The sequence below is a fragment of the Trichomycterus rosablanca genome, chromosome 10 (assembly GCF_030014385.1).
Source record: "Trichomycterus rosablanca isolate fTriRos1 chromosome 10, fTriRos1.hap1, whole genome shotgun sequence".
NCBI lineage: Eukaryota > Metazoa > Chordata > Actinopteri > Siluriformes > Trichomycteridae > Trichomycterus > Trichomycterus rosablanca.
The window spans coordinates 25280574-25352662 of NC_085997.1; the positions used below are offsets into that span (position 1 = coordinate 25280574).

At 38.1% G+C, this 72089-nt stretch overlaps 4 protein-coding genes and 1 pseudogene across 4 annotated transcripts; 3 read left to right on the forward strand and 2 right to left on the reverse strand.

Annotated features, from left to right (window-relative positions):
* Positions 1-5338: 5338 nt before the first annotated feature.
* fscn2b (fascin actin-bundling protein 2b, retinal) lies at positions 5339-24844 on the forward strand. Its single transcript, XM_063003722.1, has 5 exons — positions 5339-6158; positions 22510-22666; positions 22841-22962; positions 23473-23640; positions 24639-24844. Exons 1-5 carry the CDS (start codon positions 5339-5341, stop codon positions 24842-24844), a joined length of 1473 nt encoding a protein of 490 aa, XP_062859792.1.
* A 4706-nt stretch (positions 24845-29550) lies between these two features.
* birc5a (baculoviral IAP repeat containing 5a) lies at positions 29551-32209 on the forward strand. Its single transcript, XM_063003723.1, has 4 exons — positions 29551-29731; positions 30905-31014; positions 31172-31289; positions 31928-32209. The coding sequence occupies exons 1-4, from the start codon at positions 29624-29626 to the stop codon at positions 32018-32020; spliced, it is 429 nt and encodes a 142-aa protein (XP_062859793.1). The 5' UTR covers positions 29551-29623; the 3' UTR covers positions 32021-32209.
* Positions 32210-33959: 1750 nt separating this feature from the next.
* Positions 33960-37734, forward strand: tmem235b (transmembrane protein 235b). The gene is made up of 4 exons (XM_063003944.1): positions 33960-34137; positions 35141-35200; positions 35569-35706; positions 37499-37734. Exons 1-4 carry the CDS (start codon positions 33960-33962, stop codon positions 37732-37734), a joined length of 612 nt encoding a protein of 203 aa, XP_062860014.1.
* Positions 37735-39150: 1416 nt separating this feature from the next.
* LOC134322074 (uncharacterized) lies at positions 39151-47189 on the reverse strand (annotated as a pseudogene).
* Positions 47190-50482: 3293 nt separating this feature from the next.
* LOC134321879 (uncharacterized) lies at positions 50483-55676 on the reverse strand. Its single transcript, XM_063003724.1, has 7 exons — positions 55399-55676; positions 54619-54702; positions 54120-54208; positions 53126-53311; positions 52871-53008; positions 52207-52399; positions 50483-51028 (listed from the first exon to the last, which is right to left on the reverse strand). The coding sequence occupies exons 1-7, from the start codon at positions 55673-55675 to the stop codon at positions 50727-50729; spliced, it is 1269 nt and encodes a 422-aa protein (XP_062859794.1). The 5' UTR covers position 55676; the 3' UTR covers positions 50483-50726.
* Between the last annotated feature and the right edge of the window lie 16413 nt (positions 55677-72089).

A 72089-nucleotide genomic window follows, 5' to 3' on the forward strand; every position in this document is an offset into this window, starting at 1 on the left:
AACCCTGTATACTGTTTTACACATTTAATCTCTTTGTCTTTTCTCATTTCTTTGTGTACAGGGCGGCATGGTGGCTAAGTGGGTAGTACTGTTGCCTCACAGCAAGAAGGTCCTGGGTTTGATCCTCAGGTGGGGTGGTCCGGGTCCTTTCTGTGTGGAGTTTGCATGTTCTCCCCGTGTCTGTGTGGGTTTCCTCCGGATGCTCCGGTTTCCTCCCACAGTCCAAAGACATGCAGGTAAGGTGAACTGGGGATACAAAATTGTCCATGACTGTGTTTGATATAACCTTGTGAACTGATGAACCTTGTGTAAGTAACTACTGTTCCTGTCATGAATGTAACCAAAAGTGTAAAACATGACGTTAAAATCGTAATAAACAAACAAACTTTGTGTACAGCTCTGTCCACGCAAGCAAATATAATATTAACAAATTCTTAAAAGCAGGTAGTTTTTCGGAGGGATGTTCACAGCCATAACTTAACCACAAATATTCAATTAGAAAATATAGATAAATAAGAGCAGAGGATTAGAATGCAAAATTGATGGAAGGAAGAAAAAGGGTTCTGAGTCTGTGGCGGAAAGAAAAGAGAGAGCTGACAGTGATGGAAATGAGTCTTTGGTTTCTGAAGACAGAGATCAGTGGTGTCGGGGTCAGCAGAAGGAGGGTGAGGAAAAATTGAGGATGGGGTGAGGAAAGGGCAAGTGGGAGGAAGGGAAAAAAGAGTGATTGGTAGATGGTGGTGGGACAAGAGCACAGGTGAAGGAGGATGCAAGCGACAGGAAAATGAAACAGATGATGAAGAGATGGAATAATGGACAGATAGATGTAGAGACATAGTGTAAAAGAGGTCCATGAGTTTGAGAAGAGTGGGTTGCTCCCAACAGTGCAGAGGAAGCACAGCATAGTGCTTAATAGGGTAGAGAGGGCTGGAGGCTGTTAACTCTAAAATGTTCATTTTAAACCACTTTTTTCTCTATCTTTATTCCATTCACTTCAACTCTCTCTCTCTCACCCTCTATCTCTGTGAATATCTCTCTCTATAACAGTCACACTCCCTTCCTGGGCCGCGTGGTAATGATAGCTATTTGAGTGTCATCAGAGGAGCAGGGTAATGGGCTCTAAAGCACCATTTCAGAGTGAACCTGGCAGGGCTGGCCTCCCAAAAACATCTGCTCGCCTATCAAGAGCCACCGCTGTTGCAGCCACATCACATACATAAACATCACAACACATGACCACTCTGCCCCATGCTGGATCAGATCAGGTCTAGGTAATGGCCCATGGCAATGCACTTGGTGAAGAACATCAACAAATAGAGCAATGCTGATAACAATTCAGTTTTTTTTAATACGACTGTGAGAATTTCGGTGGCTTAAGTGGGTTTATTTTTATGAAACGTTGATTAGCTAGCATATCAGTCTACCTTTTAGTCATCTGGTGTTAAATTAGATCAACACTGATATCAAATATGCTACAAAATAAGCAGGCTTTATTTTACAAAATATATTTGTATATTACAATTATAAAAAATTTTTCTAAGCTTTAGGATCAATAGAACAGAGATGTAACAATTTTTTTTCTGTAATATTAACACTGGGTTGTAATTTATTCATTTATTTATTCATTCACTTGTCTTGCTCGACTTGATCCTCCACCCAGAACTCGAGGAAGACAAGCATCAAGTCTCTTCTCTGTACTTGCACCCAACTGGTGAAACAAGCTTCCCCTGTCTGTCCAAACATCTGAGCCACTTGCTGTCTTTAAAAGACGATTAAAACCCATCTCTTTACTAAGCACTTAAGCTGACGTGTACTTACTAACACTCTTATTTATTTCTTGCATAAAAAACATTTGGTTCAAACAGGGTTTTTAGCAGATTTGTATTTTTGGACTGTTGTCTACTACTACAAAAACTAAAACACTTAAAATAGGTGACATACCAGCACAACAGGTCAGGTTGTTGTTGTCTAGGGTTTTGGGGACCTTGCCAGTAGGTAAATTGCCTTTTTGTGTATTAATTTGGCAGTTAATTTTTATCTGAAATACAATTAAGATGAGCAATAGAGGGTTTACAGTTTTGCTCAAAAGCCAGTGATTACCCCAGATGTTAACATTGCTAAACATTTTTTTTAAATACTACAAATTACAACAGAAGAACAAGTATTACAAAACACAGCTATAATTTTTAGACAGTCTAGACAGTGTGATGCTTGTTGTGAGTTTATTACTTGGATAAACAAGCTTTTCTTATAAAGTAAGTCAGGTTGTAGTTTAACACAGTATGTTACACAGTCTACACAGTATGTTAGAATATATGTGTAAGCCTTAATGAGTCTTTGCCTTCTACATGTTCTACATGTGTAAAAACAGTATGACGGAATTTTAAATCCTTAAATTTATGAGACAGACTAAAGTCAGATTTTGTCATGTACATAAAAACCTTGCATGTTTTACTTAAAACAGCTAAAGATTTAATTCTGTGCTAAAATTACAAAATGTAAACCAATGGAGAGCTTTTTCCTTTATGCTCGTTTCTACTTCTACAGCTCTACTGTCCTCTACTGGTTTAGTTTAGTGCATGCCTCAGGTTTGTCTGAACACGTTACGTGTAAGAACAATATAATATACTAAATGTATTATAAAAATTACATATAACATTGTTTACCTGCGGCACGGTGGCTCAGTGGGTAGCACCTGGGTTCGATCCCCAGACGGGACGGTCTGTGCGGAGTTTGCGTGTCTGCGTGGGTTTCCTGCGGGAGCTCCGGTTTCCTCCCACAGTCTAAAAACATGCAGCCAGGTTAATTGGAGACACTGAATTGCCCTATAAGTGAATGGGTGTGTGTGTGTGTGTGTGTGTGTGTGTGTGTGTGTGTGTGTGTGTGTGTGTGTGTGTGTGTGTGCGATGGACTGGCGTCCTGTCCAGGGTGTTACTGTGTGCCTTGTGCCCATTGAAAAGCACCGTAATTGGATAAGCGGACAAGAAAATGAATGAATGAATGAATTGTTCATCTAAAAGGTTTTTCTTTAATATTTGGCTGTTAAAGTCACCAAATCAGTTTCATGTTTTAAACTGTTTAGATAGAGTAATAGTTTATAAAATAAGCACAAATGCTTATATAAAACAGTACAAATTACCTGATACATTTTTTCTAAAATTACCATATAAGCTTTAACCTTCTCCTTCAGCCCCGGATTCCTGTGGGCAGACAGAACATTTTACTGGATGGATAAAGATAAAGGGTCAGCTAGTACCACAAATACTATCTTACGTGTAATGGGGATGTGTTTAGAATTGAATGATAGCAGAAAATCAGAAATCTAAGTAAACAGAGACAGAATATTTATAGATACATGTAAGCATTGTTTATGAAGTTCTAATGAAGAAGATCTAGTGAGAAGAAGAAGAACTATTGTCCATGTACACTAAGTTAATTGTCTTAATCTCACTCTGAAAACTTTAGAAACAGCTAAGATAAGTAAGCTAACCTATATATATATATCTGTCTGAGGGATCTGTACTGTTTTACAAATGAAAATAATTCTGTAGGGGACTGTATAAGGATAAAGATAATCTAGGGCAGATGGAATGCCTTTATTATCCACATATACATATACACAAGTACAGTACAATGAAGTCGCATATCCCAGCTTCTTTGGAAGTTGGGGTTATTGTACGGCACTCCTGGAGCTGAGAAGTTTAAGGGCCTTGCTCAATGACAGTGGCTGCATGGCAGAGCTGGGATTCAAATCCACAATCTTCTAGATGGTAATCCACAGCTCTACTCTCTAGGCTACCACTGTCCTCAAAAACCATTTTATGTGGTTAATTATTAATTATATCTAAATCCTTGTCGGAGTACTTGGAAAGTTTAGGTTATAAAAAGAAAAAAAATCATTTTTGACACGTAAAAGAGGAAGAAAACTGTGCTGGTTTGTGAAGTGTCTATGGTGTGATTATATTTGAAGTCAGGATTGCTTTGAATGACACTGAAACACACTAAACAAGTTTATGTACTACCTACTTTGTACTTTCAGAAAGCCAGTGTGATATGTGTAGATTGTGCAGGCTTAGTAATATACCTAGTCAGTGTAGAAGAGAGGAGGGAGTGAGGGGCTGTTAGTGGATTAGCATGAGCTAATAATCTGGTAGGGTAGTTAAAAGAAGATTATAGAGCCTTTGGAATATACAATTCTAAATAGTATGTTGTAGATTTTAACTGGGTGTACAATAAAAACAGCATTATACCAGTAACCAAGCAAGTGATATAATATGCATTCAAGATTTGTTACCCATAACGGTAAAAGTTTAACAAACAAAGTTTAACAAAAATGAACATGCACAATTACAGACCAACATTAACCAAATAGCCTGAAACAAGAGAACATATGCAACCCTATGCCAAGTGTGTCCTGGGAAACTGATCACCTAATCAGGCCACCAGGGATGGCTCTGGTTACCCAGCTTTCTGTCCAATCACCATCAGCAAAGAGTGGAAGACTAAGTAGCAGAGTAAAACACAGGAACCACAGAAGGGATGGATTACAGAGCCTCAAAAGTGTCTGTGGAATAAGAATAGCCAGGAAGAGAAGATGGACAAAAAGACATACAAGTAACCATAGAGAGAGGGAAAAGAACAAAGGATTGCATGCATTACCGGTGAATGGAGTGGTGACATAATTTGTGTGGAGTAATGGGCAGAATTGGCTGGTCATATTCATGAGGCAAAGGAAATGTTGACATTCACCAAAGATCTGTCCAAGATTTTGGAGTTTCCTTCCAAACATTACTTTTAATCTGCAGACCAGCTGAAAAACTAACGTATATAAAAGAAAGTGTCTGCCTAAAGGTAAGAAGTTAATCAAATGGACAAAAAAGAAAGGAAAGTTGGGGTCACACTGCTGCATGTCCTCTGTGTCTTTTCAAGAGATCAGTATTTTGGAAATCCCACCAGTGGTGGTTGGCAACACAAACCAGTATGATAATGCTGGTAGTGTGAATTGAGAAACAGAGTAAGAGAGAGGAGGAGAAAGCGAGTAGGAGAGGACAGAAGGAGAATAAACCATTGGGATCAAGGTGACGTCAGCGGCTCACTGGATTGAGGTATTGAGTCCTGCTGATTTTAATCTGAGCTGATTAGGAAACAGAAAAAACACAGCCTTACCAAGCTCTCTGGGGAAAGAAACAACAACAGTCTTTTTTTTAAAGAGGAGAGGCCAAGGACATCAGGAACACAAAAAGAAGACTAAAATAGCCAAGGACCAAACTAAGGAAAGGACAGATATCTATCAAAAAGAAAGGTACAAACAGACAATTTACTTAAATTGAAGGTCATAATGCCTATAAATGGAAATAAACCCCTCAAACTTCAGTTTGGGCTAATTAATTATGAGAACCGCTACCTGACAGCAGAAGCTTTTGGGTTCAAATTGAATGCTTCAGCTCCAAGTCTCAAGAAGAAACAGATCTGGACTCTCGAGCAAGATGAAAATGACAGCCAAGTGGTGTACCTGCTCAGCCACCTAGGCCGCTATCTTTCATCAGACAAAGATGGCAAGGTGGGTTGCGAGGCAGAGACACGAGAAAAGGATTGCAAGTTTATTATTGTGGCACAGTCAGATGGTCGTTGGGCTCTGCAGTCTGAGCCACACTTGCGCTTCTTTGGCGGGTCTAAAGACCACCTGTCCTGCTTTGCTCAGACCATCGGTGAGGCTGAGCTCTGGACTATGCATCTGGCTCTTCACCCACAAGCAAACTTATTAAGTGTAGCCCGCAAGCGTTATGCACATTTGTCCCTTCCTGATGGTGAAATAGCTGTGGACAGCAACATTCCTTGGGGTGTGGATGCTCTTCTAACCTTAGTTTATGTTGATGGCAAGTACTGCTTAAAGACCAGTGACAGTCGTTTCTTAAGTAATGATGGAAAGCTGCTGTTTGAAAATGGACGTGGAACAGTATACACACTGGAACTGAAATCAGGCAAATTAGCCTTTAAAGACTGTGAAGGAAAGTACTTGAGCCCAATGGGCCCGACAGGCACTCTCCGTTCAGGACGTTGCTCCAAACCAGGAAAAGATGAGTTATTTGACCTGGAGGAAAGCCATCCACAGGTGGTGTTTCAGGCTGCCAATAACAGATTTGTCTCAATTCGACAAGGTAAGTATTACTGCCTTCACTCTAATCTTTCCCAGAATGAAGACACATGTTAAATATTAGATACACTGATAGAGCCTCTAGTAACAAGGTTAAATATGCCTAGTGTGTACAAAGCAACATGAAATCAGGTTTAAAATATAAGTTGAAATTAGGCCACTCTGGTGGCGCAGCAGTCTCATGCACTAGAACCGTGCCACTGAGCTCTTAAGCTATTTAGGTTTTGAATCCCAGTCAGTGCTATTGACCTGGCTGAGCGCCCACAAAGGTTGAGCCTGATGGGAAGGAAATAGGTCAAATTCATTCAACTGCTGCATCTGTTTCCTGGTGCTCTGGAATTATCATAAGCTGAATATTTCTAATGACCGTCCTAATGAATCAAAATGAGTCAGTCAAGACCTAACCAAGCGGTTTTCAAAGTGGGAGGTGCAAAGCTATTGCGGGAAGGAAGGGGGGAGGCAAATGAATGAGGCATGTTTAAACAGTGCTAGCATAAGGTGGATAAGATGGACAAGTTTGTGAGAGAATTCATGATACATACTGCATGTTAGTTGTAATAACTTCTCTGTAAAGGTGATTTGTTACTTCATTTTGTTTTGTACAAAGTGGAGTTTGGAAGCAAAAGATTAATAAGTGGAGTGGGGAGGGTGGCTTGAAAATATTATTATCTACAAGTGGGGACACTGCAGAAAAAGTTTGGGAACCACTGACATAACAGATTTTTTTACACTTTGCAAAATTGACATATTCCAAAATTACTGTTTTATTATTATTACCAATTAATCTTTAAATAATTGTTTGCTACAAATGTTGTTTCTGCATCTTTTTATTTAGATATTTTAAAATATGGCAAAGCCTTTAAGATAGCTAATAATACCCAGTGTGTGTAGTCAGATTAAATTGTGCAAGGAGAAATATCTCAGCTATTCTAGAATCCATATAAAATGCAACACTCATTTTGGGGAAGTGGGGTTTGCTTTGGAACTCTTTGTCACCTGTTTCCAGCAGCTTTGTCTTGATCATATGGCTAAGCATCTCAGGTTAAAACAGCACATTTTAGTTTTATATATATATATATTTGGTAGAAAGATCAAGAGTGAATGTATAAAATAGTAGGAGTACAGAAGTCACTGTGACTGATTCAAAGTTAGAATTAGCATACCATCCACTGTTCAAAAAAGCTTCCACTTACATATTTTAGTCACAACAACGGCTAACCGTTGTAATAAATCAATTATATATAAGAAATTATATGCTTCCAACTTTGCAGCAACAGTTTAGGGAAGACCAGTCCTGACCTTAGCCCTACAGAATAGCTTCGGAATAAACTGGAACATCAATTGAGGCTTTCTTGACCAACGTTAGCCATGCTGTTTTGATTGAATGGGCACAGACTTTCACAGACATACTTCTCAAAAGAGTGGCTGTTGTTATAGCTGAAAAGATGACATAAGAGGTCACTCTATCATTCGTTTTTGAAATGGGATCTCCAACAAGCTCATGGTTAGGTGTCCAGATTTTTTTGGCCATATAGTGTACCTTGTGCCCAGTTTTTACAGGTGGAGCCAGACTCACCTCAGCCTCAGGAAGATGTAGTACATCTTGAGATGAATAAATTAATTTATTTTGGCTGAGAATCAAATTAATACACTACCAATAATGTCATATAATAGTGTCAGAACTACATAGTGTGTACATGTGGTTTGGGACACATTTGTTCTATGTCTGTTTAAGCAGGCCAGCTAGCAGACTTATCAGGGATGTAATTTATCCTACACTCACTGTTCCTGGGACAGACTCTGGAATACTGCAACCAAGCACATAATGCGCTGGTTAATGAAAATGATAGATGAATCTGTCTTACTTTACAATGTTTTATTGTTCACAATTTTTAAAACTGTACACAGTAACCATACCTTACAAAAAAAACAACATTCAATATACACCGATCAGCCATAACATTAAAACCACCTCTTTGTTTCTACACTCACTGTCCATTTTATCAGCTCCACTTACCATATAGAAGCACTTTGTAGTTCTACAATTACTGATTGTAGTCCATCTGTTTCTCTGCATGCTTTGTTAGCCCCCTTTCATGCTGTTCTTCAATGGTCAGGACTCTCCTAGGACCATTACAGAGTAGGTATTATTTAGGTGGTGGATGATTCTCAGCACTGCAGTGACACTGACATGGTGGTGGTGTGTTTGTGTGTGTTGTGCTGGTATGAGTGGATCAGACACAGCAGCACTGCTGGAGTTTTTAAATACTGTGTCCCCTCACTGTCCACTCTATTAGACACTCCTACCTAGTTGGTCCACCTTGTAGATGTAAAGTCAGAGACGATCGCTCATCTATTGCTGCTGTTTGAGTTGGTCATCTTCTAGACCTTCATCAGTGGTCACAGGACGCTGCCCATGGGGCGCTGTTGGCTGGATATATTTGGTTGGTGGACTATTCTCAGTTATTACACACACAATTACACACATCTTTTGTAACCAGTTTTAACCCGTATTTGGACTCAAGTATCAAATTTTGTATCAATAAACCACCTAACACATAAAACCTTTCCTACAGATTCACTGTGACCATGGCAAAAAAATGAAAAAAGAAAGAAAAAGCTGACATCAAAAATCTTTATTTGTTACTAGGTAACATATCAATGCCTACGCCAAATATGCCATGTATGTTTTTTGTTTATTTCAGCATTCATATTTTAATGGCACAGACAAACAAATAAATCCAGAGAAACACTAAATGTTCTTAGCAAGCGTTATCTAAAGAAATACAGCACTATTAGTAAAAGGCAAATGTTGCAGTTTTATGCACTGTAAGAATTTTTTAAAGCTTATGCACAAACGGCCCTGCACACAACCATGACCTCAGCAATATACCATTCTGCATCTGTCTCCTCATCTGGGAGGTGCTTTATTATTCAGCCAGCTGCTGCTGTTATATATATTCGCTGGCTAAGTAAACTAATAGTGAACACAATGCATGTTTTTGTTTTTCATTATAACCAGGCACCCAGGTTGAGTTGCTGCAGTAGTGTTATGTGGGCCTTTAAATGTACCATGATGTTCCTCGTAAGCACTTTGAGCCACCTGCAATATAAAAGCTGATTGGCTCTTTATATGCACCATGGCAAGGAGAAGCACATTTAACGCATGTACCCAAATACACTTATACTGTACATTTACACTGTAAATAACCATAGAGAAATATTTCCATCTTCTTTTTTACCAGCAGGAAGTGAATGTTAATGGATGCACATTAAAAGATAGCCAGTACATGTAGGCGCACACAGATGCAGACACACACACATACAGACACCCAACAGTGGTAAGATACAATAAATAATTGATTGGACAGGGTCATTTCAATGATGGTGGAGTCAGCTTTCAGAAACGCAAGCCTTTCGCTGTTTTTTCTTTATCTAGGATCCTTGCAATGAAAAAAGACACTTCAGGAAGGCAAATCAGAAAATCCTCCGGGAAAGCTGGTCATCTAGGTCGCTGGGCAAAATCCCAATGGAGAAAAAACACAAGAGGGAATGTAAAAGTGTACTTTAAAGAAAAGCCTAGGTTAGGTAAAAATACAGTAAGCGAACACAAATGTATTTTACTCTAGAAATTGAAACTAATTTATATTTTTTCTTTTTATCTGTACAAGATGCCAGACCAGTCACTGATGTGTTACCTGTAAAAAGACAGACTAACACTTTTGCTTAAGACCCAAGCTAGATGAATATTTATGAACTGTAACAGAAAAAACATCTCTAAACTTGCTAGTTAAAACTACAGTGGACCCTTGACTTACGAATGTAATTGGTTCCAAAGGGCTGTTCTTAAGTCAAAATGTTCGTTAGTTAAACCTATTTTTCCCATAAGAAATCATGTAAATAGAATTAATCCATGCCAGACCTCCCAAACCACCCACTTACCTAACCTTTCTAATGTCTTAAATGGTCTTTTTTGTTATAAATACAAGTATATTTGCCCTTAAATCTTAAATTATAGTACAGTATGTGTGCTGTACCATACACCATAATACATTGTATCTACCAGAAACAACAATAACTCTTATATTTCTCTATTATTTCCTTCTTTATTTCAATAGCGTTGTATTGTGTAGATGTAATTTCACGAAAGAATAACTTTCTTCTTCTCTCTTACTTAATGTCCCTTCTGTCTGATACACAGTGACATCTACTGGCAGGAGTAATTATACAACAACAAAAAACTGCGCTTTCTCTGCACCTTCTCTGGGGACATTTTACTAATGAATTTAACAAAATATAAAGAAAACACCGGAAAAACACTGTCTGCTGTCCGAATGTTTGCTCACTGTATATATACAGTGTATCACAAAAGTGAGTACACCCCTCACATTTCTGCAGATATTTAAGTATATCTTTTCATGGGACAACACTGACAAAATGACACTTTGACACAATGAAAAGTAGTCTGTGTGCAGCTTATATAACAGTGTAAATTTATTCTTCCCTCAAAATAACTCAATATACAGCCATTAATGTCTAAACCACCGGCAACAAAAGTGAGTACACCCCTAAGAGACTACACCCCTAAATGTCCAAATTGAGCACTGCTTGTCATTTTCCCTCCAAAATGTCATGTGATTTGTTAGTGTTACTAGGTCTCAGGTGTGCATAGGGAGCAGGTGTGTTGAATTTAGTAGTACAGCTCTCACACTCTCTCATACTGGTCACTGAAAGTTCCAACATGACACCTCATGGCAAAGAACTCTCTGATGATCTTAAAAGACGAATTGTTGCGCTACATGAAGATGGCCAAGGCTACAAGAAGATTGCCAACACCCTGAAACTGAGCTGCAGCACAGTGGCCAAGATCATCCAGCGTTTTAAAAGAGCAGGGTCCACTCAGAACAGACCTCGCGTTGGTCGTCTAAAGAAGCCGAGTGCACGTGCTCAGCGTCACATCCAACTGCTGTCTTTGAAAGATAGACGCAGGAGTGCTGTCAGCATTGCTGCAGAGATTGAAAAGGTGGGGGGTCAGCCTGTCAGTGCTCAGACCATACGCCGCACACTACATCAAATTGGTCTGCATGGCTGTCACCCCAGAAGGAAGCCTCTTCTGAAGTCTCTACACAAGAAAGCCCGCAAACAGTTTGCTGAACACATGTCAACAAAGGACATGGATTACTGGAACCATGTCCTATGGTCTGATGAGACCAAGATTAATTTGTTTGGTTCAGATGGTCTCAAGCATGTGTGGCGGCAATCAGGTGAGGAGTACAAAGATAAGTGTGTCATGCCTACAGTCAAGCATGGTGGTGGGAATGCCATGGTCTGGGGCTGCATGAGTGCAGCAGGTGTTGGGGAGTTACATTTCATTGAGGGACACATGAACTCCAATATGTACTGTGAAATACTGAAGCAGAGCATGATCCCCTCCCTCCGGAAACTGGGTCGCAGGGCAGTGTTCCAGCATGATAATGACCCCAAACACACCTCTAAGACGACCACTGCTTTATTGAAGAGGCTGAGGGTAAAGGTGATGGACTGGCCAAGCATGTCTCCAGACCTAAACCCAATAGAACATCTTTGGGGCATCCTCAAGCGGAAGGTGGAGGAGCTCAAAGTCTCGAATATCCGCCAGCTCCGTGATGTCGTCATGGAGGAGTGGAAAAGCATTCCAGTGGCAACCTGTGAAGCTCTGGTAAACTCCATGCCCAGGAGAGTTAAGGCAGTTCTGGGAAATAATGGTGGCCACACAAAATATTGACACTTCAGGAACTTTCACTAAGGGGTGTACTCACTTTTGTTGCCGGTGGTTTGAAAAGATATACTTAAATATCTGCAGAAATGTGAGGGGTGTACTCACTTTTGTGATACACTGTATATATATATATATATATATATATACAGTATATTTATATATATATATATATACAGTATATATATATATATATATATATATATAGTGAGAGAGAGAGAGAGAGAGAGAGAGAGAGTCAGAGAGAGAGACGGTCGGAGTCAACTTGTTCGTGTTTCACAAATTTCGGTTCTGCTACATTTTTCGTACTGGCCCCTCAACGCACTTTTGTTGCTTTGGTTCAGTTTTGATTCAAATCTGGGGTCTGTGTGTTGTAAACAGGCCTATGTAAGCAAGTTTAAATCCTTAAAATTGAACCAAAGCGACATTCATTAATTTCTTTTTACTGTTTTTGGTTGGTGTTGCTGTGGTTCTGGCACCAGACACTAGGCACAAGGCAGAAATACACAAAGGAAAATGCACCAGTCCATTGCAGACTAACACACACTCCCACATTTATTAATGCACTTAAGCCTGAAGCAATTTAGAGCAGTCCATCTACCTTTTGCATGTGTTCTAGAAAGTCTGAATGATCCCAGAACAAAACATACATGGTCATCCAGAGAAAATGCAAAACTCCTCCTGGACAGTGGCCAATGGTGAGGTTCAAAACCAAATCAGAAACATGTGTTATGAGTTTTAGTTTGGTCATTCCTCTTCAAATAAATATGACCCTGGTCTCTCATGACTAATACAACTGTCTAGTGGCATTGCAAAGATGGCTTCTGAATTCTCTGTTCTGCAATTCATAATAAACATGCAAAATAATCACCTAATTAATGCATCCATCAAACACTCACTCAATCAATCACTTTCTTAACCACTTATCCAGTTAGGGTTGCTGGGTGCTGCAGTCACAGGCACACAGTAACACCCTGTACAGGACACCAGTCCATCGCAGGGCAGACACACACACACAAACACACACACTTACACTTATTCACCTATAGGGCAATTCAGTGTCTCGAATTAACCTGACTGTATGTTTTTGGACTGTGGGAGGAAACCGGAGCCCCTGGAGGAAACCCATGCAGACACGAGGAGAACATGCAAACTCTGCACAGAAAGGACCCCACCCCACCTGGGGATCGAACCCAGGACCTTCTTGCTGTGAGGCGACAGTGCTACCCACCGAGCCACCGTGCCGCCCATCCATCAAACAGTGGATAAATATTTAACGGTTTTGTTTATGGACAATCAGTTCTAAAAATCAGTTCACGAAATGCAATGCTGTATTATTGACAATAACTACACATTCTCTGTTGTGAAAAATGAGGCAGAGATGCATACCCAAAGTTTAAATGTTTTGGTAGTGGGGGGAAAATAGAGTGAAAGATTGGTGCACAGCAGATGGAATAGTTGTAGCTAATGGGAAAGAAGCGTCTCTCTCCATCTACTGCATATTCATCCCATGCAAAAAGCAATTAAGCAAAGTAATTCTGCTAATGGATGCAGCAGTTCATTTCTCCCAGAGAGTCTCTGCATGATGAAGGAAGGCCGAGATGACTTCCGACAAGTCCTCCAATCAGTGCTGCAGGTCTGGGCTTCATTAAACCCTAGGAGTCTCACTCTAGGATGCAATACAAACTTAGATGATCCCGTAATCAATAATGAGAAGTGACATTAGGTGACTGTTTTCAGAACAATTTCTCCTAGCATTTGGCTTTGGTGAGGTATTTTATTGGAATCTTACTGTTTTGTATTGAAATTGGCAAATCACAGACCTACATTAGAGTGAAGTGAGAATAATTAAATGACAGTTATAGGTTATCTCATAAACTAGCAAATAAAGCATACATTAATTTTCAGGTCTCTTTTTAAACTGCATGACCAAAAGTTTGTGGACACCTGACATCACATGCAAAACCATAGGCATTTATATGGCTTTGTTCCCTCCTTTGCTGCTATAATATCCTATTGCACTATGTTATCCAACAACCATGGTATGTGAACCAAAGTTGAAAGCATAAACGCTCCAAAAATGCTTTCTCTATGCTTTAGAGTCCAGCAATGGTGTGTTACACCACATTAGCCACTGTTTGGTAGTGAATGTGATGATCTTACACCTGTACATTGCCACTCAACCACTGAAGTTAATTCCAAAACACTTCTATGTAATGCAACCAAAGACAGATTATATTTTATTTATGCATTTTCTCCCAATTTTTAGCGTAGTCAATTTGTCTTTGGCTGCTGGGGGAACCCTGATTTGCAGTGGAGGTGGGTATATTGCTGCTCACGCCTTCTTTGACCCGCACACAGCCCTTAGCGGAACCCATTTTTCACTTATGCACTCTGCACAGGTGCCTCTCTATCTGCCAACAAGGGTCCTTACACAGTGTTTGAAGACCCCACCCACATAGTCCGGTCATCCCGCCCAGCCGACTGGTGGCAACGCCGAGTTTCGAACCGAGGAGTTCAGAATCTCGGCACTGGTGTGCTAGTGGAATATCCCGCTGTGCCACCTGGGCGCCATATTATGCTAGCTTTTGAATATACAGTGTATCACAAAAGTGAGTACACCCCTCACATTTCTGCAAATATTTCATTATATCTTTTCATGGGACGACACTATAGACATGAAACTTGGATATAACTTAGAGTAGTCAGTGTACAGCTTGTATAGCAGTGTAGATTTACTGTCTTCTGAAAATAACTCAACACACAGCCATTAATGTCTAAATGGCTGGCAACATAAGTGAGTACACCCCACAGTGAACATGTCCAAATTGTGCCCAAATGTGTCGTTGTCCCTCCCTGGTGTCATGTGTCAAGGTCCCAGGTGTAAATGGGGAGCAGGGCTGTTAAATTTGGTGTTTTGGGTACAATTCTCTCATACTGGCCACTGGATATTCAACATGGCACCTCATGGCAAATAACTCTCTGAGGATGTGAGAAATAGAATTGTTGCTCTCCACAAAGATGGCCTGGGCTATAAGAAGATTGCTAACACCCTGAAACTGAGCTACAGCATGGTGGCCATGGTCATACAGCGGTTTTCCAGGACAGGTTCCACTCGGAACAGGCTTCGCCAGGGTCGACCAAAGAAGTTGAGTCCACGTGTTCGGCGTCATATCCAGAGGTTGGCTTTAAAAAATAGACACATGAGTGCTGCCAGCATTGCTGCAGAGGTTGAAGACGTGGGAGGTCAGCCTGTCAGTGCTCAGACCATACGCCGCACACTGCATCAACTCGGTCTGCATGGTCGTCATCCCAGAAGGAAGCTGACGCACAAGAAAGCCAGCAAACAGTTTGCTGAAGACAAGCAGTCCAAGAACATGGATTACTGGAATGCCCTGTGGTCTGACGAGACCAAGATAAACTTGTTTGGCTCAGATGGTGTCCAGCATGTGTGTCGGCGCCCTGGTGAGAAGTACCAAGACAACTGTATCTTGCCTACAGTCAAGCATGGTGGTGGTAGCATCATGGTCTTGGGCTGCATGAGTGTTGCTGGCACTGGGGAGCTGCAGTTCATCGAGGGAAACATGAATTCCAACATGTACTGTGACATCCTGAAACAGAGCATGATCCCCTCCCTTCCAAAACTGGGCCTCATGGCAGTTTTCCAACAGGATAACGACCCCAAACACAACCTCCAAGATGACAACTGCCTTGCTGAGGAAGCTGAAGGTAAAGGTGATGGACTAAACCCAATTGAGCACCTGTGGCGCATCCTCAAGTGGAAGGTGGAGGAGCTCAAGGTGTCTAACATCCACCAGCTCCGTGATGTCATCATGGAGGAGTGGAAGAGGATTCCAGTAGCAACCTGTGCAGCTCTGGTGAATTCCATGCCCAGGAGGGTTAAGGCAGTGCTGGATAATAATGGTGGTCACACAAAATATTGACACTTTGGGCACAATTTGGACATGTTCACTGTGGGGTGTACTCACTTATGTTGCCAGCTATTTAGACATTAATGGCTGTGTGTTGAGTTATTTTCAGAAGACAGTAAATCTACACTGCTATACAAGTTGTACACTGACTACTCTAGCTTACATCCAAGTTTTATTTCTATAGTGTTGTCCCATGAAAATATATAATAAAATATTTGCAGAAATGTGAGGGGTGTACTCACTTTTGTGATACACTGTATATAAACTGTACAACTTTACAGCTTTACAACTGAGCAGCTATTGCTCCCAGCGAATTCAACATTCCTGGTAAATCTGCAGATGACCTGGGCACAAATTTCATTGGTTGGAAACATGAAATCAAAAGTACTGTGTTGAAGTCACTGAGCTTTTTGTAGATTGTATAGCAGTACACTTATTTTTTGTGTTTGATGAGTGTAGCTAAAACAGAACAATTTACTAGCTGGATATTATTTTTTAGCATGTGTCCTTGGTACTCCCTTTGAGTATTTATGCTGACAAACATAAAGAAGAGGCAAAGTAGTTTATTTCCTAAGTAGAAATATAAAGAACGATCCCACAGAACCATAAGGGTTTCTTACCTTACAAAAATTTAATTATTTTTTATTATTTATCTCTAAAAGCCTTGCAATCAGCCAAAAAAAATACAAGTAAATCACACTAATTCAGAGAGTGGATTTTGCTCAATTGCTTACCCAGTTTGGGTATATAATTGAACAAACTCTCTTATGTGCAGGCATCATTTGACTCAATGTAATCAAAATGTCTGATCTTAAAATAGTGATCTACTTGCCCCAGTTTTGCACAGGGTGCTTTGACAGTCTCTGTATCTATGGGTACTGTTACATTCCACAGAAAAAGGGTTAGTAAATTGAGAGGGAGTATACTGTGATAGGCCTGCAATCATTCTGAAGCGTGTAGGATTGAGCACTGTGGTCATCACATTGTGAAAGAAAACTGATGAAACGAGTAGATAAGAAAAGAGTCCAGTCACAGCTGCTTCTCTGTTTCTATCTGATGTATAAACGTAAAGCAGAATCAGACATGAAATTGTAAAATAAAGTGTAACAGGACAGAGATGAAAGGCTGCATTGAAAAAGGAAACTGCAGCTTTTCACTCTGTTACTATTATATACTGGCTTGAGATCAAGACACCTGTGTTGCCTCTCTGTCTGCATGTCCTTGTGATGGCAAAAGTTGTAAAATATTTTTTCTCGAATAGTTTAAATTATAACGTATAGATAGGTGGCTCATTAAAAACAACATAAAGCATTGTAAGACCAACCCCATTACCATAATTCCAATTAGAATGACTTTATATTAATGTATTCCACACATGCCATGATACACTAGTACAGGGGTGCACAACATACGGCCCGTGGGCCAGATCCGGCCTGGCAAAACTCTTGATCCGGCCCGCCAAATGAAGTGCTGATGCATTTTTAAATAAATGATGCTGTCACTTTAAATTCACCGGGTAATTCCATGAAATTGCGACTGAAAAGCAAATTATGTAAATACAAGTTACTTCAGCTGTACCATGTGTTTGTCCAAACCAAGTACGAGTAAAAAAAAGAAAAGTGGATCTCGAGCATATGAAATTTAACCCTGAATGGACATACAAATATTTTTTTTTATTAAACGGGCCATGGCGTTTTCTCATGTCTGCTGTGCTTGCGACCACATTAATCAGTTGGTGTCCGAAAGACGCTGCAGTATCTCCCACTGACCCATGTCTGGATTACTGACCGGGCCAGTGGGGCCAGCGCCCAGGGGCCCTTGAGGTCAGGGGGCCCCGGGGGGGCCCTGGCCCAAAACATTTTGCGATGCCTATCAACATTTATGATACAATATATTTTTATTTCCGAGGGCCCTCCATTTTAAGGATCCTCTGACTATTAGGGACTTTGACCCCAGGGCCTCTTGGGGGCCCTAGCAATGCTTTTGGGGGCCCTAGCCATGCTTTTGGGCCCCTTATGAAAATGGATGAGGCGTTGTGGCACTGCTCTGACTTCGACTTCTGGCTATTACTGGTCCTAGGAAAGAGGGGGGCATATTTTCAACTCTTTGCCCAGGGGCCCAGACTATCCTTAATCCGTCCTTGCACTGACCAACACATTTCTTCTAAGTACCTGATTTTATGTAACTGTATTTAGGGCTGTGCGATTTTCACGATTAATTCTGTTAGTTAGAATGAACGTTTTCACATGATGTTAGAAATGTGACAATCGCGATTGTTTACATACTTTATATTTTAATTAAAATACCAACATGTTACGAGGCAGAAACTGAGGAGACGCTCGCGGAATATAATTCAGGGAAAGTTTAATATCAAATGGGCAAAAACAGTGTACAAAACCCTGCAGAGTCCAAAACCAGAGGATAAACAGACAGGCAGCAAACGGAAGACAACAAGGATCATACACGGTAATGGTTAGATTCAGAAATAAGGACACAAACACGATCGCAAAAACTTCACAACGAGACTAAAACAGAAGAGTTTAAATAAGATGCGCATGGAACTGAACACAGCTGAACTGAATCAAAACTCCGGAGACGGTGAGCGCGATCAGGATTGGCTGACCTGGGACATGTGATAGTCACGTGAGCGTCCGGGGGCGCATGGGAGTTGTAGTCCATATAGTTAGAAGCAGACCGTGCCCCCTCCATCCACCCCCCAGAGTCACAAGAGGACAAAATCAAAGCTGAGCTGAGTGCTTACTCAATGTCCCCCAGTGTAGATACTGATACAGACTCATTTATATGGTGGAAACAGTAAACAGGCTCGTGTTCCTTTTAAAAAACATGTAAAGAACTTTTTGTGGTTTTGCACTTTTCTTATGCTGCACATTATTTAAAGTGAGTTGTTTGTGAGTTTTTTATATAAAGAATATAGCTAATTAAGATTTCGATTTTGTTTAAATTATTGTTAATTATTATTATATTGTTATTGTTATAAAGTTTGAGTTCCTTGAAAGGATAGGTGGTGCTGTTACTATTTTTGCACTTCTGCAGTCTTTTAAATACAAAATTTTCAATTGCATTATACAAAAAAAAAAATTCAAATCGTGAATCGATAATACATTTGAAAATAATCGAGATTTTTTTTTTTTCCCAATATCACCCAGCCTGAACTGTATTACAAATTCACGTGGACAGGTCTGTAAAAATGAAATTTGTGGCCCTCTGGTTTAGGTGTTTATGTGAAATCGGCCCTTGGTAAAAAGAAGTTGTGCACCCCTGCACTAGTACATCAGTCTTTGTGACTCATCTCCAGCCTTAGTGCACCTATAATAACCCATTTTTTAAAGATTTCCATGGTCAACTGAGTCTGCTTAGCATTTACATACAGTACATTCCACAGAGCATGATGTTAATTGCATAATTCGATCATGCAGTACACTTGACTGGGTACATCTGCACTCGTATTTCACTATTCTTTTAATTAGTTTTTCTCTATAACGTGTTGCCTGACTTTATATTACTAGGTGAAAAAAAGCATAGACTTAAAACTACAAATTGTGAAAACGCATTGTATGGGTGAGCGGTGTCTGCAAGTTGTGCTGATAGTGTTGGTTTCTGTCCCAGCATGTCTCAGAAACCCTGCTGTGTCCCATCAAAACAGAGGCATCGCTTCAGTCTTCCTTTTTTTCTTTTCTTGTCTGATTAGGGACCTGGGCAGCAGGGTTGAAGGATTGTATGTGTGCCACTCAAAGCTGCTTATTGAGCCCCACTATGCGGCTTAAAATTTTTCCACAGGCATGGCATTAGAGCACAGAAGGAGAGCGTGAGAGGGATAAAAGAGGGGGTGGAGTGATGGAGTGGAGGAGGTAAGGGGTAAAGTTCAGAATCTGAGCTGTTAAAGGATTAAGCAAATAATCAAGGGATATTTCTGTCTTCTTTGGGACCGACTGCAATCTGTCTGGAACACTTTGACCACTTTGTTTTTCAATAGATGAAGGAGGAAAGACATGTGCAAGCCTGGCAATAGGCATTTTTTTGTGTAAATGTATGTAAAAAGGTCAGAGTAAAAAAGGCACCCTGAAATTGCCATAACATGTATTAAAGTAATTTTGTACTGACTTGTACTTTAGATTAAAAGTTCGTTAGTTTAATTCTTTACCTATTAAAATTCTTTCCAATGTGTCATTGTCCTCTTAAGGCTTCACATGTTAGTGCTTTAAATTAAATGTTTGCCTTTTAAATGAACCATGTTTGCCTTTTAAATGAAAATCCACCAGTGTTATTATACAAAGTTCTGGGAAGTAGCATATGTAACAATGCAGCCCAAACCATCCTAATACTATTAGCACTCAGTTGATTTAATGAGATTGCTAATGGGCTGAGTGTAACAAATAGTTTGTGAAAGGATTGTGTAAATGAGGATCCATGGGTGGTTTCAATATATACTGCCTATCAAAAGTTGTGGAAAACTGTGTTTCTGTAATGGAAGTCAGCAGGGGGCACAAGTTACAGAATCATGCCCCCCTGCTATGTCATTTATGGCCAGCAAAGGGCTTAACCTGCAGTTACCTGCGCCTCTGAAAGCATTCATTTACTCAAGGTGAGGGGATGTGTATTTAATCATGGTTTCTTCCTCACAGTGTTGGTGGCCCATCTGTTGGCACATGTTCTTTATCTCTGAAACCGTGATGCTGGGCTCAATCTGGTCTGGTTTTCCACCTAAGCAGATGCCAGCACTATCTTTTCCTGGAAAGTCAGACAGTCGTGGCACTTTTCAGTCATCATGGCCCTTTTCAAAGCGATGCATGCTGGGCACGTACTGCTCAGTTTATTGCTGTCTCAGGACTGTTCTAGGTTTCCTCTTTTTAGTCCTTTGTGAGAACTTGGTTGGCACAGGAGCTTAAGGCAGCTTGCCATACTGTGACAGCCAGTTTTCATTTCATTCTGCTCTATCCCTTTTCTGTCAACTAATCCAGTGCAGATGTTCTGTGCCTTTCACATGTTATTTTGTTTCTGGGTTTTTTTACCATTTTATTTATTTTTATTGTCCTGTCCTGTTTGTGGCCTTATAGCCACAGTATTGTTGTTTTAGATTAAGTGTTCTGCATATCTGGTTTGCTTTCAATTCTTGCAGGTGCAGGGCTACAATTGGCATCTTAGTGCCGAGGCGTAACCCACCCCTTTACAGTTACAAAATATTTTTAAATATACAGTATATATGCTTTGACTTTTTAACTCAAAGAAACTGATCAATTCCTAAAAGCTCACAGGACTTATTAATCGATCCAAAAATTTATTTTTTTCATGTTTTATAAATATATTTAGGTCTTGCTGACTTCACATATCTCAACTACATCAAGTATGTGAGTCTAGGGTAACAGAGGAGTTCAAATCCAGAATAATGTTCAATGTTTTGAAATGCACAAAATGTTAATCAATCACATACACTAACTGGGCACTTTATTAGGTTCACCTATCTGGTACATACATCTGGTACAGGATTGGTCATTACTAAGTAAATCATCATTTGTAACAGGTAAGGCTAAAATAATTGGGTATAAAATAAGGATCCAACATAGGCTTAGTTGTTGCATGCAAGCCAAGATGGGTCATGGCTCAACACGTTGTGTTCACTCCAAGAAAAGCTTTTTTTAATGCAATTGCAATTAATGTAGGCCATTCACCATCTGTTGCAGATCTTTAATGACCTATTAACTGACCTTTGAACCCCAGGCAGCATTGCATGGCAATTCACCACATGACTGAGAAATTTAGCCACAGGCTCTGGAGTACTTTAGAAAACTTGCTCGCTGTCCACAGATGCATAAACAAACACAACCTAAAAGTTTATTATGCAAACTGAAGGCCACACATCAATTCTATAAAGACATGCCACAGAATTATCTAGGCAGTAAAAATGTGTGCTGTGGTCAGATGAGTCCATGTTCCAGCTTGTTTTTTTGGAAAATAGATGTCAAGTTCTTCGAGCCAAAACAAAGTACCACTGACACAGAGCCATATATTTAGATTTTTAGAGAGACACATGTTGCCATGAAGGTTACGTCTTAAATTTTTAGCAAGACAATGGTAGATCTCATTCTGCATGTGCAATAATAGCATGGCTTGATAGACATAGAGTTAAGTGCTTGTCAGGTCTGCCTGTAGTCCAGATCTCTCTTTTATTTATATTTTATAGCTCATGGTTTGGCAAACATTTTACTTGCATAACTGCAACAATTCCCAGTAATTAAAATGTGTAACATGGTAAACATGACTATGATAATATTTTTGTTAAGTGTGTGTTGCAACTAGCAAAAACTGTTCATTGTATGCTTTATAGTCAAGCAACAAGTTTAACATCATCTTAAACAAAACTAAGTGTTGGCTGAAGTGGGGTTTAGGCATACTAGCATTGGACTTTAGAAAAGTAGAACATATATTTATATTTCAAAAATACAATCAGGTTGGTCAGTAAAAACATTAGTTTTCTTTTTACTTTGTCAGTTAAATAAGGTTTTAATAGAATGAACAAATCACATATTTTGTATTAATTGCATTTTATGAAGTGTCCAAACATTTCTGGAACATTACTTTTTTACTAGTAAAGTATGTCTCAGTCTATGTGTAAGGTGTTTCTCCCATATTCTGTGTTCTTCCCACCTCAGGGGTGTGTATCTCAGCAAATCAGGATGATGAAACAGACATGGAGACATTTCAAATGGAGATTGATAAAGAAAGCAAAAAATGCAAATTCAGGACAAATGAAGGAAACTACTGGACACTTGTAGCTCATGGAGGCATCCAGTCTACAGCCAAAGAAGTGTGAGTGTTCCTGTTGACGTTTTGAAATGCTCAAGTGTTGTTTTTGTAAACCTTATATGGCTTTAATATTATTAGTTGGGAATATTGGTACTTGACAGTTATGCTGTAATAATGTCTTTTTTTCAGAATTGCCTGATAAATACAAAAAAAATAACTTTTTTCCACCGTATGCAGGAGTGCCAACACCATGTTTGATATTGTGTGGCTTGGACGACGAGTGGCGCTACGAGCTAGCAATGGAAAATATATTTGCATCAAGAAGAATGGCCAGCTTGCTGCAGTCAGTGACTCAATAGGTAAGTTGTGGTGTAAGTTGTGGAACAAACTGTAAAGGATAAAAAAAAGATCCCCTAAATCCCACTACTAACATTCATCTTTATCTCATTTACCTTATAATGGTAAATCTTGTAAGTTAGGTTTTCACATGATTACCCTTGATTACTGTTTGAACACTAAATTCCTATACTATGTTCCCCCCTGTTTTTAGTGGTTTGGCATGTTTTTACTGCCAAGAGTGCAATGGAGAGTAATTACAATATGTACGACTTTCCTTATTTACACTGAAAATAGTTATTTGAATTTGCTCATGTTTTCTCTTAACATGTCCATCTACAAAATAAAGGAAATATCTTATAATGAAAACCATAACATATCAGTGTCCAAATAATCAGAAACTCTGACACAACGTTTCAAGTGTTTTAATGATGTATACATATATATTTTTCTGAAACCATCATTTTTCCTTTATTTATTTCTGATGGTGTATAGCATTTATTCCTGAATAAGTGTATAATTTTATTTTTTAGGTGAGGATGAGCAGTTGATATTAAAGCTGATCAACAGACCCATAATAATCCTGAGGGGTGAGAATGGATATGTATGTCACCACAAGAACTCCAATACAATGGATGCAAACCGCTCAGTTTATGACATCTTCACCTTGCAGTTCAGTGATGGGTCGTACCATATTAAAGGTGATGGTTTAAAAAAGATTATTAAATTTTATCTGTAATTACTTAGTCATTTCATGAAGCTTGTATCAGGCTTATTAGCACATAACCACATATATTTCAGTTAACTTTAATCAGTTTGCAGAGTTTGCAGTATCAAGGGGGCCTTCTTGATGCAGATATATTTTCCTTGGTTCGAAACTCGGCATTGCCACCGGTCGACTGGACGCCATCTAACGGCATAATTGGCAGTACCTGCAGCAGACACGTTTCCGCTAGGGCATGATGACCGGATAATGTGGATGGGGTCTTCAAATGCTGTGTTATGACCCTGATTGGCAGATAGAGAGGTGCCTGTGCAGAATGCATGGGTAAAAAAGGGTTCCGCAAAGGGCTGCACGTGGGTCGGAGGAGGCGTGAGCAGCAATATACCCACCTCAACTGCAATTAGGGATCCCCCAGCAATGGAAGACAAATTGACTAATTGGGAGAAAATGGATAAATACAATAGAAAAAAAGACATTATGTACAGTGTAGTAGTGGGTCAGTAACACATTATTAGTAATTTTTAGAGGCATTTAGGAGTCTCTCTACCACAGAGCGACAAACGTGCTTATTAAAAACCAGAAAATCTGTTTTGGCTCAAATAACTTCAGCTGTAATAAATAAATCACACAAGTGCAATAAAGTTAGTGGGTGAGATTTCAGGATGATCTAATAATTTCAAATTTGGATGTTACTGGCATAAAGTTGAAATCTTTAAGATTAATGTAAAATTTAAGGTAAAACATCGTGCTTAATGTAGAATGACCTTTGTACTAAATAAAAATATGAATTTTGTGCCATGATGTCCAAATCATTAACATAATCAAAATCAGTTAAACAGGACAAGTTAACCTTTTTATTTTTTAAAAATCTTGTTTTTTAAGTTTGAGAAACTTTCTGAGAACTGTGCTTTGTCTAGCAGTCTAGAAACTGTTTTCAGTTGTTTGTTTTCTCTGATAAATGTGATTTTCATGCAGGTGCAGGGGAAAAGTACTGGTATGTATCCAGCACTGGTTTGGTGTGTTCTGATGGAGATACACCAGAGGACTTTTGCATTGAGTTCTTAGAACACGGCCGCATAGCAATAAGAGGCAAAAATGACAAGTATCTGCGAGGAGACCAGGGAGGCACACTGAAATGTGATGCAGGATCTGCAGACAGCTCATCTCTCTGGGAATATTGACATCTAGTGGACATTTTTCAAACTGTTTTTATTTCTGCTTCCACATACAGTACATGAAGTATTTTTGCAGCTACAGTGAAAGGCATGGTGTGTTTGGAACAGTGTTATTGCATACATATTTGTCATACTGAATTATTTTAGTTTATTAAACAAACCATGATGTAACACAAGGAAAACATGAGTAAAACACAACATTGTGTAAAACCCAACATCCATATTACCATTAGGAGAAAGCTATCAGTTAGTCAATCCTAATTACCATTACTAATTAATAATATCCAGTTGTCAATTAGCTGATGTCAATGTTCATGACTCCATCATAGAAAGGATGTCAGGCAAAATAGTATTTGGGGTAAGCTAATTAGAAGAAATAAAATTATTAACAAAAACAAACATTAGTGGTGATCTTACATTTGGAAAATGTACTTTAATTATTCCCAAACTTTTAAGATAATGTTCTAAGAGTTAAAAATTGAGTCAAAACTGGAAAAGACAAATGCAGTGTTTCAAAATAAGAACATGATGCAAACAGTTAAACATGGCAGAAGTTGTGGGATTAGGGAAGTGTTTTGCTGTCAAGACCAGAGTGACTTGATTTTTAAGAGATAAATTCCCCTTTATCAAAAAACTCAGAGAAGCAGGTAAGGGTCATCTGTCTGTGATATAAAGCTAAGGCATAATTATGTTACGCAGTAATATAAAACTATAACCAAATTTTTAAGCAAGTTTAAAAGGCTTTTTGCCTTTTTTCATTTTTAATCCTATTTAATTTTAATACTATTGAACTTGAAAATAAATGATAGTTTAAATACTTTACAATAACTTTTCTAAAAAAAACCTTATGGACAGAAGTATTTGCAATCTAATAATAAACACAAATTTAATTGAGAATTTCTAGCAATGTAAAGTACCCTAAAGAACTATGGAATTCCAGGCCTTGTTTGCCTTAAATAGAATCAGTCTTAATTGTACTGGGCAAAAATCGTTTAAACGGAGTTGCAACAATATGGCTTACCAAGTAAAAAATAATGGTTCATCTCACATTTGCCAATAACACTTTTTGGGATTACACACTCCAAGTCTAAAATGGAATTTTTTTGAAAGACATAAGTTCATTACATTTGGTAGTGCATTCTGAAATAACAATGTCATACCAACACTTAAAATAATGGTGTTTGTGTGGTGAATACTTTAATATATGAAAGATATAATAAAAATGATGGAAATCATTTTAATCTCTTCCAAAAAATGAATGTTAGGTAATCAGATTTCAGAATGGCCTACTCAAGGTTCTAACTCCATTGGTCAAAAACCCTCTACTGTGGCTGCATTAAAGCAGATCTACAAAAATCAGTGGGTCCAAATAATCCCTACAGTGATGTAAAAGTGTTTGGTGGCAGTCATTTTTTTGCTAAAGGTGGCATAACCAGTTTAGGGGGGAGTTACTATTTAACACAGTGTGGGTTTTGTATAAATTGTGTTCTTTAACATACATGAACTGTTTAAATTCTATATTTTCTGTTAAATCAGGTTATTATATCTTTAATCTTGTTATTGATAAAGTTAAAGAAATTAAGTTAAAAGATATTAAACAATGTTAAAAGAAAAGACAAAAATAGGAGTAAATACTACACTATACTACATAATTAAGGGAACTTTTAAATCACACATTGGATCTTAATAAATAAAAAAGATTTAAACTGAAAATCATTAGTGTATAGAGCAGTGTATTTCACCACACTGTAATAAATATAGTTTCCGTATTATTCAGCAGTAATTTTATTTATTTTGATTTGTGTAATTTATTTTCCCTCAGTTAGTGTAAGCAAGTTAATGTAAAACATATTTCTGTAATTTGTGTGATAAATATTATAGACACAGCTAGGCAACAAACTGCTAATGTATTATGAAGGTTCATTATAGCAGATTTTTTTCATTATGCTGTTATTAAACTGTGAATCTTATTAACACATTTCCAATTGTTTTTTTTTTCTGGGCCAAATGTCTCATCACCTCAAATGTTTTGGGAGGTTTGTTTTATTTGTATTTATCTGAAACACCTTTATTATTTTGATCTTTGCATTTGTTACATTCTTTCAAATCTGTCCACTAGTGTCTAGTGCTTTAATATCACACCATTTTGCCAATTTTTTATGGCAACAGTGGAGGTGTTAATCCCATCATTAAGTCATGAGCTGCAGAGAGATCTACTGAATATAGTGTAAAAATAGTAATTCTGTATTATTATTAAACACATCACTAGAGGAGTAAAAATTTAATTACAATATTCATGGCTACTATTACACTTGGCAGTTCTTCAGATTGACCTATTAAGCTGTCTCCCAGAAATATAAATATAATCGGCACACTTATGATTGGCGTCCTTGATAAAGATGGTTTAAAAAGACTTAATCACACACCAACATATATCTATTATCACAGAAATCTATAAATTACGATATATTTCATTTTTGGACCATAAAGCTAAATAGAAAGAAATAGCAGCCATTTTTTGTCATTATTAATGTAAGGAGAGGGACTGCTTATGGAGTTGGTAAACAGAAACATGGTACTTTCTGTGAGCATTTTTATGTGTTTTATGTTGCTTCCTTCAGGTACTTCAGTTTTCTCAGGGTACTTTGGTTTCTTTCAACCTCTTAAACATGCATTAGGTGAATTTTCAACTCTAAATGACCCCTGGGTGTAAGTGAGAAAAGGTGTCCAAGGTGTCCAAGTATTCGCATAGTATCAAATTCCTGCATCTTAGCACTGCATCTAGAGAACTGATCATCTGGAAATAGTAGGCTAAAACAGAATGAAGAAGTAAACACAGAAAAGTAGTGGTTGACAGTTTTGAGGTAGCCCATGCACAAAGCTTATATTTGAACAGATAGGAAAACTGAATTTATTCTTGAGGAGATTTGTAAAGTGCTGGATTATCACAAACACAGAAACAGGGGCTGTCTGTGTACTGATTGAATGACTGGTATTTGCATAAAAACGTTATTTTAGTACATGCAATCATTAAATCCTTACAACATAATACATACATGGATTGTCTCTCTATGTATACTCTCTGTGTGTTAATGAACTGATATCTAACAGCTCTTTTATCTTTTGTTTGTAGGAGGCTGCCTTGTAATGACATAAATGATATAATGTTTATGTCAAACAAATGTAAACCAGTTACTAAATTGCTCGTATTAACTCTGAGGTTTCCCATAACCCTTGGGTTACGAATGGTTTACCATACGAACATTTTGGGTTACAAACGATCTTTTTCAAATTTCAGATTACGAACGGAAATTTGCGAAACACGTGACGTCACGTGTTAACAAGTTAACAAGTTAACTTCGACCGTCTCTCTCTCTCTCTCTCTCTCTCTCTCTCTATATATATATATATATATATATATATATATACAGTGAGCGGACAGCGGACGGTGTTTTTTTGGTGTTTTCTTTATATTTTGTAAAATTCAATATTAAAATGGCCTCAAAGAAGGTGTAGAGGAAGCATCTTCTTCTTCTTCTTCTTCTTTCGGCTTTTTCCCTTTTTTTTTCAGGGGTCGCCACAGCCACATCCTCATGATCGCTCATTGATTTGGCACAATTTTTACACCGGATGCCCTTCCTGACACAACCCTCCCTAATTTATCCGGGCTTGGGACCGGCACTACAATGCACTAGTGCATCTAGCGGCTAGGTATCTATAGGACAATTCAGTGTTTCCAATTAACCTGGTGGCATGTTTTTGGACTGTGGGAGGAAACCGGAGTACCCGGAGGAAACCCACGCGGACACGGGGAGAACATGCAAACTCCGCACAGAAAGGACCCGGATCGCCCCACCTGGGGATTGAACCCAGGACCAGAGGAAGCATAGGGGTGAGAAAATGAACAAATCTATTACTATATCGTTATTCGTAGCTGTCACTGTGTATCAGACAGAGGGGACAGTGAGTGAGAGAGAAGAAGGAAACCGCTGAGTAAAGTATTCGTTCTTTCGTGCAATTACACCTACAAAATACAACACTACTGAAATAAAGTAGGAAATAAAAGAGAAATATGAGAGTTGTTGTTTCTGGTAGATACATTTTTTAAAAAAAGAAGGAAATGTATTATGGTGTACAGTAAAGCACACGTACTGTACTGAAGTGTGGTGTGTGTTTTTTATGTACAGTATTACTGTGTATTGTTGTTTATTATTGTTGATTACAGGAATGTCTATTCTATAATTTAAGATTTAAGGGAAAATATACTATAACAAAAAAGACCATTTAAGACATTAGAAAGGTTAGGTAAGGGGGTGGTTTGGGAGGTCTGGCACGGATTAATTCTATTTACATGATTTCTTATGGGAAAAATAGGTTTAACTAACGAACATTTTGACTTAAGAACAACCCTTTGGAACCAATTACATTCGTACGTCAGGTCTACTGTAATTGGATTAGTCATAATTTGCAGTAACCTAACTATAGTGTGTGTAAACCATAAGATAAAGTTGTTAATGAACATATATAAATAAACGATTAATAAATTGCATTTTATAAAGTAAATTGAAATGGTTTTATTCAGAGCGTTCTACTGTTAAACTGCTGGTCTTTGCCTTTTTTTTTTTTTATCAATTCGCAGCAGCACCACTGGGGGTCGCTGGCTTTTGAACTGCCATTGCGCATGCGTATACCATAACCAATGAAAAGTTGGCATGGGAATTTAAACGACACAGCAGGTCTTGTGTAAGCGTTGTGAGGGTTCAGTTTAGTTCTCTTTTTACCGATATGGATGATATTAATGAAAACCCCACATCAATGTACTTTTATCAAAATAGACTTTCAACATTCTCCGGATGGCCTTTTGAGGAGAACTGCGACTGTACCCCTGAGAATGTAAGTGCAGACGGTGAGAACAGCAACATGTCTGACGACTTTTAATACTAACAGACATATTGGTATGGCATTGTATGATCTAGCTCATTCACAGTATAAAAATAACATTTTAAAACTGTTGCTTTATGTTAACAATTCTTTTATTTATTCTATTACTTTTATTTCAGTTGTACAGCAGTTAACCTCGCAGCCATGAGATTTAGAGTTGTATGGCTGTGGACATGATAAGATGTACATCACGAGTATTACCATGTTTTGGGCCTATTATTTATTTATTAAGATTTTAACGTCATGTTTTACACACTTTGGTTACATTCATGACATTCAAGATTCATCAGTTCACAAGTTATAATGTCAAACACAGTCATGGACAACTTTGGATCTCCAATTCACCTCACTTGCATGTCTGGACTGTGGGAGGAAACTGGAGCTACCGGAGGAAACCCACGGAGACACGGGGAGAACATGCAAATTCCACACAGAAAGAACTTGGACGACCCCACCTGAGAATCGACCCAAGACCTTGCTGTGAGGCGACTGCTACCCACTGAACCACAGTGCTGCCCTGTTATTATTATGCAGGTCCTTAAAAGCAGCTGATTAGATATTAACATTTTATGCATATTTTGCACATTCTACCTATTAAATCCCTTTTAATCGAAATTTAATTTAAATTTTTATTTTTATTTTTTTACATTTTAAAGCACAACAATGCCAGGTAGTGTGACTGCCTAACGATTGAAGCAGATTATTTGTAACTGTCAATAAATAGCTTAACTGTTACAGAAACAAAGTATTTCATATTTTCGTATTTCGTATTTTATTAAGAGTTTTTACAAAGCAGAATGTATAGCTATCACCTGTAATATTTTGCACTGACCAGCAATTGATTTTTTTTTAATCAAAATGAAAAAACTGAATCAATATTGGATATCAGTTTAAACTCAAGCTCTACTGGTACTTTTGTAACTTTCTTATTGATCTTAAGCGTGTGCTGACAATCAGAAACTCAGAAGTTAAATCTGTAATACTGAAACTGACAATATATACATTGGATTACTGTAGCTTAATGCTTATAACAGTGTTTATATTAGAGGTTACTTATTATTATTATTATTATTATTATTAATAGACAATAAATTGATTTTGTTTTTACAAACTTTAATGTTTTAGATGGCTAAAGCTGGATTCATTCACACACCCTCTGCAAACAGCCCTGACATAGCACAGTGCTTCTTTTGTCTAAAAGAGCTGGAGGGATGGGAACCTGAAGATGATCCAGTGTGAGTCCTTTTTTACCTGTTATGAGTTCAGTTCATTAAATTGTTTAATATGACCCTTTCAAACTATTTAATTAAAGTGTTATCTAGCATATGTTTCTGGCTTATGTGGTGTAATTCTTAAATCACACTTCTGATTGTGATATTTTTTTTTATTTAGAAAGGAGCACAAGGCACATTCACCCAACTGTAACTTTATCACAATGAAGAAGTCAGTGGAGTGTCTGACTGTGGAGGAGTTTCTTCGACTCCAGAAAGAGAGACAGAAGTTTATAATTGTACGTATAACTGAAGTAAACTTACCTTGACTGTTCCTAAAAAGGCTAAAATTGTTGTGCTAGAGTGTAATGTTTTGTCCAGACATAATCTTTACTGTTATTTGAGTTATCGAGAGGTCATAATGACTGACTGACTGACTTGTTGAATTATTTAGGTAGAATACCTAACCGACTTTCTCTTAGTTAAGTAAATAAATTAAAATGTTTGAGTGCATTTGCAAACTCAGTATTTATTAATACTGAGTAAGTATGAGTTAAAAAATGGACAACACAGTATTGATTTTCGTATTAAAACTTACTATTAGTATTAGTAGGCCATCGTGACGATGTCCATCTGAAAGAAGTCCACAGACAACAGAAATGTTAAAAGTGGTTGTTGGCAGATCACAAAATTCTTTCATCAGTTTCAAATACAGATTATATCTGGCCAAGTAAGTATGGCAAATATACAGGCTAAATATCTGTGCTGACAGAAAAAATAAAGGTCATAGAATGAATGTTTGTTTCCGTCCTAGTAACAAGTACCAAAGTGTTTTTCCATAATGCTGAAACAAAATGAAATACATACAGTTTTTAGTGTTGCCTATTGCACACTTTAAAATTAATATCAAATTAAATAATGTATTTTAACATTTTAGAAAAAGATGTGCAACCAAGCTATTGACAAATTTGAAGAAGCTGTAAAGCTGAAAAGAGGACAGATCATCCAGACTGCCATGGAGGAAGAATAAAGATGGACAAGCTGTTTGTTCCAGACATTTGTTTGTTGCCTTTTATCCTGTAAAGACTGTACTTGGTTGGAATGACAGTGTGCAGGTGTATATAGTCTTCTATCCAGGAATTTTAAATATGATTATGTTTATCTTTCAGTTCTAATGTAACATTGTTTAATCTGCTGTAAATAAATTGTAAATTGTAAAGTTTCTTTTTTCTTGACTACACAATGGAACTAGTTTTCTTTATGATCATATTAAAGTGTACTTGCATATAGACTGTACCGACTAAATTAATTTCTACTGCAAGTTAATGGTAGTCTTTGCTGTATAAATGCTTTATGTGTAGGCAGTTAAAATTAGGCATGTTCAAACATCAAATCAAATGTGCAATGATCACTTAAGCTGTATCAGATTTTTCTGATTGTCATACTATGAAATGTTATGTATGTCTGTTGCTGTAATGGCTGTGTGGTTTTATGTTACTATCATGCTTAGGTTTTCAGAACTGTATCTATTGGATTTGATCAGTATTGGGCACTACTGTGTCTTTTACTTCAGTCACCGTTTCTGTACATTTTTAAATTCTGTTCACACATTTTGGCTACTTTACATCCGATTGATGATGATGCTAAACTAGTAAATTTTAATTTCTAGGTTTAACTTCTTACCTGCATTTAAACCCTAATTTGTTGTGAACCAGTTAAATTTACAATAAAAGCCAATATTCACTTACTATCGATGTTCAATGTAAACAATTAACCATACAGTGCTGGTTAATATTTACCATACAACATGCCAGCTTTTTTTTTTTTTATTATTAATTACAACATCTAAAATTTTTTCATTTTCTGTAAAATTCATCTTAATATAAAACCAAATGATAATAAACTGTAACATCACACCTATGAGCTTTATGGAGCACTGTGACCATCTTAAACACAGGATCCTATATATAGCAGTGTTGTATGTAGTGCTATTTCTTGTTGGGTAAGACTTTACACAATTGAGAAGTTCATCAGGGAAAATAATGTACAGGTTAGAGATTTTTTCTTGTACATGTCATTGCTGACACTGAAAGTTTAATTTAATTATTAGTATTAAAGCAACCGTTTTTGTTCCTATTCAGGTTTACGTTCCTTGTGGGGCGGCATGGTGGCTAAGTGGGTAGTACTGTTGCCTCACAGCAAGAAGGTCCAGGGTTTGATCTTCAGGTGGGGTGGTCCAGGTCCTTTCTGTGTGGAGTTTGCATGTTCTCCCCGTGTCTGCGTGGGTTTACTCCGGGTGCTCCGGTTTCCTCCCACAGTCCAAAAGACATGCAAGTGAGGTGAATTGAAGATACAAAATTGTCCATGACTGTGTTTAATATAACCTTGTGAACTGATGAATCTTGTGTAATGAGTATCTACCGTTCCTGTCATGAATGTAACCAAAGTGTAAAATATGACGTTAAAATCCTAACAAACATTCCTTGTGTCTGTTTAAATTTGGTTTTCTTTTTTGTGCTGAACTTGGTTCATCTCACTTGAATAATTCGACACTGCTGGTAGTTTTGTTCTGCTCATGACCGAAAACATGCACAAGGTAGTTTGGCTGGTCTTAATTGCTTCTTGTTGCTGATCAAGTAAGTATATTTATTAAGTCAAGTTCTTAATAATTAATAATTAAGTCAAGCACTATAATAGAGACGTACTGTAGGTGCTTTTTTAACCGATCACTGACCCGCAGTGCGATGTTGTTTATGATGTGTTGAAAATGAAGTGTACCGCTGTGCTTTTATAAAAGGAGCTTTGGGAAATTTGGCTGGACTGAATTTGCTCCACTCTGCTCTCTTGTGTTGCGGATTGTCGGTGCTGCTCGTGTGAACCCAGTTTCTGTCTGTCTGTGTGTGATTTTCTATGTAGTGCTTATTAGTAAGTATACACATTGAAAGCTCTGTGCTGATCCAGCTGCTCGCATGGATGTGAGAACTGGTTTTGGATGCGTCGTTCTCAGTGCTGGATTGAGCGGAATTCTCAGTTTCAGCCTCCTGGCACTGGCCATAGCGACCGAGTACTGGTACAGTATAGAGGACAAGAGACCCAACTTCACTGATCCTCAGCATGTACATTCTGGTCTTTGGGGAGTGAAGGATGGTAAGTTACTTTATCTATGTTTTTAAGTTGTTTTTAGTTCAGTTGTACACTAACTGGGTGAAAGCGAGGTTGGTTGGCACAGTGACGGTACAACGAATGTAGTGAATATATTCTTATTACAACCATAAAACTCTCATAAAGTAGGTTAATGATCAGCTACATCTAATGTTAGTTTTAAGAGCCAGACAGGGACAGATTTAATAGGGGGTAGAATTATGGCTTTAGTTAGTATCAGACGAACTGCAAAATTCTAGCTATTTTGCAAAGTAGTAACAGTAAATATTGTCTATAGGATGACAACAGAGGAAATATAAAGAGTCTTTTCTTTATTTTCTGTATTTCTTTATTCTTTTAAACTTGTGTTGATTACCCTTTCACAGTTCTAATTTGTGTTTTCCAAATATTTTGTACCTAATTTGTATGTAAAATTTACCCATTTCACCTTTTAATATTTAGACCATATAAGAAAGACTTGTGCATAAATCACATATGTTTTAAGTGATTGGGTATGTGATAAAATATGTAATTTTTTCGCAATAGGTGATTTAGTTAAACAGTTTGAACATTTGAACAGTCTATGTCCGTTTTAACGTCTTAAATCTATAGAATTATGGAATTAACTAAATATGGAGTAAATCCTTATAGTTAAGAACTGCACATTTTGTCTTAACACAATGATAACTGTACAATTTGTAGTTTTTTAAACTAGGCTTTAAATTACACCCTTGATTAATAATCACATTTGTTACAATTTCATTAATTTAAAAGTAAGTAAAAAAAAAGTGGCGAGTAGTAAATCCATTTCAACTGGGCCACCTTAGTCAATTAGATCCAAATCACCTGCCCTGCCGTTTGCTTATGCCTAGATCCATCCAAGAAAAAAATAACCCTAGCATGTAACAGACTTTATATGGGTGCAGTTGGTTGGCACATATTTACATCATTTTGACTGTTCTTATATGGAAACGTATAATGACTGATTCCCATGGCCTTGTCTCTGTAGATGTACAGCTCTTTTCAGGTGACCCATCAAGATTATCAGAATCAGAAAGGCACATGCAGGGTAAGTAAATTCCTTTATTTATTACATATAACCATGTCTTTAAGTCACATCAAAAAGCAAATAATTAAATGTTTTTATCTAAACAGCTTTGCACAACACAGTGCAAATTATTTAGAGCAGTTCTCATATGCATTGCTGTACACCAGAGGTTCTCAATTCTTTATTCTCTTAGACCCAACTGTGTTCAAAAAAATCTGAGACCCCTTGGCAGGGGTTATGATATTATTCTTACTCTTTCAGCAGGGATGACAAAAGGTATTGTGTTCACTGAGTCTTCATGGTTAGGAACCACTGCTGTACACTACTATTTACATGCTCATGTTGGTCATTGTAAAATATTTGATTAGATGTAATTCCTGTCCCTGCAGCTTTGCATAATGTGATTGCCATCCTGCTGCCTCTTAGTTTGGTGCTTTTGGTGTTTGGAGGAATTTGTGGTCTGGCCAGCTCTCTGGCCCATAGCAGAGTTCTTCTCATCGGAGCTGCCTCCTATTTCCTTCTTTGCAGTAAGTTTTAGCACCCACAAATCTGCTTGTCTATGGCACATTGTTTTGTATTCTTGTGTTCCATGTTGTACATCAGTGTTTCTCAGCCAGTGATTTGGGTCTCAGAAGTGGGTTGCAGTATTATGAAAAAGATCAAATAGGCAGCTTGGACAAAGACTGCAAATGTGGATAGATTTTTTAATCAAATGTTTTTGCCTTCAGAGGCAAAGAAGAAAACAAAAGTAATCTGAAGCTACATTAAGTGTGGATTAATGAGCAATCTTACAAAAAAAGCATGTTAGTATTTTTTAATTTGTCTTATTATTACATTTGTGCAGAATCAAATGTTATTTTTTATATACACATTATTCCATTACATTGTGACTTCAGAACACTGGATAAATAAGGACCTCAGGTGTAACATATTACTGTACCAAGCAGCCCTTCCCCTGATTTATTTTTTATTATTTTAAGGTAATAGTTACCCAGTCACTACCAGATGTTATGAAATGTAATTAGCTTTTTTTTCTACAGGCTCTTTATGAGGAAAGTACTTAGTGATAGCTAACACAAAATTAACTAAAGAGGAGATTTGGAACTGATGCGATTACAGTTTATTATCTTTTAATACCTGTGAGAAAAAACTAGTTTTATTGATTTTTTTAACTCTAGTTTACTGGTAGAGAGAAGATGGTTATGTTTAGCTATTTTTTAATGTTTGGAAAAGTTAAATGTCAGTTTTGAAAAAAATTGCCTTTACACTAATAATAATGGTCCCCTTAGTCTTTTTACTTTCATTACACTGACCTTTGTTAGTTGCACCAGAGACTGTTCTCTTTCTGCAAAATCAAGGCAGTCATGTCATGGATTCAGTATTATCTGTCCTTTTTAGCATAGGTTTTTGAGAGAAGAATGGTTTTGCTGTGGTATTCAACAGATACTTAACTACTAATAGAGCATTATACTAGAGTATTATTAATGTGTATGTGGTGATAAGGGTTTCAGATCTTTCGAAATATTTCTACTGCATCTTTTCAAGTCTCCTACTGCAGCTGAGATATAAAAACATGCCACGTTTTGGCACTGCTTAATTGCTCTGGCACGGTTTTATTGCTCATTTTTCTAAATTGAACCTGAAGTTAATTTGTTCCCCACTGCCTGTCTCAGTCTTATTTAGTCAGTATTCAACCGTCTGCTTTCTGTTTAACATCCAATTTTTGAGAATTATTGTCAGAAAGTTAGTTATACATAATCTCATATAGTCAATATATTAAAATCTAATGACACACATGGTTATGGTTGCACAGATCTTTATCTTTGTGTGACTACTTTGTCTCCTAAATGATCAGCTGCTAAATTTTTGTCTCCAATTTTAGTTGTTGTTGTTTGTCCACCCACTAATGTCTCTGCTATGGTATAACAGCCTTCAGTCTGGGAGGATAAAGGCTAGCACATGCTTTCTTTAAGATGTGTAAAGCAAGCCTTATTGTAACTGCAGCTCCTGCAGGATCCTTAGCAGCTAAAACATTAGGTAATGCATAAGATACGTGTTGCCGCTTTTTTGTAGGTGTTGCCTACCTTAATGTTTTATCCACTTTCATATATTTGGATACTAAAATATTTTTGTATAAATGGAAAGTTACAGTACACCACTGCACAGATATCTGATCATAATGTTTTTTAAGTGGCTAAATTACAACTATATCTAGTTTTTTGTTTCTGAAATAAATTGGATAATTATTTCTGTCTTTTTCTCATTTCATATACAAGTCACATTGTAATTATGTAAATGTGATTATGTTTGTTTTTCCAGGTCTTCTTACATTATCTGGTCTAAGTTTGTATGTAAGCTATTCTCAACACGCCCTGGAGGATGCAGAGAAGAGGATAGGAGTCGAACAGATGGCTATGGTTCACACATCATTCGGCTGGTCAATGTGCCTGGCCTGGATCTCCTTTATCTTGGAAGTGATAAGTGGTTTTCTGCTGCTGCTTGCTGCTTGGATGGCCCAATTAACTCAGTACCAGGAGACTGTGGCCTCAATATAAGATACCCTTTGTCTCCAGTACAAACCAGTGCCATGTTAAGGTAATTATTAAATTACCAAGGAAAAGGCATTAGGGCTTTACACACTTTTATTTCCAATATTTATTCAAGTAAATGTTAACTCTGAATGTTGTAAAATATATTTTACTTGGGTCTATTTGCACACTAAAATATTTGTTTATTTAAATGTTTTACATGTACAAATCCCTTTACCAGAAATGTTGGGAAATTTGGGGCATTTACTAAAATGTGACTTGTTAATTCTCTTAAATCTTTATTTAACTAACAAATGAAAGAAAATATTTTCAATGTTTTAATTAATCAATTTAGTTGTAGTTTGTAAATACTGTATAAGCACATAAAAGTTGCACATAAGCACTGTGTTCCATTACCTTACCTATTAATGAGACATTTTAAGCATTTGTTGAAATTGTTGAAGTTGAGCTGAACACTGTAAGGAGTGTAAAATACATGAACACTAATAGCATAGGCTAAACCTAGGTAGAGCTAATCCTATGCCCACACCTAAAGATGTATTTTCCTTTTATGTTGAACTGCACAACCAAGCAAGAACAAACTAACAGCAAAATGAAAAACAAAACCAGTATACTCCAATCTAGAACAGACCAAGAAATTAACCCAAGCAGGCCAAAGCATGTAAGAGACATAGAAATATAAGACACAACCCATGCATGCAATCAGAGCACTTCCAGACATACTGCTGGGGAAAAGCTGAATAGAGAGCTAAACCAGTCCCAAAACTAAAGCAATACATAAACATACACAGACATAACGTCACGAAATAGTGACTCCCTTATTTTGTTAACCTTTAAAAGACATAAAAAAGACATATTTCCTGCCATAAACATGGCCCAAGGGCAGACATGTTGACTCAACACTAACCTGTTGAACTGCACAATCTGGCAGAGTTTGTCACTCTATTGGTGCTGAATACTGTCTAAAACAGCTTGTCTAAAAGGTTTATAGAAAGTGTTGGGTCACTCTAGTTAGGGTCATAATGGGTCCAATTTCCCCAAAACCTGTGTAATGCAGTGATGAACTCCAGACAGGACACCAATCCTTAGCAACTTTCTCCATGTCCAGATGCAAACTGTAACTTGCATGTGCATGGTGATTTTTGGAGCAGTGGCTTCTTTCTTGCTGAGCAGCCTTTTAGATCATGATGATATACAGAAAAGCACAAGGACAAAAACAGACTAACCTGTGATATGGGAAGTTAGACTAACCTGTCCCCACCTTGTCAGTGTTTGCATGTCACTGTAATCCCAATGACATACTGTATGATCTAAACACTACAAAATGTATTTACCTTAAGGAATCAGTCTTATATACATGTTTACTTATAAAAGTAATGCATTTAAGTCAGTAATGTCTGAATTAACAAGTCAAACCACTTTTAGAACTTTTATTAGCATGATATTCAGCTGTGACAAAGAGAAAAATTGCACACATTTCTGGTCAGAACAATAGTTGCCAATAGCAACAAAGTTAATTGACTTCCATGCACACATCAAATGTGGGTATGCACTAGAGAGAGATTAAAGGCAGTGCAATGCTGTTTGTGGACGGTTTGTCCACAGGATTTCATTAACTTAGGCACATTCATTGCACTGCTATAAAAGCTGTATCACAGCTGCACCTGAAAGATGTGCTGTGTGATTAGTGTGTAGCACAGGGCTGTTTTATCATCCTGGCCATCATGCCAATCAATCTCCAGATCAAGTTGCCTAATGCCTGTGCTTTTGATTATGACTGTCACACTATCAATTATAACAGTGGGTAATTAAACATTAGTGCACAGAATATACATAACAGGACTGCAGGATTTGTTTTCTATTCTAACCATTTTTATCATTCAAATAATGAAAAACATAGTATGCATTTAAATACAGTACACTGCAAAAATAATACATACAGCTGTTTCAGTCAGAAAATCCTGCTTTTGCACCCATAATGATGTTTAAGCAATCACACAGTGCCAAATTAGGTTTCTAATTAATTTCAGTAGTAGTAGTAGTAGTATTTGAGTTTTATTGCCATTTCAACATTCATGGCATTTAATTGGTGACATTTATGATCATACTTTGTTAATTATGTTCTGGAATAACTGTTTTTGTATTAATGTCCATATTTATATAAAGCATATGTTTGTTTTGCTGATATTTACTCTTTAAGGTTTCCATCTTAGTAATTTGTCCTCTGTAGTGTTGAGGTATGGGCAGTCAAGTAGGATATGTTTTACTGTCAGTGGAAATTTGCATAGTTGGCAAGTTGGTGCTACTTCATCTATTAATTGGTGGTAGTGTGTGAGGTTGGTATGTCCCAACTGGTGGCATCTGGTGCAAGTTATCTGGTTTATTTGTTTGTGTACTCTGTCCAATACTGGGGATGATTCTGTGGAGCTTGTTTCCTTGTTCCAATCTGTTTCCCGTCTGTCTGTATTGTAGGCAAATAAAATGGATGATGTCGATGGTGGAATGTAACAGTTGGTGGTTTTTCTTTTCTGCTTTTTGCCATCCTATCTGCATGTTCATTACCTGTAAACCCATTATGGCCTGCAGAAGATGATTTGCTATTGTTGCTTCTGTAGTGAGTTTGCTTCGGTGGGTTTACTGTTGTGGATTGATCTGTGTTTACTGTTTTCATGGTTTTTAGGTAGGATTTTGAGTCTGAACATAACAACAGTAATTTTTCATGCTCTTTCTATGTAATGCAAGCCGCAGGATGTGGGACGTGGAGGTTTTGGTCCTTTCCTTGTTTTAGAAAGAGGAAGATTATGGCTTCTTTCAATATTGTTCAAATATTCCCCATTTTCAGTACTGTCTTTATGATTAAAGCAGTAGAGACTGTAGAGACTAAATGTTTCATCAGTTGGTAGTGAATGTTATCTGGTTAGCAGGTCAACCATTGCAAAGGTTTGTACTATGGTTTGTTACTGTCCGAATTAAAGTGTTTGTTTATGGTTCTGGTACTTCTCGTATTCTTTTTTAAACTGCCATGTTTGTGTTGTTGTTGCGCCTGTGTTCTGCACAGGGTTGTAATTATATACAGCTACAGGAGAATATATGGAGATGATAGCTGGCTTAAGAGCATATTATGATAGCTCTGTGTAGTGTGACATGAATTGCCATTGCTTAAATGTTTGTGTGGTGCGATCGCGCTGTTGATGATACCATTTCTTGGGCAGCTGTAGCCTAGCAGTTAAGGTACTGGACTAGTAATCAGAAGGTTGCTGGTTCAAACCTCACCACTGCCAGGGTGCTGCTGTTGGGCCCTTGAGCAAGACCCTTAACCCTCAATTGCTCAGACTGCATAGTGTCACAGTACTGTAGGTCGCTTTGGATCAGTCATCTGCTAAATACCAAAAATGTAAATTTATATTTCTTATAAAGAAACCTGTGCCCCCTGTCGGGCGTTGTGTTCGGACCATATGTGTTATACATGGTATATTTATTGAGTCTGGTCCACAGACACCTTATGGCAAACAAAGTGCCCCAGTAAGGGAGTGCTGAGGACCTATTCTTCCCCAGGTCCACACAGGGGCAATCTATTAAATAGTTATATTTACAACTAAAATGCATTTTATGTGTGATATAAATTTGAAAAAATACTTTTGATGTGGAGTGATAATGGAGTAAACAATTCCTGTCTTGGTTGAGATTACTAAACAGTGTTATTTAAATTAAACTAAATGTGTTTGCTAGTTTTTTAAATCGGTTTTATTGCTGATTTTAGACTAATCTGTTGGGCCACAAAATGGGCTTTCTTTATAGCTAGCTGAGTGTCCTCCTCGCTAATGCCCAGATGCCATACAGCTCTCACGGTGCCTCCAACATGAGGGAACATCAGCACCTGTACACCTCGGTCCAGAGCTTTCACCTCCTCTTCAGTCACCTTCTCCATCAGCTCACAGAACTCATCAGGACTTGGCCCAGAAGCTCGCAAACTAAAGCGCACTATTTGGTATCAACCGCAGACACGTCCACCTGATAAAGAGGTGGATCACACTCTGCCAGACCTGTAGATAAAGAGACTTTATATTACATGTTTTCAATTGGATATCTTATGTTGATTGTGTTATTATTAAATGCTGTCAAGTCAATTCAGACTCCTAATGACCGTATGGATAGTGTTTTAGAACAAACTGTCTTCTCTTTGGGTCTTCAGGGTTGTTTCTCTGTTTGTAATCATCCATCTTGTTACTGGGCGTCATTCTGCTCTTTTACCTTCAACTTTTGCAAGCAAATTGTCTTTTCCAATGAACTGGTTCTCCAAATTTTACCAAAAGAAGATAGTATCAGTTTGGTTATCTGGGCTTCGAGTAAAAAGTGAGGTTTCACTTGGCTGAGGATGCATTTCTTTGTCTACTTTGCCATCCAAGTTATTCTCAAAACTCACCAAAGTTTAAAGTCCAGCTTCCACAGTCAAGTCAATTCAGATCTTTGGAGAGACAAATCTCAGGGACCTGGAACCCTTGAAATGAATCTCAATCCTAAACAAATCTCAGGGACCTGGAACCCTTGAAATGAATCTCAATCCTAAACAAATCTCAGGGACCTGGAACCCTTGAAATGAATCTCAACTTCTAAACTCTCCTATTGGAACCTAGTTTCTTACCATCTACATAAGTAGGTGGATTGAAAATTCTAAATTGGCCACAGGTATCAGTAGGTGAAAGGGTGAGATTGTTGCATTGTCCCAGTGTTTCCTAACAGGCTCTGAAATCTTTTGAAACACTTATCAAGCTTTTAAATTTTTACTGACTGGCCCCACATGGCCTGACTTTAGTTCAATCCAATGTTCATTCAGAGAAAAAATCAGACAATTTTCAGGTTAAATCGTTAGCCTCAGTCTTACATAAACAGCTAAGATATTTTAAGTTTTTAGTTTAATTACAATGCCTGTCAAAATATCTCATTTTAAAAATTATTTTCTTTCTCAGATTCCATTACTGAACAGACTAAACACTGTCTATTTTGCAAACCAATTATGTGACACTCAAGTTACAGTTAATGTTTTAACATGCATATATTACCTTTAGCAAAGTTCCTGGCATTCGTGTGGTCCACTTTCAGTCTAGCCACCATGTCTAACAAGGCAATCTTTCCAGCTGCTGCTAAAATGCCTGACTGGCGCATTCCACCACCCAATGCTTTACGAGCACGCACTGCTCTCTGGATGAAGTCCTTGGACCCAGCAAGTATGGTCCCTGCTGGTGCCCCCAATCCCTGCCAAATACAGCATAGGTAAAGTCAAACATTGACATACACTTGTAAGCCATATGTCATAGCAATTTCTGAATTTAACGTTTCCATCAGGACAGTGAAGAAAATTTGGCCGGACTCCATGGTGCACACCATACTTTAAGGGTCACATTAAGGGTCGACTGTAATACACCTGAGGGAATTTGCATAGACCTGCATAGTTCTGGGACACAGTTCTGTTCAGTAAAAATTAAAACTTAAACTGTTTAGACATTTGGATCAACAGTTTGGGTGAAGATAGTTGAGGCCAGAAGAATACTACTTCCACAGTCAAGCATGGAGTTGGGACCACAATGATGTGGTGATGTTTTCTGCTGCAGGAATTGGCAAACTTCACCATGCGACAAGCATCATGGATTCACAGAAATACCAAGGCATTTTGTGAGTAAATTAAACCTGATAGAAATACAGTATATGGGTAATGAATGGGTCCTACCTTGGACAGACACACACTAACAGTGTGGCAGTGTTTAAGTATGACTGAAGGATGCACACCCTGTGCCACTGCTGCATTCATTAGCCTTGCACCATCCATATGAACAGCAAGTCCATATTTGTCAGCTAGTGAGTGTAGCTGATTGGGAAAGTTTAGATCATATTAATACCACAAAACAAAATTTAAACAAATGTAAAATTTTAACTTTATTCTTACTAGATAGACCTATAGTTTATAGTCTGCACTGTCTCTAACCTCCTGCAGGAAAGACAGAGGGAGGACTCGTCCACCCATGATGTTGTGTGTGTTTTCGACACACACCAGGCGAGAGCGAGGGTAGTGGGCATCGGGGTAACCATGACGGATCTTTGATTCCAGCTGCTCTAGATCAAATGTTCCATCAGCCAGAGTTGTGAGAGTGGTGGAGTGAACTCCAGCGAGCTGTGGAAATTAATCAGGTGTCTTTTATCAGCATTCACTACATTTCAATCAGACACTGAGATGATTTGGCATACAACAGGTTAGTTTAAATATCCAGCTACAAACTAATATCCCCATTTCCAGAGAAGTTGGGACATTTTGTAAAATGCAATTAATCTGTGATTGAAAAACTGACCACAGCACATATTTGTGAGGTCAGTTTGGGCCTAGAACTGCATAGAGCTTTCTTTTTGTGAGTTTCAGGCTGAACTGCTTAATGAAGCCGTGGACTGTGTTAAGTGGTTTGTTTTTCGATGTCATCCCTAGCCATATTTCACAGTATCTTAATGATTTTTCATGCAATGCCATATGAGGGCTAGAAGGTCTCACACATTCAACAGTGGTATCTAGCTTTGCCCTACAATAACTGAGATTTCTCTGAATTATCAGAATCTTTTTACAATATTATGTATGGTACATGGTGAAAGATCTAAGTTAGATTCAATCTTGCATTGAGAAATGTTTATTGTTTCAATGCAACCTGAGTATTCTATGACCCTTGTCCTCTTATTTTTCCCCACGCCCAAAGTTGAGAGTTTTGCAGGTATCAAATTCAACATTTTTATATCAACAAAACACAATCAAGTTGGTCGCCAAAAGATTAAGAATAATTTATGTACTTTTGTCAGTCAAATAAAGATTCATAAGAAGTAACAATATCACAGATTCTTGTTACAAGGTGTCCCAGCTTTCTTAAAAATGGGGTTTGTCATTTACAATAATTATGTCAATATACAATGTTCAAATCTAAAATCAACAGGTAATTAAAAGCTCCCACATATATGATGTTCCTGATTTTATTCTTCTTACCTGCGCACTCCCACCCTGCTCATAGACGTGTATATGAGAGAGATCCCCCAATATAACCTCATCCCCCCTCTCTCTGCAGTGCACCATAACTGAAAAAAGGCAAACATACTGAATATACCATTAATCTCAGGCCGTTTATGTGCTGTCACATGTGCTGCTGCATATCTCAGAGTATAACCAAATGCTACAATATTATGCAATAGTTTAAGCACGTCAGGTCAAATTCCATGTTTTGTTCATCTTAGAGTCAAATAATTAAACAATCCCTGCATGGAAGAAAGAGTCGAGACTTAGAATTTGTTTCTGTGACATTCTGTGACCAAACACATTTAGTAGGGATGACTAGCATTAATTATTGGGAATTATTGTACAATTCAGATCAACAACAAATCAAACATTCATTTGACGAGCAAACCTTAGTGTTAACTAGCCAAGACCTAAATTTGCTACACCCTCAAAAATTTGCTACACCACTTCTGTACACCATTAAAAATCTTACCTGCAATAAGGTTGCTCATGGTCCCTGTGGGTACAAACAAAGCTGCCTCCATGCCAAACATATCTGCTGCTATTTCCTGCAGCTCTGCAAAAACACAAGGATAAAAACAAAAAGTTTGATAAATCCATGTTAAACATGGATGTGCCTTTAAAAAAAGAAATAAAATACAAAACAGCAGCAATTTTAGTGTTTAAGTGTTAGTCAAGTCAGTCTGTGAAACCAGACAACAACGGAACATCTGGTTTACTATGATATACTGTATAGGGACAGTGGTAGCTTAGTGGGTAGAGCTATGGGTTACCAACAAGAAGGTTATTAGTTTGAATCCCGGCTCTGCAGTCATTGCTGGGCCCATGAGCAAGGTCCTTAAAACTCTTGGCTCCAGAGGTGGCCCTGTGATGTGACTCCAGCTTCAGAAAAAATTACACAAGATTCATCAGTTCACAAGTTTTTAATGTCAAACACAGTCATGGACAATTTTATATCTCCAATTCACCTCACTTACATGTTATTGCACTGTGGGTGGAAACCAGAGCTCCCGGAGGAAACCCATACAGACATGGGGAGCAGGGGCGGAGCCAGGGGGTGGCCAGTGGTGGCCATGGCCACCATAAATGAATCTTCGGCCACCCCTCCGGCCCCCCCATCACCGCTTTGCCGGCAACCTTTTTTGCGGAAGCATTTCTGCACGCAAGTGTTCTCACAGGGACGCAATTCAACAGCGCACCTCAAAGAAGTAGTTCTCCCCCAAAACCGTGCAGTAATACACTCAACATAAATGTCAACCACCAACACAATTACAGAAGTAGTACTACATAGTGCTACTAGTACTATATAGTAGTATTTGTGGCGAGCTACGAATAAAGGCGCAACCGGGCTCTGCGCGTTCCAGTGTAGCCAAATTGGGCGGATTTTGTTGGAAAACAATTTAATAGCAGTTAAATAACACTTCTATTTAAAAGAATATATTCAGTTTTAAGAAGCTCCAGCATTGTAGAAGGCTGTTAAAAGTAAAGTCTATTTTCAATGCTGATTTGGCCTAATAGTGTTGGTCAGTCTGTATCATATTCTTGAAAGAAAATTTAAATTTGTTTTCCATGCATTCACACTAGCATGTTCTGGGGTTCAAATGAGTCTCATCATTACACACAAGTTGGCAGCCAAATGATAAAGTATTGCAAAGGAATAGGTTTTGAAATTCTTCCTCATAATGTTAAGGTTATAGGCTATATTCTGGTTTTTCACTTGTCAGGGAAAATGAAGAGAGAAAAAAAGCTTATTATTCTTCGTGATGTAATTCTACATGGCACTTACTGCCTGTATAGGTAAATGAGTGAGTGACCACATACAAAAAGGTATCAGTTTCTGTGCCACCCGTGTGAGCAATGGTCTCAGTCTGGCCACCCCTATGAAAATTGTCTGGCTCCGCCACTGATGGGGAGAACATGCAAACTCCACACAGAAAGCAATATATTAAAATAAACAAGCTAATTTTAAAGAACTATTTATAAAGAACTATTTATATGACACAAATAAAGGCCAGTTCTGTGTAAGTTTATTTAATCATTTGAGCTTTTTTAAAATTTCTAACAGCTAGGTGACCGTCCAGGTTGTGAAGTCAGTCGTAATAATGAGCAAATGATATAGTACAGTGCGGCTGATTTTCTGACCATTGACGGTGGGATCTTCCCCGAACACATCGTCCCCGACTCGGGCCTGTGCCATGGCGCTGCGCATTGCCGTTCCGGGTACAGTTACTGTATCACTGCGCAAATCCACAGTGTACCAACCGCCTGGTCCTCGATCCGCAGCTTCTGCACCACTGCTGCTGCGGTACAGCCTGGTACTGCCCGCTCCCAGTATACCAGCTGCACTGCGGATCCGCTCCCGACCCGCCCGCTGTCTCACACTCCGCAGAAGTGCACCTACAGACCCCGTACACGACATGTTTTAGTTAAGACCTCCAGCGACTACAGAACTCAGCCTGAGAAACCGCGATCACATCCTGACACACAGCACAACAGCAAGACGTGAATAATGGAACGTGTGTCATCGATAAGAATCTACAGAATCAGAATCTGTATTTAATGCACCAAAGAAGACAAATACAAAGTAATAAATTAAAATAAACGAGCTCATTTTAAAGAACCATCTTTTGCCTCCAGAAGAGCTTTATTGCTGTATTTTGAGGCACTCATTTTTTGTTCATTTTTTGTTCTGCGGTATTATTGATGTAGCGAGTATTAAGGTAGCAAAACATTATATATAAATATTAATAAAAATATATGTAATTAGTGGAGACATAAAGCAAAGTTGTCAACTTTTTATTAGTTTAACTGCAGCAAAACCTTCTGTAAAATAAAACCTGGTAAGGGTTGCAGTGGGTCTGATTCATTGGGCGAAATGTAGGAAGCACCCTGAACAGGACGCAAATCCTTCACACACACACACACACACACACACACACACACACACTTTTAGTAGCTCCAGCTAACCTGACTGATTGTCTTTGGACTTTTGGAGAAAACCCAAACAGGTGACAGCACTGTGCCTGCATGTCGTCGCGATTTGTCTAAAACAGCTTGTCTAAAAGGTTTATAGAAAGTGTTGGGTCACTCTAGTTAGGGTCATAATGGGTCCAATTTCCCCAAAACCTGTGTAATGCAGTGATGAACTCCAGACAGGACACCAATCCTTAGCAACTTTCCCCATGTCCAGATGCAAACTGTAACTTGCATGTGCATGGTGATTTTTGGAGCAGTGGCTTCTTTCTTGCTGAGCAGCCTTTTAGATCATGATGATATACAGAAAAGCACAAGGACAAAAACAGACTAACCTGTGATATGGGAAGTTAGACTAACCTGTCCCCACCTTGTCAGTGTTTGCATGTCACTGTAATCCCAATGACATACTGTATGATCTAAACACTACAAAATGTATCAGTCTTATATACATGTTTACTTATAAAAGTAATGCATTTAAGTCAGTAATAAACCAGAATGTCTGAATTAACAAGTCAAACCACTTTTAGATGCCAGTAGCAACAAAGTTTGTGGACGTTTTGTCCACAGGATTTCATTAACTTAGGCACATTTATTGCACTGCTATAAAAGCTGTATCACAGCTGCACCTGAAAGATGTGCTGTGTGATTAGTGTGTAGCACAGGGCTGTTTTATCATCCTGGCCATCATGCCAATCAATCTCCAGATCAAGTTGCCTAATGCCTGTGCTTTTGACTTTTTTGCAGGACTGCAGGATTTGTTTTCTATTCTAACCATTTTTATCATTCAAATAATGAAAAACATAGTATGCATTTAAATACAGTACACTGCAGAAATAATACATACAGCTGTTTCAGTCAGAAAATCCTGCTTTTGCACCCATAATGATGTTTAAGCAATCACACAGTGCCAAATTAGGTTTCTAATTAATTTAAGTAGTAGTAGTATTTGAGTTTTATTGCCATTTCAACATTCATGGCATTTAATTGGTGACATTTATGATCATACTTTATGAATTATGTTCTGGAATAACTGTTTTTGTATTAATCAAGTAGGAAATGTTTTACTGTCAGTGGAAATTTGCGTGGTTGGCAAGTTGGTGCTACTTCATCTATTAATTGGTGGTAGTGTGTGAGGTTGGTATGTCCCATCTGGTGGCATCTGGTGCGAGTTATCTGGACCTTTTGATTTATTTGTTTGTGTACTCTGTCCAATACTGGGGATGATTCTGTGGAGCTTGTTTCCTTGTTCCAATCTGTTTCCCGTCTGTCTGTATTGTAGGCAAATAAAATGGATGATGTCAATGGTGGAATGTAACAGTTGGTGGTTTTTCTTTTCTGCTTTTTGCCATCCTATCTGCATGTTCATTACCTGTAAACCCATTATGGCCTGCAGAAGATGATTTGATATTGTTGCTTCTGTAGTGAGTTTGCTTCGGTGGGTTTACTGTTGTGGATTGATCTGTGTTTACTGTTTTCATGGTTTTTAGGTAGGATTTTGAGTTTGAACATGTTAGTAATTTTTCATGCTGTTCTTTCTATGTAATGCAAGCCGCAGGATGTGGGACGTGGAGGTTTTGGTCCTTTCCTTGTTTTAGAAAGAGGAAGATTATGGCTTCTTTCAATATTGTTCAAATATTCCCCATTTTCAGTACTGTCTTTATGATTAAAGCTGTAGAGACTAAATGTTTCATCAGTTGGTAGTGAATGTTATCTGGTTAGCAGGTCAACCATTGCAAAGGTTTGTACTATGGTTTGTTACTGTCCAAATTAAAGTGTTTGTTTATGGTTCTGGTACTTCTTGTATTCTTTTTTAAACTGCCATGTTTGTGTTGTTGTTGCGCCTGTGTTCTGCACAGGGTTGTAATTATATACAGCTACAGGAGAATATATGGAGATGATAGCTGGCTTAAGAGCATATTATGATAGCTCTGTGTAGTGTGACATGAATTGCCATTGCTTAAATGTTTGAGTTGTGTGATCGCGCTGTTGATGATACCATTTCTTGGGCAGCTGTAGCCTAGCAGTTAAGGTACTGGACTAGTAATCAGAAGGTTGCTGGTTCAAACCTCACCACTGCCAGGGTGCTGCTGTTGGGCCCTTGAGCAAGACCCTTAACCCTCAATTGCTCAGACTGCATAGTGTCACAGTACTGTAGGTCGCTTTGGATCAGTCATCTGCTAAATACCAAAAATGTAAATTTATATTTCTTATAAAGAAACCTGTTCCCCCTGTCGGGCGTTGTGTTCGGACCATATGTGTTATACATGGTATATTTATTGAGTCTGGTACACAGACACCTTATGGCAAACAAAGTGCCCCAGTAAGGGAGTGCTGAGGACCTATTCTTCCCCAGGTCCACACAGGGGCAATCTATTAAATAGTTATATTTTCAACTAAAACGCATTTTATGTGTAATATAAATTTGAAAAAATACTTTTTGATGTGGAGTGATAATGGAGTAAACAATTCCTGTCTTGGTTCAGATTACTAAACAGTGTTATTTAAATTAAACTAAATGTGTTTGCTAGGTTTTTTTATTGGTTTTATTAAAGCAATAAGCCACGAGAGACTGCATTACTGCGATTTCACGAGGAATGACATTTTTGGCACAACACGAAGCGGAGTGCCTAAAACTTCTTTCCCCGTGATAAAATCATAACAGTAATGCACGGTCTCGAGTGGCTTATTGCTTTTATAAAACGGCGGTCAACATAAAATATAATAAATACAACAATGTTTAATTCATAAATGTATTTATTGTGTATAAACTTACAATAAAGCATTCTTCCGCGACACAAGGCAGTTCGATTAACAGTGTTGCTAGGCAACATGAGGGCGAACATAACATTAACTTTTTCTTTTCAGTGGCGTATTAATATGGAATGATGTGAGGTGGTCATAGGTGTGCGTTTATCTGGGATTTTACAACGGCTTCGAACGCGGCTCAGCCAATCAGATTTTAGGACCGGAACTATCCGTTTTATAATGCTGATTTTAGACTAATCTGTTGGGCCACAAAATGGGCTTTCTTTATAGCTAGCTGAGTGTCCTCCTCGCTAATGCCCAGATGCCATACAGCTCTCACGGTGCCTCCAACATGAGGGAACATCAGCACCTGTACACCTCGGTCCAGAGCTTTCACCTCCTCTTCAGTCACCTTCTCCATCAGCTCACAGAACTCATCAGGACTTGGCCCAGAAGCTCGCAAACTAAAGCGCACTATGTTGGTATCAACCGCAGACACGTCCACCTGATAAAGAGGTGGATCACACTCTGCCAGACCTGTAGATAAAGAGACTTTATATTAGATGTTTTCAATTGTATATCTTATGTTGATTGTGTTATTATTAAATGCTGTCAAGTCAATTCAAACTCCTAATGACCGTATGGATAGTGTTTCTTTAGAACAAACTTCTTCTGTTTGGGTCTTCAGGGTTGTTTCTCTGTTTGTAATCATCCATCTTGTTACTGGGCGTCATTCTGCTCTTTTACCTTCAACTTTTGCAAGCAAATTGTCTTTTCCAATGAACTGGTTCTCCAAATTTTACCAAAAGAAGATAGTATCAGTTTGGTTATCTGGGCTAAAAAGTGAGGTTTCACTTGGCTGAGGATGCATTTCTTTGTCTACTTTGCCATCCAAGTTATTCTCAAAACTCACCAAAGTTTAAAGTCCAGCTTCCACAGTCAAGTCAATTCAGATCTTTGGAGAGACAAATCTCAGGGACCTGGAACCCTTGAAATGAATCTCAATCCTAAACAAATCTCAGGGACCTGGAACCCTTGAAATGAATCTCAATCCTAAACAAATCTCAGGGACCTGGAACCCTTGAAATGAATCTCAACTGCTAAACTCTCCTATTGGAACCATTTCTTACCATCTACATAAGTAGGTGGATTGAAAATTCTAAATTGGCCACAGGTATCAGTAGGTGAAAGGGTGAGATTGTTGCATTGTCCCAGTGTTTCCTAACAGGCTCTGAAATCTTTTGAAACACTAATCAAGCTTTTAAATTTCTACTGACTGGCCCCACATGGCCTGACTTTAGTTCAATCCAATGTTCATTCAGAGAAAAAATCAGACAATTAAATCGTTAGCCTCAGTCTTACATAAACAGCTAAGATATTTTAAGTTTTAGTTTAATATTACAATGCCTGTCAAAATATCTCATTTTAAAAATTATTTTCTTTCTCAGATTCCATTACTGAACAGACTAAACACTGTCAATTTTGCAAACCAATTATGTGACACCCAAGTTTTGGGTTAGGGCTGGATGACTGGATAGATATTTCAATTAAAGGCAACACTGAATCTGTTATCACAGTATATTGTTTACCCTACTTTAAGGTGGGTTTGAATAATTAAGGAAAACTGTGGAATTACTCCTCAAGTTTGTATAAGCAGCATTAGTTTATATGTATTACATACAGTTACAGTTAATGTTTTAACATGCATATATTACCTTTAGCAAAGTACCTGGCATTCGTGTGGTCCACTTTCAGTCTAGCCACCATGTCTAACAAGGCAATCTTTCCAGCTGCTGCTAAAATGCCTGACTGGCGCATTCCACCACCCAATGCTTTACGAGCACGCACTGCTCTCTGGATGAAGTCCTTGGACCCAGCAAGTATGGTCCCTGCTGGTGCCCCCAATCCCTGCCAAATACAGCATAGGTAAAGTCAAACATTGACATACACTTGTAAGCCATATGTCATAGCAATTTCTGAATTTAACGTTTCCATCAGGACAATGAAGAAAATTTGGCCAGACTCCATGGTGCACACCATACTTTAAGGGTCACATTAAGGGTCGACTGTAATACACCTGAGGGAATTTGCATAGACCTGCATAGTTCTGGGACACAGTTCTGTTCAGTAAAAATTAAAACTAAACTGTTTAAACATTTGGATCAACAGTTTGGGTGAAGATAGTTGAGGCCAGAAGAATACTACTTCCACAGTCAAGCATGGAGTTGGGACAACAATGATGTGGTGATGTTTTCTGCTGCAGGAATTGGCAAACTTCACCATGCGACAAGCATCATGGATTCACAGAAATACCAAGGCATTTTGTGAGTAAATTAAACCTGATAGAAATACAGTATATGGGTAATGAATGGGTCCTACCTTGGACAGACACACACTAACAGTGTGGCAGTGTTTAAGTATGACTGAAGGATGCACACCCTGTGCCACTGCTGCATTCATTAGCCTTGCACCATCCATATGAACAGCAAGTCCATATTTGTCAGCTAGTGAGTGTAGCTGATTGGGAAAGTTTAGATCATATTAATACCACAAAACAAAATTTAAACAAATGTAAAATTTTAACTTTATTCTTACTAGATAGACCTATAGTTTATAGTCTGCACTGTCTCTAACCTCCTGCAGGAAAGACAGAGGGAGGACTCGTCCACCCATGATGTTGTGTGTGTTTTCGACACACACCAGGCGAGAGCGAGGGTAGTGGGCATCGGGGTAACCATGACGGATCTTTGATTCCAGCTGCTCTAGATCAAATGTTCCATCAGCCAGAGTTGTGAGAGTGGTGGAGTGAACTCCAGCGAGCTGTGGAAATTAATCAGGTGTCTTTTATCAGCATTCACTACATTTCAATCAGACACTGAGATGATTTGGCATCCAACAGGTTAGTTTAAATATCCAGCTACAAACTAATATTTGTAGCTGGAGAAGTTGGGACATTTTGTAAAATGCAATTAATCTGTAATTGAAAAACTGACCACAGCACATATCTGTGAGGTCAGTTTGGGCCTAGAACTGCATAGAGCTTTCTTTTTGTGAGTTTCAGGCTGAACTGCTTAATGAAGCCGTGGACTGTGTTAAGTGGTTTGTTTTTCGATGTCATCCCTAGCCATATTTCACAGTATCTTGATGATTTTTCATGCAAATGCCAGTGGTATCTAGCTTTGCCCTATAATAACTGAGATTTCAGTTTTTTACAATATTATGTATGGTACATGGTGAAAGATCTAAGTTAGATTCAATCTTGCATTGAGAAATGTTTATTGTTTCAATGCAACCTGAGTATTCTATGACCCTTGTCCTCTTATTTTTCCCCACGCCCAAAGTTGAGAGTTTTGCAGGTATCAAATTCAACATTTTTATATCAACAAAACACAATCAAGTTGGTCGCCAAAAGATTAAGAATAATTTATGTACTTTTGTCAGTCAAATAAAGATTCATAAGAAGTAACAATATCACAGATTTTATTGCATTTTACAAGGTGTCCCAGCTTTCTTAAAAATGGGGTTTGTCATTTACAATAATTATGTCAATATACAATGTTCAAATCTAAAATCAACAGGTAATTAAAAGCTCCCCCATGTATGATCTTCCTGATTTTATTCTTCTTACCTGCGCACTCCCACCCTGCTCATAGACGTGTATATGAGAGAGATCCCCCAATATAACCTCATCCCCCCTCTCTCTGCAGTGCACCATAACTGAAAAAAGGCAAACATACTGAATATACCATTAATCTCAGGCCGTTTATGTGCTGTCACATGTGCTGCTGCATATCTCAGAGTATAACCAAATGCTACAATATTATGCAATAGTTTAAGCACGTCAGGTCAAATTCCATGTTTTGTTCATCTTAGAGTCAAATAATTAAACAATCCCTGCATGGAAGAAAGAGTCGAGACTTAGAATTTGTTTCTGTGACATTCTGTGACAAAACACATTTAGTAGGGATGACTAGCATTAATTATTGGGAATTATTGTACAATTCAGATCAACAACAAATCAAACATTCATTTGACGAGCAAACTTTAGTGTTAACTAGCCAAGACCTAAATTTGCTACACCCTCAAAGATTTGCTACACCACTTCTGTACACCATTAAAAATCTTACCTGCAATAAGGTTGCTCATGGTCCCTGTGGGTACAAACAAAGCTGCCTCCATGCCAAACATATCTGCTGCTATTTCCTGCAGCTCTGCAAAAACACAAGGATAAAAACAAAAAGTTTGATAAATCCATGTTAAACATGGATGTGCCTTTAAAAAAAGAAATAAAATACAAAACAGCAGCAATTTTAGTGTTTAAGTGTTAGTCAAGTCAGTCTGTGAAACCAGACAACAACTGAACATCTGGTTTACTATGATATACTGTATAGGGACAGTGGTAGCTTAGTGGGTAGAGCTATGGGTTACCAACAAGAAGGTTATTAGTTTGAATCCCGGCTCTGCAGTCATTGCTGGGCCCATGAGCAAGGTCCTTAAAACTCTTGGCTCCAGAGGTGGCCCTGTGATGTAACTCCAGCTTCAGAAAAAATTACACAAGATTCATCAGTTCACAAGTTTTTAATGTCAAACACAGTCATGGACAATTTTATATCTCCAATTCACCTCACTTACATGTTATTGCACTGTGGGAGGAAACCAGAGCTCCCGGAGGAAACCCATACAGACATGGGGAGAACATGCAAACTCCACACAGAGAGTAATATATTAAAATAAACAAGCTAATTTTAAAGAACTATTTATATGACACAAATAAAGGCCAGTTCTGTGTAAGTTTATTTAATTATTTGAGCTTTTTTAAATTTCTAACAGCTAGGTGACCGTCCAGGTTGTGAAGTCAGTAGTAATAATGAGCAAATGATATAGTACAGTGCGGCTGATTTTCTGACCATTGACGGTGGGATCTTCCCCGAACACATCGTCCCCGACTCGGGCCTGTGCCATGGCGCTGCGCATTGCCGTTCCGGGTACAGTTACTGTATCACTGCGCAAATCCACAGTGTACCAACCGCCTGGTCCTCGATCCGCAGCTTCTGCACCACTGCTGCTGCGGTACAGCCTGGTACTGCCCGCTCCCAGTATACCAGCTGCACTGCGGATCCGCTCCCGACCCGCCCGCTGTCTCACACTCCGCAGAAGTGCACCTACAGACCCCGTACACGACATGTTTTAGTTAAGACCTCCAGTGACTACAGAACTCAGCCTGAGAAACCGCGATCACATCCTGACACACAGCACAACAGCAAGACGTGAATAATGGAACGTGTGTCATCGATAAGAATCTACAGAATCAGAATCTGTATTTAATGCACCAATGAAGACAAATACAAAGTAATACATTAAAATAAACGAGCTCATTTTAAAGAACCATCTTTTGCCTCCAGAAGAGCTTTATTGCTGTATTTTGAGACACTCATTTTTTGTTCATTTTTTGTTCTGCGGTATTATTGATGTAGCGAGTATTAAGGTAGCAAAACATTATATATAAATATTAATAAAATATATGTAATTAGTGGAGACATAAAGCAAAGTTGTCAACTTTTTATTAGTTTAACTGCAGCAAAACCTTCTGTAAAATAAAACCTGGTAAGGGTTGCAGTGGGTCTGATTCATTGGGCGAAATGTAGGAAGCACCCTGAACAGGACGCAAATCCTTCACACACACACACACACACACACACACACACCTAGGGCAATTTTAGTAGCTCCAGCTAACCTGACTGATTGTCTTTGGACTTTTGGAGAAAACCCAAACAGGCGACAGCACTGTGCCTCCATGTCATCGCGATTTGGTAATCAATTTAAAGAACCCAGAATTAAACCACTAATTTAATACTTGTTACAGCACAGCCTTACTCTTCACTGCTGTCTTACTAAAAGCTCAGTAAATTTCTAGATCAATGTACCTAGCTTTATCTTAGTACAAGGGGTGTCAAACTCATTTTCACCGAGGGCCACATCAGCATTATGGTGGCCCTCAAAGGGCCGATTGTAACGTATTCTGCTGTGATTGCAGTCTGTTGTTTTTCTTAGAGGCTGAATTCTGCATTTATATTGTCCTCCTTTACCACAGACACGACCTCATAACACAAGAGACGCACCGGTTTCTCTTCCTGAAGCACAAACTTGTTTTCATTTTCATTACATTTCCTCCTTCTGCTTACTTCTCTTACTTATCTTCTTTTAGGGATTATGTGTAAATATTTCTTAACATCATCTACTGGCAGGATGTGTCACTTTGCAGGTCACAAAATCAGCATGCGTTTTGAGGGATGCAGTTAATGTAGGATTTTACAGTGTATTTTAAGACAATTGTTCTGCCCTCACTAATAGTTTATCCCCCTTTCCCAGCTAGACAGACAGACAGACAGACAGACAGACAGCTCCCTTCAGAATACAGTCGGTTTTATTTGCTTCCCAGCTGTGTGATACACTGTGTGCATCAAAATGAAGTAAAAATACAAACAATAAAAACAATAAAGAACTTAATACAGTAAAAGCACGCAGCTGTAGTCAAGTGTTACATCTGGTACAATATGAGATTTAACCAAACGTAAAATAGCGCTAACGAATTAGCATTTTGTGTAAAGATACTAATTGCTATAGTAACGGTAACAATTGTATTTAATTACGGTAAATTTGTAACTAAAACACTGTGATATACTCACTAAACATTTACAAACAACTGAGAATATAAACGCCACTACTTACAGACGATGCTTTGGTATTATACTGCAAGATAATTATTTATATTTATTATTATTGTTTACATTACTACCCTCGTTCTTTTGCCGTAAAAGTCACATGGCTTCTCAGCGAAGGTCAAAGTTAGTTGCCATGACTACGGTGTCAACAGTTAAATTCTTAAAGGCGCAGGTGTCCCATTAAATTATAAGTGCGTCTCTGTAACGACTCGAACCATCACAACAATCGTACAGTCGTTTAAGCTCTCGCGGGCCACATAAAATGACGTGGCGGGCCGGATCTGGCCCGCGGGCCGTGAGTTTGACACCCCTGTCTTAGTACATTGACTTAAAAAGCCAATGTAAGTCTCACATTTGAATTTACATTTCAATATTTATTATGTATTAGTTGTTTTTAATCCAACATTAGACTAAACTATATATATATATATATAGTTATTTAACCCTAATTGATGTGGAAAGACACATCCTGTGGTCGTGGAAAAGACGTTAATCTGTTTCAGAAGGGTCAAATTATTGGCATGCATCAAGCAGAGAAAACATCTAAGGAGATTGCTGAAACTACTAAAATCGGGTTAAGAACTGTCTAACGCATTATTAAAAAGTGGAAGGACAGTGGGGAAACATCATCTTCGAGGAAGGAATGTGGTCGGAAAAAAATCTTGAATGATCGTGATCGGCGATCACTTAAACGTTTGGCGAAATCAAAGCATAGAAAAACTACAGTAGAACTCAGGGATATGTTTAATAGTGAAAGTAAGAGCATTTCCACACGCACAATGCGAAGGGAACTCAAGAGATTGGGACTAAACAGCTGTGTAGCCTTAAGAAAACTACTTGTCAGTGAGGCTAATTGGCAAAAACAGCTTCAATTTGCTAGGGAGCATTAGGTTGGACTCTGGAGCAATGGAAGAAGGTCATGTGGTCTGATGAGTCCAGATTTACCCTGTTCCAGAGTGATGGGCGCATCACAGTAAGAAGAGAGGCGGCTGAAGTGATGCACCCATCATGCCTAGTGCCTACCGTACAAGCATGTGGGGGCGGTGCTATGATCTGGGGTTGCTGCAGTTGGTCAGGTCTAGGTTCAGCAAAGTTATGTGCCCAAAGAATGAGGTCAGCTGACTACCGCCCTCTACTGTCCTCTGCGGCAGCTGAGACGCTGGTCCATGCCTTTGTGACTTCTCGGCTGGACTATTGCAATTCTTTGCTCCATGGGCTTCCCTCTAAATCTATACGCCCCTTGCAAATAGTCCAGAATTCTGCTGCATGGATCTTAACCCATACAAAGAAGTTTGATCACATCACCCCAGTCCTGGAGCAGCTTCACTGGCTGCCCATTACCATGCGCATACAGTACAAAATTATATTTCTTACCTATAAGGCACTCCATGGGTTGGGTCCCCGTTATCTTTCAGACCTCCTAAAATTTTACAATCCATCCCGTAACCTAAGGTCATCAGATGCCGGTCTCCTAGTGGTCCCCAGGTTCAGACTGAGCACCATGGGTGGCCGATCTTTCAGTGTTGCTGCCCCTGCGCTTTGGAACTCTCTTCCATCCTCGTTACGGTCTACTACTTCTCTATCCAAATGTAAAACTTTACTAAAAACCCATCTCTTTTCTCTGCACTTTTCCCCTTCCTCCCCTGCTATTTTGGTGTGATTGTTATTTTTTGTTATTTTTGTTTGTAAAGCGACCTTGGGTTTTTGTGAAAGGCGCTATATAAGTGTAACTTATTATTATTATTATTATTACCTGAATATGCTGAACGACCAGGTTATTCCATCAATAGATGTTTTCTTCCCTGATGGCACGGGCATATTCCAAGATGACAATGCCAGGATTCATCGGGCTCAAATTGTGAAAGAGTGGTTCAGGGAGCATGAGACATCATGTTCACACATGGATTGGCCACCACAGAGTCCAGACCTGAACCCCATTGAGAATCTTTGGGATGTGCTGGAGAAGACTTTGCGCAGTGGTCCAAATCTCCCATCATCAATACAAGATCTTGGGTAAAAATGTATGCAACTCTGGACAGAAATAAATGATGTGACATTGCAGAAGCTTGTGGAAATGATGCCACAGCAAATGTGTGCCATAATCAAAGCTAAAGGCGGTCCAACAGATCTTTACCTCCACCATCCCTTAAAGAACAAAAAGGTTTGGTTCTTTAATGCTCTTTTTTCAAACTACAAAACCATTCAGGAATTGTGTGGAAGCATTAAAGACAAAGTATGGTTCTACATTTTGTTACGTTTTAAATTAAATATATTGTTACACACACTAAAGTCAAACGTTTACACGAGGGGTGTCAAACTCATTTTCACCGAGGGCCACATCTGCATTATGGTGGCCCTCAAAGGGCCGATTGTAACACGTCCTGCTGTGATTGCAGTCTGCCTTTTAAGTCTTGGACAATTTGTTGTTTTTCTTGGAGGCTAAATTATGTGTTTGGTGTCAAAATGCCAAATTTCTACTGTATATATATATAATGTATATCTACATTTATATTGTACTCCTTTACCACAGACACAGCCTCATAACACAAGAGACTTACCGGTTTTTCTTCTTGAAGCACAAACTTGTATTTATTAAGTTACCTCCTTCTGCTTCAATTTATTCTTCTTGTACATTTTGGGATTATTTGTAAATATTTCTCCACATTACTTTTTAACTTTGACAACAGTTTGTGGAAGCATTTTGTTGTTCCAACAAGAATAAACAGAGGTTCATAAATACATGATCTGACAAGTGTGGAGAAACCGAATCTTCAGCTATACACTGTGAGATCAGACATAGGATGGGATTTATTAGCATAATTTTCGTTTGCATAGCTTTTACAGAAGGAGGACATTATAGAAAGTATCAATGATAGAAAGCCATGTAACATTGTTTAACAAGAGAAACATTGAAATCACTCGATGTGTTACTAAACATAATCACTGGGCATAATCACACGGTTTTAGGAGATTCAAATGAACCGAATCAGTATCGAATCAACGGTTTCAAGTCGGTTATACTGTACTAGCTAATGCTAACCACAGGCCTCTTCCTTTCTTGGTTTATCTTGATCTTGCGCGATTGTAAATTAAATACGAAACACTAGAACAACGTGTCGCTTAATTTTTAGTTTGGGCAAAGTCCTTTTAACCGCAAAGTTCATAAATATTAGTAAGAATGTGGAAAGTTCGACTGCGTTTATCATACTGTCCACAAGATGACGCAATCTGTTCACATCAACAATCCACACTCCGTCTGGTTTAGTAAGTTCTTTAGTTTTATGTTATATTGTTTTCATGAGCCTTTGTTTATGGTGTAATGCTCTAAAATTACGTAGTTTGTTTTGTTTGAAAGTAAGTATTTATATTGCATATTTGAAAAAAACGTGTTTTTGTATTTACTCGGTGTTTTGTTTTCATTGTGCGTAGCTTATTTGTTTGTTTGTTTGTTTGTTTATTAGGATTTTAACGTCATGTTTTAAACTTTTTGGTTACATTCATGACAGGAACGGTTGTTATTCATTACACAAGGTTCATCAGTTCACAAGGTTCATTAGTTCACAAGGTTATATCGAACACAGTCATGGACAATTTAGTATCTTCAAGTTACGTCACTTGCACGTCTTTGACTGGGAGGAAACCGGAGCCTCCGCAGGAAACCCACGCAGACTCAGGGAGAACATGCAAACTCCACACAGAAACGACCCGGACCGCCCCATCTGGGGCTTGCACCCAAGACCTTCTTGCTGTGAGGCGACAGTGCTACCCACTTAGCCACCATGCCTCCCCATAACTTATTTGAAACAAAGTATTTGAAATGTATATTTAAAAGAAATGTGTTTTTGTTTGTCTTTACACAGTGTTTTATTAAATATTTGCTTCCTCACAATCTTCTTGAATGTGTTTCAACATTCTTAAATCACACTAAAGCAATCTGGGCAAAAATGTAGTAAATGCCAAAAGGTTTACAAGCTTTTTCTAGCATCTGTATTTAGGCACAGGTAAGTAGACAAAATGGTGAAAAGTGTGTGGTTACCTGGCCATAAGCTTGTTGGACATCACATTCATTGTTATTAATATGGAGCAGATGCAGTAACCTCCACCTTTCTGGGAAAGCATATTACCAGACGTTGATGTGTGTCGGTAAAAAACCTGTCCATTTAATCAAAAGAGCATTTTTAATGTCAGGCACAATGATATTGGATGAGAATGTCTGGCTCGCAATCAATATTTCAATTCCTCACAAAGGTGTTCAGTGGAGTTGTGGTCAGGGCTCTCTATGCAACCCACTGCTGTTCCTCATGTATGGTTATTATAGACCTTGTTTTTGTAGACAGCAATGTAGTAATGTTAAAACAGGTCAAACCCCTTCACAAGTTGGAAAGTATTGAATTGATTTTATATAAACATAATATACACCTGTTTGTAATGAGTATGACTGAAAGATGTAAACTTAATAATTAGGAGAGATGTCCACATACTTCTTTTGGCCAGAGTGTAAATAGGGAGGCACTTTATTTTAATATGTATTTTAAGAGCCAAAAGATTGTCTTCTTAATGTTCTTCTATAAGACTACAAAATCATCCAGGAATTGTGTGGAGCCAAAGGATCGTTTCACTCTTTGTTGAATATATTGTTACACACACACTGAAGTCAAAAGTTTTCACGTTTTACAAGTTTAAAAGCATCTTTCCTAATATATTAAGTTCAGGTGTTTTAGCCTTATACTTACAGGTATATAACATTTATTACATACTTTCTTTCCACACTTTCTTGTTCCAGCAAGACATGTGCAAATAGAGATTCATAAATACATACTTCAAGAATTTGAAGAAACTAAAACTTCAACTATATTTTGTGAGATTAGACAAACTTCTCTTATATTATGACACTCCTTAAACATTCAGCATGCAAATTAATAAGCACTATTTTCATGTGAGTGGTGTGTTTGCATAGCTTTAATTGTGTATAATGGTTTGTAATGGGTGTGGCTGAAACACGTGAACTTAATAGTTAGGAGGGATTTTCACATGCTTGTTTTGGCCAAAGTGTAGGTAGAGAGGGAGGCAGGTAGTTAAAACAGTTGAAACAAATCATTATGGGTAATCTTTAAACGTCACAAATAACAATTTGGCAGCACTTTTTCTTTCTGGTGACACATAAATAGCTGTGTGTGTGCTGTCTTATATTATAATTTGTGGCCATTCCAACCTAGCCAGCTGATGCACTGATGTCACACAGCCTACAGCAAAGGTTTCCTGGCCTTTACAGGCTGTGCTTTCTTTTTGTTGCCTTGTCTGGCTGATTCTAATTAAAGCCTAGTGGTGGTGTCACCCTCTGTTGTGAACTTGAGAAGAACAGCTGCGCAGCTTTACAGTAAAAGGAAAACGGCAGGGAGTGGAAGGGCGGTTTTGTCAGTTGGCACCCAGTCTTCACATTGTATTCTGATAAGCATCCTAGTCTATTGGCACAAAGCCATGGCAGAGCTCTTGTCCTGCAGAACTTGTAAAACTTATTTTTCCAGCAATCTATCCATATAATAAATTCCCTTTTTAATTCGGCATGCCCACTTGTGCAATGTCAGTGGAGTATATTCATATCATAAAAGTCAGTTGTGATGGTAAGGAATGTCTTTGTGACTTTTGGGAATTTCTATAGGGAATAGTATGTTTAATTAATTGATTACAGTTTCTATTTTGTAAACACAGAAATTAAGGTCAGAAAAGTAGATTGTTGTGAAAGCACTCATCAAACTCATGTATTAGGGAATCACAGGGAAAAGCATGTAGGATTAGGGGGCCTAAAGTTATTATATATTTTTTGGTTGTTTAAATGGCAATGCTTTTTTAAATGCCCCTAGTGCATAGGGAATATTTAATTTTGCAGTAGTTTTTGCTTCTGTCTTTGCATTACTTTTTATATATTACATTTTGGCAGACTGACATTTGTTTATTCATTAGTTGTGGGTCAAATTACCAGTGGCTACTCCATAAACATTTTTATTTATAAACCAATTTTGGACTTTTGATAAAAGAAACCTGGTTGACCACTCCAGCCATTCTATCTGACTGAAGTCATTGTTGTTGGTGTCTTCCAGTGCAATGTTTCACTCTGATTTGAACAGGCTAAACATAGAGAAGATGAATTCCTTAGTGATCATAACATTGTGAAAGAATGTAATGGCTCTATTTTGGTGAAGTGTTTACAGCAACACAAACAGTACAAATGAAAACTCAACACAGATGCATTTTCCTAATATCCTAACACTCAAAACTGCATTGACTTCACTAGGTAACAGAATATGATGCACAATGATTAACTGAGACATTTGCCTCCCAAAAATACAGTGCTAGCTGCTAAAAAAAATTTATTAATTAATGTGTTACTTAATAAAGATGAGCATAAGGCCAGAAAACTATTATTCAGAAAAATATTTTTTAAATAAAATTGATGTATGGCTTCATGTTGCATTCCTTGATGCAACGGTAGACTATGTTAGGTGACAACAGTTTTCCAAAGTACTCCCGAGCTCATGTGGCTATATTTATTGTAACAGCATGACAGTTTGTCATGTAGTACCATCTGATGGTTCTAAGGTCACGCATATTCAACAGTGGTTTCTGGCCTACTTCTTTGGCTTCCCTAAATATCCCATCTTGATCTACCTTTTCACAAAATTATGTTCTGTATTTGGGACATGGCATTAACAAGTTTGGCTAACCTGTTAGCTATTATCTTTGTTCTCTCAATTCTGCACGCCAGACTAAGTGTGTGTGTTTTTATCATCATTTCCATTTCATTGTAAAGTTATGTTATTTGACAGTTTTCTACTGTATAACACTGCATACTGCACACTGCTCAAATCTTTTGTCTGAATAATAGCGTCATAACAACTTTTTAATGCCATCAGCAAAACATGCACCACTGCTTTCACATCATCGTCACATGAAAATCTTCTTCCCTTTAAAGCTTTTTGAGAGGTCCAAAAAGATGGAAATCAGATGGCGCTAAATTCGGACTATAAGCTCTCTCTCAATCTCTCAGACACGACCAATTACTACTACTACCACCCTCACCGTTTCCAACGAAAATATAAAATACATACATCATTTTAATTTTGAATTATGATTCTCTGTAGCATTATTATAATATCCTGATATTTTATTGTATTTTTATTTTTTCTGTAATACTGTATCAAAAGCAAAAATATGTAGCCTATTATGCCAATACTACTACAATACTAATACTTAGGAATACAGTAGACCAGCTCAGGCTGATTCATTTCGTATCTATTATTAGTAGATATACTGTTATGCCTTTTTCCCGAAATCGTTTTTAAATTTAAATCGCAACTTCCTTATTTTTACTGATGCTGTTTTTTTGATGTGTACAGTTGAAAATGTGCCAGATCTAGGTGATTAATCAAACCTGTTTCCTTACTGTTGCCATGATTTCAAATGTAAGCAAAACTAAACTCAAAACTTCTGTTTTATTAGTTTAATAAATAAGGAAAATGAATGATGAAGTATTTTAGGGTAGCAGGTTATTTTGTTTATACTGCTATGTTACAATCATTCAACCCCTACAAAATATTGTTTATCTTAAAATCTACTGATAGCCTGTATGACCTAAAGTTGGGTTACAACATGATTAAACCAATAGAAACTTAATAAATGTCTTTAATTTGCTTCAGCTGTTGTGTGTTTTATAAACACCACCCAGATATTCAAGTGTTCAAGGGGTGTTGCAGGCATTGTGAAAACACAAAAGCTAAGTGAGGGGATCATTTTATTGGACCAAAAGAAGACTAAACATTCCTAGTGACACCACTGGGAGCATTGACTAAAATTTCCAAACTAATGGTGCAGCAGCAAACCTACCTGGCCATGGAAGAAAGGTCAACTTCTTGTCCAGGCACCTTCAATCTTATCAGGGCAATAAAGAAAAACCCTCTGTCACTGCAAAAGACTTACAGGATGACCTGATGAAGGCTGGGACAAATGTGTCAGTGGCAACCATAAGAAGGTCCCTTAACAACCAAGGACGTCATGACCAAACTCCATGACCCATCCCACTCTTAACCAAGAGTGCAGTAATAGTTGACTGGAATGCACCAAAAGAAATTATGATAAGCCTCTAGAGTGCTAGGACACAGTTCTTTGGAACAGTTTGGCCATATGGGTTAGCGGTTTGTCTGGCAAGAAAGGCGAGGCTTTCCAGAAATTACCAGAAGAATGTGATTACCACATGGAAGTGGGTCAGTGATGATGTGAGGAGTTTTTCTGCTACAGGAACTGACTATTTTGACCATGTAACTGGAATCATGGATTTACAGAAATACCAAGGCAATTAGAGGAGGAATGTTATGCTTTCTTTGGTGAAATTGAACCTTGGTGATAATTGGACCAGCACACTTTTAAGCTTCCAAAGCTTCATTATGGAAGCAGTTCTGGAATATCCTGGAGTGGCCGTCTCAGTCTCCAGATTTAAATCTACCTGGGTGCCCCAATTATGTTTTTATATACAAACATTTATGTACCAAAAATATTAACATATTCATATATCAAATAATACATGTACATTTATCATATTTTTTAAACTTAAGCTTAATTCTAATAAACCTGAACTTTTTCTAAACAATTTCATGTTGACCTTTGAGCCCTTAAAATGCATTACATGAGAAACCATACTGTTACTGTAATAAATATAGTCACTCGAGCGTACTTCAGATAAACAATGCCACTGAACACAGTCCACCACTGCATTAAGAAAGGCAACCTGAAACTCTATTGTGCAAAGAGTAATCTACACATCATTTCTATGCAGAAAAACGGACTCACCTGGAAGTCCATGGTTATTTTAGCAAGACACATCATGAAGTGGAAAACACAAGAAGTCAGACAACCGTGACCACAGACTGTTGAGCAGCTGAAGTCTTATATTAAGCCAGAATGGGAAAATTCCACTTGCTCTTGCAAAACTGCAACAATTAGTGTCCTCAATTAAATATAACATGTAATAAATAAAAACGTGACTTAACAGTGATAAAGATGCATCTGTTCCAACTTTTTGTAAGTGAGTTGCTGGCATCAAATTCTAAATTTGTTTTTATTGTATTTACAAAATACAATAAAGTTGGTCCATAAAAACATTGGAATATTTTTCTTTGTACGCTTGTCAAATCACACAGTTTTTTATAGCATTTCACAAAATGTCTAAACTTTTCTGGAAATGGGGTTTGTATGTACAGCTAATAGAGTTAAAGTTATTGAGCACCAGGAAAGATTTCATCTCATAGGAGGAATGTGTTAATGTGTGCATACACATGTGGGAGTGGGAGTGGGAGTGGGTGTGGGTGGGTGGGTGTGTGTGTGTGTGTGTGTGTGTGTGTGTGTGTGTGTGTGTGTGTGTGTGTGTGTGTGTGTGTGTGTGTGTGTGTGTGTTGACCCACATGCGTATTTTCTAACATGCCTCAGTCAGAAATATGCCAGGCCTTCTCTCAGCTGAGCCATATTTTTCTGACACAAAATTGGATTAACTATGAACAGAGAGACAGAGAAATATTGACTCCTTCTCGGAAAGCAGAAAGAGGGTGACGCCTTTCCAATAACCATAAACCCTGAGGCTGAAAATAGACAATACAATTGTGTATATCACACATGAACACAGCTGCAGACAGACTGCTTGCAAACAGAGGATGGTGCTATTCTACTTTCTACTTTATTAAGAGGCTATCAGTCAGGCTTAATTCAACACGCTTTTAGTAATGCACGTAATCAAAACTAAATATGGTAATTAGTTACTACTGCCAGGGCACCTTGCCAGTGTGCATCATATCACCTTTTCAATTATTGCCAAGAGAGCAATCCACAGAAGATCCACAATTGCATCTTTAAGTTGTTATTGCATATGAATAAACTATGAGGCTAATTATTTTTAAGCACTGAATCATCAAGCATTCACCTTGATTAAAGCTAATGCCATGGAAACACCCTAATTAATTACATTGTCTTTATGTGGGCTCGTTTCTAGTGCATCAAAATAAAATAAAAATCAGGCACTATTCCATCCAAAGTCCAAACTTAGCTGCAATCTGAGTAATAAAGTGATCAACTACCAAACCCAGATGATTGTTCATCAATAGTGGCTGATTGAGCTGAGATGAGTTACGGTTAAAATCGTATTTTTGACCCAGAAGACTATATATTTTTTTGACCCTAAGTCAAGAAAAAGGTAATGTTAACAGGTGTTTGTAATCATGGTAGAAAAGCAGTATATAAAAGTAGATAAAAGGCTGATTCTTTAAGAAGCAAGATTGGAGGGGATTTGCATATTTTTCCCTCTACAGTACATAGTATCATTAAATGATTTAAGGAATCTGAAGGAATTTTGGTGTGTAAAGGCTAAGGGTACAAGCCTAAGCTGAATACTTTTGATCTCTGATCTCTCAGACAGCACTGCATGAACAACTGTCATTTATCAAAAACGTTATTGTGCAAAAAAAGAAGCCTTATGTTAACTGTGTCCAGTTCTCTGGGCTCTAAGGCACCTGGGACGTGCCATTACACAGTGGAAACATGTATTGTGGTCTGACAAATTAGTATTTCAGATTTTAGAAGAAATGAGAGCTGTGTGCTCCAGATCAAAGATGAAAAGGACCATCCAGATTGTTATTTATTTATTTATAGATTTATAGATAGAGATAGAGTCATTACTAATGATAAATGAATAAATTAATTATAAGTTTACCTGCAAAAATAATTTTTATTTTATTTTAGTTTTTCATTCATGCTTAAATGAAATGCCATTGATCCATAAAGGTTTTATTACTGGACTTTTCTATGCTCACTGACTAGTTATGCTATTCCAGTAAAACAGTTGTAAAACGTGCTATTTGCATGATGCATCTTTGTCTTTGTCTCACTCTGAATCTGTCTTATCTGCTCACTCACTCACTCTCCGCATGACACTGCAGCTATTAACCAGATCTTGTAAAACCCTAAGGTATCATTTAGTCATCTGCATGTTGAATCTCGTGAAACGATCATGCATTGGCCTCTCTTTTGTTTGTTAACATGCACATGGTTTCTAGTAATGCAAAACAGCAATTATGTTGTTAGCATGGACATTTTGCTTATTGGGCTTTGGTGTAAATTGTCTCATGAAAAAGTTTGAACATCCCTGGTCAAATTCCATAATATATCCACTTACATTTCAAAAAACAATTAGCGTTTATTTGCCTTATTTTTTACTTTTACTTTACTTCAAAATGAAACATTAAATGTGGCATGTAAAAAGTATAAATTGTAACTATTTTTTACGTTACATGTTAAAATGCCATATTTAAGTTTGCTCCCTGTAAGGTTTGCTCCCATGCCCTTAAAAAGTAGTTGGCTGGGTGTTTCTTTGAAGACTCAACAAAGTAGCATGAAACAATTGTGCTTTAATTCTAGGCATTATGTAAGGCATTAATGTAACACGGAATATCAGGTAACACCACCCCTACTAGTTCTTGTGCAATACTTGCAAATGTAAATATTTAAAATACTTTATCCTAGTTATTTCTTCTAGTTTTTTTTTTTTAAGTCTTAAGTTTTATTTTATACTTAACATAGTTATTGTTATTTATATTTTATTATGTTACACACACCGAGACCTAAGTAACTGCATTTCGTTCTAATCATGTACATGGTTTTGAATGACAATAAAGCTGAGTCTGAGTCTGACTATAACATATAATGGAAATCTTAACAGAAGCTACTGGTAATCTGGTAAGGACTGATAGAAAACAAAAAGATCTTACATCAAATTTTGCTCCCTTGTGTCATGGTGGCATAAAAGAATGTTGTAGAGCAATGAAACACCTAAGGAACACTACCAAAGCAAAAACAAGTTGTAATTATTGTTATTCAGTGACCTAGCCAGAGAGTGGATCTATGAGAGTTTTAAAAGCATAAATGCTGTATAATGCATTATTGTTCCTCAAAGCCATTTGTAAGAGAAAGACTAGCGACGTTGTGTCTGTCTCATGCTTGTTGAGATTTCACTCATAAAATAATAAAAAACTAGTTCAAGACTAAATAAATAATCATATTTTTAGCTATTTTTCTCTGTTAACCCCAACATCAGCGATATTTTACACTACCTGATTTTGAAATGTGTCAGAAGTACTCTTTACATTACTTGTTACATCAAGCTGAATAAATTCACAATCATCTGAAAAGAACACTGTGGAGGTAAATGCTGTCACATTTAATAACAAAAGTATATAGTCATTTTGACATTCCAAGTTGTGACAAACAGGTATCTGAAAATACAATCCTTTTTAACTTAAAGGTTTTCTATATAGTACACATTTGTGTTTTTAAAAAAAAGGAAATGAGCTGTTAAGATTATAAACATGTACTGTTTGTAATCTGTAAAGAAAGTCACACCTTGTTAAGAAACCATATTATTCTGGTCAAACCCTTTATTATTCCTGAAAGGGTGACTTTGCGAAAGGCCTGCCATCTGCTGCCAGGACTCAGAGATGTTACTGTTTTTTTCCTTTAATGATTCCGAGCAGGAAGTCAAATTCCAAGGGCAATTAGCAGTGCCAAACCCGACTTCGTTGTGCGCAGGCTTCAGTCAAAAATGTCTCTCGTGTGTGTGTGTGTGTGTGTGTGTGCCTGTGTGTATGTATGTTAGCAGAGCGCAAACTATGTGATTGTGTATCAGTAGATAACATTCATACTCCTGTTTATATAGATTGCTATTATAAATGTCTATAATATTGTCATAGCTGTGCCGTTTTCACCCCTTAGGTTGAGTTACTAAAGGTAATGTTTAATTATATTGCTTTATGTTATTGATGTTTGAGGCTGTTTGCTTTTGCACAACTCTTTTATAGTCAACTGCAGCATTTTAACTGAGTTGAGGTTTGGACTTTGACCTGACCATTTTCAAAAGCTTTGTTTCCTTTATTCCTCCATTTAATTTGGGTTATTTGATTTCTATCCAGTTAATTCACCTATTATTGGCCACACCTGACACTTGCCTCTGTTATAATAATAGGTTAATGGTCGCAAAGTTTAATGACTGCAAAATGCTCAAGAAAGAATTAAAGTGGAATTAAAAAAAAAAGAAAAACAGATTTCATAAAAGCCCAAGTGTAGAGTTTAGTCGTTGCTGTTTGGTGATACAGAGTGGCAGATCAACACAATAAATTTTCCAATAAGCTTATCAGGCAAGTGGCCACTAATTAGTTTTCCTTAAAAATCTATTTATTTATTTTTATTTAATTTTTTTCCCTTTTTCTCCCACTTTAGTGCATCCAATTTCTGCCCTTCAATCATCCTCTCACTAATGCTGGTCCCTGCTCCTGATTGGGGAGGACGAGGCTGCTCCATGCCCCCTCCGACACGCGCACAGCAATCGAACATCTTATCACCTACACTTGACGAGTGCAGTGCAGTACAGCCCTGTGTACGGAGAGCCACACCCTCTACCACACTCCTCCGCACTCAGGTGCCACCAACCAGCCAGCAGAGGTCGTAATCGCACTAGTCTGAGAGAGAGTCCCCATCCGGCTTAATCTCGCCCCTATCTGAACAACAGGCCAATCGTTGTTCATGTGGCCGCTCAGCCTCAGACGGCAGGCAGAGCCGAGATTCGATACGATGTATTCGAGATCTCAGCTGTGGTGAACAGCGTGTGTTTTTACTGCTGCGCCACCTATTTAAATAATTTGCTTTTTATATTTTTACACTCACCTTTAGACATACAGTGTATCACAAAAGTGAGTACACCACTCACATTTCTGCAGATATTTAAGTATATCTTTTCATGGGACAACACTGACAAAATGACACTTTGACACAATGAAAAGTAGTCTGTGTGCAGCTTATATAACAGTGTAAATTTATTCTTTCCTCAAAATAACTCAATATACAGCCATTAATGTCTAAACCACCGGCAACAAAAGTGAGTACACCCCTTAGTGAAAGTTCCTGAAGTGTCAATATTTTGTGTGGCCACCATTATTTCCCAGAACTGCCTTAACTCTCCTGGGCATGGAGTTTACCAGAGCTTCACAGGTTGCCACTGGAATGCTTTTCCACTCCTCCATGACGACATCACGGAGCTGGCGGATATTCGAGACTTTGCGCTCCTCCACCTTCCGCTTGAGGATGCCCCAAAGATGTTCTATTGGGTTTAGGTCTGGAGACATGCTTGGCCAGTCCATCACCTTTACCCTCAGCCTCTTCAATAAAGCAGTGGTCGTCTTAGAGGTGTGTTTGGGGTCATTATCATGCTGGAACACTGCCCTGCGACCCAGTTTCCGGAGGGAGGGGATCATGCTCTGCTTCAGTATTTCACAGTGCATATTGGAGTTCATGTGTCCCTCAATGAAATGTAACTCCCCAACACCTGCTGCACTCATGCAGCCCCAGACCATGGCATTCCCACCACCATGCTTGACTGTAGGCATGACACACTTATCTTTGTACTCCTCACCTGATTGCCGCCACACATGCTTGAGACCATCTGAACCAAACAAATTAATCTTGGTCTCATCAGACCATAGGACATGGTTCCAGTAATCCATGTCCTTTGTTGACATGTCTTCAGCAAACTGTTTGCGGGCTTTCTTGTGTAGAGACTTCAGAAGAGGCTTCCTTCTGGGGTGACAGCCATGCAGACCAATTTGATGTAGTGTGCGGCGTATGGTCTAAGCACTGACAGGCTGACCCCCCACCTTTTCAATCTCTGCAGCAATGCTGACAGCACTCCTGCGCCTATCTTTCAAAGACAGCAGTTGGATGTGACGCTGAGCACGTGCACTCAGCTTCTTTGGACGACCAACGCGAGGTCTGTTCTGAGTGGACCCTGCTCT

Bases quoted from the DNA above. Each gene is read 5' to 3' on its own strand.
- fscn2b (XM_063003722.1), top strand. From the start codon at position 5,339: ATGCCTATAAATGGAAATAAACCCCTCAAACTTCAGTTTGGGCTAATT. The intron at 6,159-22,509 runs GTAAGTATTACT...TTCCCACCTCAG, and splicing joins ATTTGTCTCAATTCGACAAG to GGGTGTGTATCTCAGCAAAT. The intron at 22,667-22,840 runs GTGAGTGTTCCT...CACCGTATGCAG, and splicing joins CAGTCTACAGCCAAAGAAGT to GAGTGCCAACACCATGTTTG.
- birc5a (XM_063003723.1), top strand. From the start codon at position 29,624: ATGGATGATATTAATGAAAACCCCACATCAATGTACTTTTATCAAAAT. The intron at 29,732-30,904 runs GTAAGTGCAGAC...TTAATGTTTTAG, and splicing joins GCGACTGTACCCCTGAGAAT to ATGGCTAAAGCTGGATTCAT. The intron at 31,290-31,927 runs GTACGTATAACT...TTAACATTTTAG, and splicing joins AGAGACAGAAGTTTATAATT to AAAAAGATGTGCAACCAAGC.
- tmem235b (XM_063003944.1), top strand. From the start codon at position 33,960: ATGGATGTGAGAACTGGTTTTGGATGCGTCGTTCTCAGTGCTGGATTG. The intron at 34,138-35,140 runs GTAAGTTACTTT...TTGTCTCTGTAG, and splicing joins TCTTTGGGGAGTGAAGGATG to ATGTACAGCTCTTTTCAGGT. The intron at 35,707-37,498 runs GTAAGTTTTAGC...TTGTTTTTCCAG, and splicing joins CTCCTATTTCCTTCTTTGCA to GTCTTCTTACATTATCTGGT.
- LOC134321879 (XM_063003724.1), bottom strand. From the start codon at position 55,675: ATGTCGTGTACGGGGTCTGTAGGTGCACTTCTGCGGAGTGTGAGACAG. The intron at 54,703-55,398 runs GTCAGAAAATCA...GTGTTTTTGCAG, and splicing joins GGAAGATCCCACCGTCAATG to AGCTGCAGGAAATAGCAGCA. The intron at 54,209-54,618 runs GTAAGATTTTTA...GCCTTTTTTCAG, and splicing joins CATGAGCAACCTTATTGCAG to TTATGGTGCACTGCAGAGAG.